Source organism: Lissotriton helveticus, chromosome 3_1 (genome assembly GCF_964261635.1).
Source record: "Lissotriton helveticus chromosome 3_1, aLisHel1.1, whole genome shotgun sequence".
Lineage (NCBI taxonomy): Eukaryota > Metazoa > Chordata > Amphibia > Caudata > Salamandridae > Lissotriton > Lissotriton helveticus.
Window position 1 is genome coordinate 704,971,249 of NC_136061.1, and position 72,089 is coordinate 705,043,337.

A 72,089-nucleotide genomic window follows, 5' to 3' on the forward strand; every position below is an offset into this window, starting at 1 on the left:
CTACCCAGACTCAAGTCAGGGCCTTTCTTGGATTGACTGGGTGCTATAGGAGGTTTGTAAAGGATTATGGCACACCTCACAGAACTGACCTCCAAAGAATGTCTAAAAAGGTGAACTGGACAGCGAGCAGTCGAAAGGCTTTTGACACACTGAAAAAAACAACGTGCTCTGCACATGTTCTGAAAGCTACGGAAAATGCCAAGCAATTAATTGTGCAGACTGATGCCTCTGAATATGGGATAGGAGCAGTCCTATCCCAAATAAATGACCAAAGTCAAGACAAGCCAGTGGATTTCATTAGTAGAAGGTTACTCCCCAGGGAACAGCATTGGAGTCCCATTGAGAGGGAAGCCTTTGCTGTGGTTTGATCCCTGAAGAAGTTCAGGCCATACATATTTGGCTCTCACTTCCTTCAACCCGACCACAGGCCATTCAGATGGCTAATGGAAATAAAAGGTGAAAATCTCAAACCAGTAAGGCGGTCCATATCCCTACAGGAAATGGACTTTGAAGTGGAACACAGACCTGGGACTGCCCATGAAAATGCACCAATATCTCCAGAGAACAGCAGACCTGTTCACAAAGTAACCATCTTCAAAGTAAAGACTCTGAGACCTGAAGAACCGCATAGCTTACCCCCGGTTCAACCTCTGGAACCGATGCCTCCAGCCTGAGCCCAAGTGCCCCACTAGTTCCAGTAAAGTTTCCCAGTGTTCCAGGGCCCAAGTGCACTGTGAGTTGACCTCTCCTAGACTCCTTGATGTCACATGCAGCCTATGTAGAGAGAACCCCAAACGCGACCTGCTCCAGTAAGCCGTTTCTGACACAAAAGGCACCCGTCCCTCCTGGGCCTTGGTGAAAAGGACAAAAGGTGTCCCTATGTCCCCGAGCATCACAACTTACCACTACTGCTATTACAAAAGGAAGGGTTTTTGGAGGTCAGGGAAATTCCTAAACGTTCTGCTAATATACACAAAAGTCTGAAAACAATACCTAGTCTGTATGGTGCATCTAGGAGAGGGGATAAACCTTGCAACCCCCCAATTACGTGTGGGTAAAACCCTCACAGTACAAAGAAACAATGACCTAGGCACACATAAATAGTAAGTGTACATGGTATATATGAAATACACAAGCAATAAAGTATAATGATAGAGAGAGGAAAATATCTTCAGTGGTGTTGCGCAGTCTTTTAATTTCTCTTAATCGTGTTTGTACAGAAGAAAAACCAGCCCACACGTGTTTTGTTGCATTTAGAAAATGTTTCCGCGACTTCATCAGGGCTGGGAAGGGATACAAGGGATAGCGGTGATACATATATCATGACTCTACATTGTAAAAAAATCAGGAATTAAACTGTATGCATAGAAAAGTTGAGTGATGCTCCACAGTAGTGGTGTGGGTTTCCAAGATATATCTTCTACGTTTCATTTATTTTACACATTAATGTTCGGGTAATTTTTGATTCCGGGTCTCTATTGCTCACTTTCAATTTAATTCAGGCCCACAGACTACATCAGTCTTTCTTCCAAGTATAGGTTTCATGAGTGTTATAGTTAGCTGGACATTTCACTCGTACAAAACCATAGAGATTCCTCCATTATAGTTATTTGTGCTAACTATAACTCGCGCGTCCGCAATGCACTGCTGATGATGTCACATATTACATCATTCATGACATGGTCAGTGACATCACTGATGACATCTCAAATGACATCACTGATGACATCACTGATGACATCATCCAGTGAATTTGGTTTTGTTTGAAATTTAAATATCTATTATATATACATACCAATCTGTATTGAAGATTGAGTGGATATATAACTGTCTGGATGGAAGATTTAGTAGCTGTCTGTTTGTTTAAGTGAGTAATTAAATGTTTCTCACTAAATATATGGGTTAATAACCAAACTATGATAATGTGTGTATCACTGTAACTGTTGTATAACCTGTTGCATCAATTGGTCACTAACTACATGAGTGTCTAGAGTGTCTATATTAGTTATTGATTAGTTGGCTGAGTATCTGTAAGGGAGACTGAGTGTATCTGTGGTTGGGTGGGGGAGTTGTAACTCAATGCATAGATGGGTGAGTGGTTGATTGTCTAGGCCTAAGGGTTTAGGAGTGTTTATGGAAACAGTTGTTTGGGTGTATGAGTGTGTTTCTTTGTGTGTTGGTAAGTGAATATATGTGTCAGTAGAACACCTCAAATAAAGTAGAAAAATAAAAGGCATTGTATATGAGAGTTGGTGTATATAAATAAGTATACGTAATAGTCAGTGATTGTGAGAGTAACTGTATGAATGAGTGTATAATTGTAATAGTGATTTTTTTAACATAGTAACTATGATTTACTATGTGTATGTATAAATCAGGTGTTGTGTGTATAACTGTGTAGGTGAGTAAATGTAAGTGTGATTGATTCTTTTCATGAGTGAGTAGCATTACTGCATAACCGACTAGGATGACTGCTGATGTGTCAATGTCTATATAGGTGTAGGAGTACATTTGATAGTGTTACTGTTGATCAGTGACTGCATGTAGAAGTGATTCTGTGGGTGAATGGACAGTTGTGTGTGTAGACTTAGGAATCAGTGAGTGCGCATGAGTGACTGATATGTGTGTCAATGCTTTCAAATATGGTACTCCGTATTTTACAGTGAGTGATCAAAGGTTATACTATTGTGTGATGAGGTGTATCAGATTGTCACGTGGATGATGTCATTAGTGATGTCATCAGTGATGTCATTTGAGATGTCATCAGTGATGTCACTTACCATGTCATGAATGATGTAATATGTGATATCACCAGCATTGCATTTTTACGTTCCAAAATGATATGTATGTTTATTTAATGTACATATTAGGGCAAAAGATTATCTAATGTATTCATAAAAATAATATATTTCTACTTGTAATAAACGTATATTATTTTTTAATATATTTTCGCGAAATCGTGTCGGGTGCACGTTTCATGAGCGCATGGTGCGCAGATCCCATGTGACCTCAAAAAAAAGATTTGATTGGTTCATAACATTTCCCACTGCAACTATTGAAGGACCCCACCCATTTTAATTATTCTGTTTGTAGCAGTTGATGAAAGACATCTCTTCTTCTTCCAGAGCTGGTTTTGGAATTTTTTTGGTGTTTTTAAAAAATTGCATTGGAGAAATGGCATCTGGTTCGCAAGCTCCTCATCATTCTTCAGATGAAATTATCTTGGAGGAAGATCCAACCAAGCATAGGACTGAATCAGTGGAATGGACATTTTTCACCTTTCCTTCCGAAAAAAAAAAGGTAAACTCAAGAAAAGTCACATGCTGGCTGTGTGACAGAGTCCTGTCGTGAGGCAGTGACAAGAAATACTCCTGTGGAACAGCGAGTATGTATAAACATCTGCGGACCATTCACCCGAAGAATCTGGTACGAGAAGAAATGAGGCGTGCAGCAAAAAATCCACCACCAGGCATTGCTAGCACCTCAGGAGCGTCCGCTTCAGCACCACCAGTAGACATTCACCCAGAAATTGCTTTTCTGCAGCAGCACTGCACTAAGTGCAAAACCATCATCTGTTATGGTGAACAGTCAGTGGACACTATTTGTGCAGCTCAACCGAACCAAAAATGCTAATCTTTTTTTGTTTTTTTGTTTTTGGAATGATGTTGAATTCCAAAAGCTAACTGTTTGCTCAGTTCCTTTTTTGTTCAATTTAAAAAAAACACCCAAAAAGTACCAAATTGTTAAAAAACGACGAAAAACATAGAAAACAAAAAACAGAAGGAAAAAAAAAGTTCAGAGCTACCTTATGTGGTTTAAAAAAAAGAACTATAATTTAATGGTAATTTCTGAAAATTTGGTTCAATGTATGTGTAGAGCATGATTGACTGAAAGAATGCATTAGTACTGTATGGTGAATTTATAGGGGCAGATCTATGAGGAAGTGCTGCAGCGTGACACTGCAAGCCTTTCAGCTGCACCGCGCTGCAGCACTTCTGAAGCACAGGGCTGTGACATATTTACATGAATATGTCGCAACTCTGTGCTCCCTCTGCACTAGCACACAAACTGCAGCTATCCAGTGACACAGGCACCCTTGAAACATGGTGCAAGGATATCTGTGTCATGGGGAGATTGTTTTTGTACTTCCTGCACAAAAACAATCACTAAAGGCATTTTCCTCCTTCAATGTGTGCTGTGGAAGGCAGCATGCATTGAAAGAGGAAAAAACGAGGAGAAATGAAAATATTTCTCCTTGTTGTGCCTCGCTGCAACACCTCTAGGGTGGCGCACCATTCACACGTATCTACAGATTTACACTTCTTGTAAGTCTTGAGATGTGTTATTCCATGGGTGTTGTGTGGGAACAGACACAGCAACACCCATGGAACGCCCCTTCAGTGCAAAGTGCTGAGTTTGAATAGGTCGTATTTTCAAGTAGAGGAAAAGCCATGCAGGGTGGCTTTTCCTCTCCTTGTAAATATGGAGGAGTCCCCAGCACCATCACTACGTTATAAAGAGGGACATATTGGTGGCGCAGGGGGCTTGTAAATCTGCATCCTAAGTGCTTAGGTATTGGCAGAGTGATACAATAAGAACATAGTGCTGGATGACTGATTGACTTATTGCATGAGACTGACAGGAGGTGTCCTAGGCTGCATGAGTGCCACTTCAGTATTTAGTGGAGTGTACCGATAGTATGTATCTGCTTAGAGGTTTGTAGGGATTGCGCACAGAATATTGTACGTGTACTTGTGTTGGTGCCTAGGTCATTCTATAAGAACATCCCCAGTAACTAGAATGGTGACAGTGCTGCAAACAGAGTGGTCAGTAATTTATAAGTGCTTAGGTATTGTCTCAATGCCTGAGTCATTCTGCAAGTGCATAGACAGTGACTGGGTTCCTAGAGTGCTAGGAGTTGACAGCAGGATAAGTTTATAAGCACTTCCATTTCAGCAGAGTGATTAGATAATGACATGCTTCTGTCAGGATGATTGTAAGAGTGAACACAGACTCACAGTGTGATTACAGACAAGCATGACTATTAACTGGGCTTTTGCAGGACTAATTCAGTAGTCTGCAAGGGGTTAAGGGACACATATATTGTGCAATTGTAGGGATTGTGCACAGAATATTGTACGTGTACTTGTGTTGGTGCCTAGGTCATTCTATAAGAACATCACTAGTAACTAGAATGGTGACAGTGCTGCAAACAGTGGTCAGTAATTTATAAATACTTAGGTATTGTCTCAATGCCTGAGTCATTCTGCAAGTGCATAGACAGTGACTGGGTTCCTAGAGTGCTAGGAGTTGACAGCAGGATACGTTTATAAGCACTTACGTTTCAGCAGAGTGATTAGATAAGGACATGCTTCTGTCAGGATGATTGTAAGAGTGGACACAGACTCACAGTGTGATTACAGACAAGCATGACTATTACCTGGACTTTTGCAGGACTAATTCAGTAGTCTGCAAGGGGTTAAGGGACCGCATATATTGTGCAAATATGACTGTACCACTGCTTGTCTCAATGCCTGAGACGTTCTACAAGTGCGTAAACAGTGACTGGGTACCTAGAGTGGTAGTAGTTGACAGCAGGATACGTTTATAAGCACTTATGTTTCAGCAGAGAGATTAGATAAGGACATCCTTCTGTCAGGATCATTGTAGGAGTGGACAGAGCTGCTTACTGGGCCATGGAAAAGGTCAGCAGAGCTTCCTTAGAGCCAGAGAACCAGGTCAGCAGAGCTGTTGTAGAGCCAGAGACCCAGGTCAGCAGAGCTGCTGTAGAGCCAGAGAACCAGGTCAGCAGAACTGCTTTAGAGCCATAGAACTAGGTCAGAGGAGCTGCTGTAAAGCCAGAGAAACCAGGTCAGCAGAGCTGCTTTAGAGCCAGAGAACCAGGTCAGCACAGCTGTTGTAGAGCCAGAGAACCAGGTCAGCAGAGCTGCTCTAGAGCCTAAGAAGCAGGTCAGCAGAGCTGCTCTAGAACCAGAGACCCAGGTCAGCAGAGCTGCTCTAGAGACCGAGAACCAGGTCAGCAGAGCTGCTGTAGAGCCAGAGAAACCAGGTCAGCAGAGCTGCTTTAGACGGAGGGAACCAGGTCAAAAGAACTGCTTTAGAACCAGAGAACCAGGCCAGCAGAGCTCTTTAGAGGGAGAGAACCAGGTCAGCAGAGCTGCTTTAGAGCCGGAGAACCAGGTCAGCAGAGCTGCTCTAGAGGCAGAGAACCAGGTCAGCAGAGCTGCTTTAGAGCCAGAGAACCAGGTCAGCAGAGCTGCTCTAGAGCCAGAGAACCAGGTCAGGAGAGCTGCTTTAGGGCCATAGAACCAGGTCAGCAGAGCTGTTTTAGAGCCAGAGAACCAGGTCAGCAGAGCTGCTCTAGAGCTAGAGAACCAGGTCAGCAGAGCTGCTGTAGAGCCAGAGAAACCAGGTCAGTAGAGCTGCTTTAGAGCGAGGGAACCAGGTCAGCAGAGCTGCTTTAGAGTGAGAGAACCAGATCAGCAGTTCTGCTTTAGAGCCAATGGACCAGGTCAGCAGAGCTGCTCTAGAGCCAGAGAACCAGGTCAGCAGAACTGCTTTAGAGCCATAGAACCGGGTCAGCAGAGCTGCCTTAGAGCCAGAGAACCAGGTCAGCAGAGCTGCTGTAGAGCCAGAGAACCAAGTCAGAAGAGCTGCTCTAGAACATAAGAACTAGGTCAGCAGATCTGCTGAAGAGCCAGAGAAACCAGGTCAGCAGAGCTGCTTTAGAGGGAGAGAACCAGGTCAGCAGAACTGCTTTAGAGCCAGAGAACCAGGTCAGAAGAGCTGCTTTAGAGCCAGAGAACCAGGTCAGAAGAGCTGCGTTAGAGTCATAGAACCAGGTCAGCAGAGCTGCTTTAGAGTCAGAGAACCAGGTCAGCAGAGCTGGTATAGAGCCAGAGAAACCAGGTCAGTAGAGCTGCTTTAGGTTTTTTGATACAAAAGGGGATGATGGACGGAGCGTTTGAACAAATCAAACACTCACCCCCAGTCAAATGATCTGGGTTTAATCCATCACCATTCTTTAGTTCACTCAGCCACCCCAGTTCAGACATGGCTATATGCAAATCAGTCTGACCCTGTGCCTCATGGGAACAGTACAGCCCGAACTGCCAAGCCATGACTTTCCTGGACCGGAAACAAGCATCCAGGGACCGGTTTTGGATTCATAATCCTCATCAGCCAGGCTATCTTGAATCCAGTGGCCAAGTGAATAAGGGACTCACGTCTGAGCATACCCTGCCACACTTAGGGCGAACAAAGCGATACAAAAGGGGATGATGGACGGAGCGTTTGAACAAATCAAACACTCACCCCCAGTCAAATGATCTGGGTTTAATCCATCACCATTCTTTAGTTCACTCAGCCACCCCAGTTCAGACATGGCTATATGCAAATCAGTCTGACCCTGTGCCTCATGGGAACAGTACAGCCCGAACTGCCAAGCCATGACTTTCCTGGACCGGAAACAAGCATCCTGGGACCGGTTTCGGATTCATAATCCTCATCAGCCAGGCTATCTTGAATCCAGTGGCCAAGTGAACAAGGGACTCACGTCTGAGCATAAAAAATAGGTTTTTTGATGGCAATCAAGAGCGGGTGTTCCGGAGGCCGCGCCTCCAAAGTCATGTCCTCATAGGTCTTCAAGCATCTAACCACACTCAATTTCGGAGAATCAGGAAAAGCAGGATAAGTTACTGACCTAATACTTGTCTTAGTTCTTCTGGAGATGGTGAAAGTAACCCCTTCCAAGGCCCTTACATCCGACGCCCTCTTACAAGATATAAGGCAGAGTAGCATAGCCAGCTTCGCCGATATCTCCTTCCTGGAAAGGTATTGATTATCTTGCCAGGATGACAACAATCAAAGGACCAGATTGACATCCCAGAGGCCCGCATATCGAGGCTCTGGAGGCTGAGAAAGCCTAATGCCTTTGAGGAGTTTAGTCACCCAGGGATGCTCCCACACCGCAGGCCTATCAAAAGGAATATGGCCAGCTGAGATGGCAGACCGGAAGGAATTAATGGTACAATAGGACAGCTCTTCCTTAAACAGCTCGGCAAGGAAATTCACGACGTCAGTAACGCCGGCGCCCACGGGATCCAGGTGTTTCGCCATACACCAACGTACCCAGCGCCTCCAAGCCGATCTGTATCTCTTGGTGGTCCCAGGGGCCCATGCCTGCTGAATGAGGAATCAAGCCTCCTGCAAAAGAGAGTTGTCCGTCCAACGTCTCCTGAAATCCTACATGCCATGAGATGTAGAAGACCTTAGAGGACTAGAGGATGTGGTAGGCCCAGAGGGTCTGTCAGGATCTTGTCGTAAAGGGACAGGCGAATCGGAGAGTCCCAGGACAATTCTAGGAGCGAAGGGAACCACGCCTGAGATCGACAAATTGGCGTCACCAAGATCAGAGAAGCCCCCTGATGACGGGCCTGCGCCGCCACCCTCTGAATAAACAGGAAGGGAGGAAGAGCATAGGCGCGATGGGTTGACCAGTTCTGAAGGAGTGCTTCACTGCCTCTGCCCCTGGATCCGGCCTCCAGCTGAAGTACCGAGGAACCTGGGCGTTCCATCTGGAGGCGAAAAGATCTACCTGTCATGGACCCCACGAATCCGTCAGAGCCCGGAAGACTGCTGGGTCTAACCTCCCGTCGCTGACATCCCGTAAGTGCCTGGAGCTCCAATCCGCCACCGCATTCTGCATTCCCGGCAGATACTCGCCATGACAGATATCTGGTGTTGGAGGCAGTATTGCCAAAAATCCTTGGCCAGCGCTGCTAGTGCCCAGGAGCGAGTCCCACCCAGGTGATTGATGCATTGCACCACCGTTGTATTGTCCATGCGAAGGACAACACAGCAAGACGCTTTGTCCTTCGTGAAAGACCGAATGGCAAAATAGCCCACCAGGAGTTCCAAGCAATTGATGTGCAGGGACAGCTCCTCTTCCGTCCACCTGCCTCCCATGGAGACCGGCCGGCATCTGGCGCCCCAGCCCAGCTTGCTGACATCTGACTCTATCACCAGATCCAGCTGAGAGACAAAGATCGCCCGACCATTCCACGCCTCAATGTGATCGATCCACCATTGGAGTTGTCCTGGCTTCCTGGGTCAGAGAGACCAACTCGGAATAAGTCAGACCCCTCCTCTGGTGGGACACCTTCAACCTCTGCAGAGCTCTGTAGTGCAATGGACCCGGAAAGATGGCCTGTATTGAAGATGACAACAACCCAACAATCCTGGCCAACTGACGTAAGGATATCCTGTCCCGACGGAGAACCTTCCGCAATTCTTTCTTGATCTTGTAGATCTTCTGCTCCGGGAGGTTCAGAGTTGCAGACCTGAAGTCGATCCGGAAACCCAACAACGTCATGCTCTGCTGTGGTATCAGGTCTGACTTCTGGCTGTTGATGGTAAACCCCAGCCTCTGGAGAAGAGAGATGATGGTCTCTAAATGGGCTACCAATTGCTCCCTGGACTGATCCATCAAAAGAATATCGTCCAGATAAATAATCAACCGGATGCCCAACGTCCGGAGATGTTCCACCACCGGCTTGCGGAGTTTCGTAAAGCACCAAGGTGCTGACGACAGACCGAAGGGCAGGGTCCAGAACTCGAAAACCTGGTCTCTCCACTGGATTTGGAGGAACCTGCGGTGTGGGGGGAAAATGGGGACCAATAGGTAGGCGTCTTTGAGATCTAACCGAGCCAACCAATCGTTCTGAAGAAGGAGGTCCCTGAGTAGATGGATCCCTTCCAACTTGCAGTGGTGGTAAACCAGCCACTCGTTGAAGGCCCTGAGGTTGATGATCGGACGGAAACCTTTCTCCTTCTTTTCCACTAGGAAAATGTTGCTCAGGAATCCCTTGGGGTGGAGATCCGCATGACAAATAGCCCCTTTGGTCAAAAGATCGTGTACCTTCTGATCTATGAGGACCTTGTCTTGAGAGGAGAACACCAGGGGGCGAGGACGGGAGGCTTGTTCTGGCGTCCTGTGAAATTCTATGTGGAACCCCCTTACGGTTTCCAGCACCCACAGATCTGAGGTAAGCCCCGTCCACTTGTGGAAGAACTGAGCAATCCTTCCCCCAATCGGACGGGAGACAACAGAGGAACGCTTACCGTTGTATCCACCGGAGTTGACCTGTGATCCTCCGTGTCCTCAGCTGTTCTTCACTCTGCCTCCACGGGAGGGATAGAAGGTTCCTTGGTGGCCGTTGTGCCACCCGTTGTTCCTCTTGGCTTGCCTGTTAGGGCCTTGGGAGGATTGGCGGCTGGAGGAGCGACCCCTGCCCCGTCTGGCCCCACTGAAAACCTTTCCGGGAAAGATCTTTTTCATGGAAGCTTGCGCCTTTTCCAACCCCGAGAATGTAGAAACAAATTTGCCCAGCTCCTTGACAAAGGGATCACCAAATAAGCTGAGCTATCGGACCTGCCTCATGAAGAAGAAAGCTTCCCGAGCTTGGGATCAATCTTAAGCAGCAGGGACCGACGACGCTCGGCCGAGAGGGCACAGTTAGCATTTCCCAGCAGGCACATAGCCCTCTGTGCCCATCCCGCCACGTTGTCCGTGGGAAGGGGTTGACCCGATTCCTTGGCCCTCTCCGCCAATTCGATGATCTTGGTGAGAGGCCCCACCATGTCCAAGAGCTTGTCTTGGCAGGCTCGCCATGATCTATCTATCCCCTTTTTCGGGTCCTTCATATATTTTGAGAAAAAGGTACATAATTTAGGGTCTATCTCCGGTGTTACCGTGACCCTATTGGGGAGGGAGGGCCTAGGGCACTCAGACTGGAGCTGCAACCTAACCTCCCTATCGAGGGGTGTTCTAATCTTGTTGGCGACATAATCGGCCACCTTCTTAACAGAAAGGAACCGACCAAGTCCATTGGGAACAAATGGAAACAGTGGGGGACAATACAAGGAGCAAGATCGGGGACCAGAGTGCAGGCCCAAGCAACAAATAAGCCTAGTGACAAACTTGTCTTCATACACTTTAAATGCAGCAGTAAAAACGGTCCTTGAAAAATGTTTGGGATTTATACCCACTCCCCGTCTAGACAAATTTAAATTGCAATGTGAGCTCGGCGAGTTTTTTAGAAAACTACGACTGAAGAGTTTCTTTGAAAATAAAGACAATGAACAACCACGCATCACTCAGTGTGATACACAGTTTAAACTCAAATTGAACTTCACACCACCACCACATCTCACACCGCCTGCTATTTTAGCTTTTGAACAGGCTGTACTGCATGAAGTTGAAACCTTAACAGAACCAAACCTTTACAAAAGCTTGAAAGCGACTGAATATCAAGCCATCCAGTCACTGAAACAGAATACGGAAGTCGTGATAAAAAGCGCCGACAAAGGCGGCGGTATAGTTATTCAAGATAAGCGAGACTATGACAACGAATGCCATCGACTATTGAACAACATTCAAAACTATACACCCCTCAGAGAAGATCCCTCAGAAGATCTCCGTAAAGAGATCTGCAAACTGGTGTCCACAGCAGAACAAGATGGACTGATTTCCAAACAAGAATCTGACTTTTTGACGTCCTCAAGTGGTAAAGTACCATATTTCTATACTTTACCCAAAACCCACAAAAACATCTTGCCACCTCCTGGGCGGCCCATGGTTTCCGGCATTGGGTCCCTACTTGCACCTTTATCGCAATATTGCGATTTCTTCCTTAAACCAATAACACAGTCTACACAGACCTATGAAAAGGACACTAAGAGCCTTCTAGCCATGTTAAGGACTATCGAGATACCAGAGGATCCATGCTTTCTGGTTACTCTCGATATCGAAAGCCTTTATACGTGCATTCCACAAGATGAGACCATAAAGGTATTAGCGGAGGCCCTTGATCAGATCACTTGGAACTATACCACCACCCGCGCTTTTGTAGTGGAATGTGCCACGATGGCGCTTAAACAGAACTTTTTCCAATATGAAGATAAACTTTATCTTCAAAGAACAGGTACATCGATGGGCAGCACCTTTGCCCCTTCGGTGGCTGGGTTGTACGTGTATGATTTCGAGAAAAAATTCATCTTGACCCCGAACAATCCTTTTGCATCTAATATCGTTGTTTGGCAAAGATATATAGATGATGTCCTCGTAATATGGAAAGGAGACGAGGACACACTTTTGCCCTTCTTCGATTGGATCAATACCTGCAATCCTCACTTGAAGTTTACCCACGAGTATGCTAAAGAAAGCATCACTTTTCTGGATGTAACAATAACAAAACGAGAAAATCTGCTTCAAACTAAGACTTTTTATAAACCTACTTCTAAGAATAGTTTGTTGCATTTTTCCGGTTTCCACCCGCGTCCGCTGAGGGAGAATCTCCCCTACGGACAATACCTCTACATTAGGAGAAACTGCAGTGAGAAAATGGATTTCAAAATTCAAGCTGATGAATTGACAAATAAATTGGAAGCACGTGGTTACCCAAAGAAGATCTTGTCTAAAAGCAGGAAGAGAGCCATCAACCAGAACAGGGATGCGCTGTTAGACTCCTACCCAAAAGAGACAACAACAGAAATGCCTATGACCTGCATAACCACCTACAATCCGATTTCAAATGCAGTGAGCCGTGTTATTCAAAAGCACTGGAATATCATAACGAGCAACCAACGGGACTGGGCCAAACCCCTTTTCTCGTATAAAAGAGCTACAAGCCTGAAAGATTCATTGGTACATACTCGTCCAGTACAACACCATAATAAACAAGAAACAACTGTACTGAATGCTTGGGGACTCCCACCGGTGACGGGCCACTTCCCGTGTGGGAATTGTAGCATCTGTCATCTGACCTCACATACTAAGTTTCTCAATATCGAACCTGGCAAACAATGGGAGCAACGAAGCCATACTAATTGCAACACTTGCAATGTAGTTTATCTAATAACCTGTCCGTGTTCCCTTCAGTATGTTGGGATGACCACCAGACGGGCTAAACTGAGGATTTGTGAGCATCGGAGTAATATCCAATGCAAGAGAAATACAACCAAACTCACAAATAACTTTATTGAGAGAAATCATACACCAAATGACATGCGGTGGACCATCATCGAACACATCAGTGGTGGCAATGAAAGGAGTCTGTTCGAGAAAGAACAGAGATGGATATACCGTCTGTCAACTCATCGGTCAGGATTGAACGATGAAATTCCCTGGGGTTCAGTTTTACGACGCTAGATCATAGTACCCATAGATATATACACTGTTTCCACTGTTCCCTGACTGTACAGCTGACTGAATACTGCTGTACCCCAAACTTCGGCTGGGGCTGTGAGCAACTGTATGCAAATTGTATAAAAATTAAAAAACGTAGTGATCCAATATATAAGAAAAACGGAGCGATTTATAAACACCCTTAGCGCCCTATATATAAAAAAACCCGTATTGTTCCTGAATTTTAAGCTATACAGGTCCATAAGTAAGGGTTTCTTTTATATACACATATAAACTAAGAGCGTTTGAGAAGCCAAAGGTTTCATGAACAATAAAGTCTTTTTTTCAGACTATCCTTGACTAACAGAATTCAATTCCTGCCCCTTTAAGACATTTGGGGATCTCCTTGACGCCCTAGCCACGTGACCGGGCCGGTTACGTTAGCTTACACTGTAGCGCCACTGACACGTACGTATTCGGGCAACGGAAGTGAATCCAGTTAGGTTTTCCACGGGGAGCCTCCGGCTTGAAAGTAAGTCCAAGAATGTAGCGGTGTTCCTCGCACTCAACGGGGATTGTTTTAGTTTACCCTGATGGGTTCTATTTTACTTATAGGTAGCATGGCGTGAAGCACACCCCTGCCGTGTTTGCCCATGAAATACTGAAACAATACCTTTAATGTGAGTTTTTAAGAGTTCTTCCATGCTTTGACTAAACCATTATCCACGAGTCACGATCTTAATGAAATAGCATGCACAGCTTAAGTAAAGCGTTTTCGCTTATTTTCACCTAGCATTTTTTCTGATTAATCACGACAATAATAGTCATTTATGTGACACTCTCCATTTGAGTCAGTCGCAATAAAATTAAATAATCCTCGGAGACAAGATGCTGAACTTCGATCACGACATTGATAGTCGTCCAGATTTCACTCTTCATTAACAGTTGGGTCTTTCTACAAATCTGGTGTGATAAAATGCTTAACTCTCTGCGCACTCACGCATAGAAGCATGACTAGAAAACAATACAGCACTAAACCCATAGATTATGGTGAAGGGTTTGAATTGTACATTTTGATAACATATGGCTCTTTTTGAATGTATAATATGCTAATATGTACTTTTCCCTTCACAGTGAATGGCCCCCAGTAAATACTGAGAGTGCCCCCATGGGTAAAACCGTGTGTAACTAAAAAGTCTGTTTTTAAACTTTTTTCACACTTATATCTTCACGGTCGGGTGCGCCTTAGTGTGTGCATACCGCCGGAAGATTTATTACAAGGTCCTGACGAATGCAGAGCGATTTTTGGGCTCCCAAGCAGAAACATGTTGACGGATTTCATAAGGAGTAGAGGTTTTCAATAAAAAAACCTTGGTGCAAGTCCTGTTTTCACCCCTTTAATCAATGCGAGTTGGACTCTTAATAAAGTAGTTGATAGTCACAACTTGGCATTTTTTAATTTTCGCACATAATTAACACTTTTTGGTTTCCACTATTCAAACACACAAAAAACCAGCTCCGCTGTAAACAGGCGTAGTAGCACACTGGGAGGACATTCGGTCCTTCCAGTGAGAACCCCATGATGAAGCATGTCACCACTAGTTGGTGAGTGAGGGTTCTTTTACTACTATTTTGTGTGTTTGTTTATTAACTGGGTCTAAAGGCTTATCGTCCTTTTTAAACATTATATGGTTGAGTTCCCATGGTACTCTACCACATCGCTCTTTTGTTGTTATTTGAATATTGATTTTTTGGGGTAGAAGAGTGTTTGTAACATACCCTGACTCTCTTATTGTGACTAAGTAGTAATTTTACTTCACCTTCCTGTGTTATAGAGTTCATTGCATCTCAGGAACAGCCCATTTTCAAGGCTTCCATGATCCATAGCAAAGTTTTTCTTTGGCGGTGCCTGTTTACCCTTGTCACTTTCACGTTCACTAAAGACGGTTCTCTTTCGGGCTAATTGTGGTGCTCTAGCTGGTGGTGCGTTCCTCCGGCAGAACCAAGCCGTAACATATTAACAACCCTCCTTTTACAGAGAACCAGCCGCACTCCACAATGAAGATTGTATCCATTTTATTTCAAATGCAGTCGGCATTCCTGACATGTTTCGTTCGCCTTGAACTTTCTCAAAGGTGCGCCGCTGACATCGTTTTGAGGACAGTGAAACCAACAAGTTGATCCACTCATTTATAGAGTCTTCACCCCCTAGTGGACGCCCACCGTGAGTATAGTGCATTGTGGTCCTTGCAGTTCAATGTTCCCATCATTTGTACGCTCCAGTGGGTGATGTCAGTAATTTTACTTCATTTTCCTACATTTTAGAGTTCATTACATCACAGGAACAGTCCATTTTCAAGGCTTCCGTGATCCATACCAAAGTTTTTCTTTGGCGGAGCTTGTTTACCCTTGTTGATTTTACATTCACCAAAGACGGTTCTCTTTCGGGCAAACTGTGGCGCTCTTGCTGGAGGTGCGTCGCTGCGGCAGAACCATGCCATAACATATTAACAACCCTCCCTTTACAGAGAACCAGCCGCACTCCACAATGGATATTGTATGCATTTTATTTCAAATGCAGTCGGCATTCCTGACATGTTTAGTTCGCCTTGAACTTTCTCAGAGGCGCGCCGCTGACTTTGTTTTGAGGACAGTAAAACCAACAAGTTTATCCACTCATATAGAAATTAGCAGAATAAAGGTCATCAATGAGCAGAAAGAGGCAGAATAAAGGTAAAAACGACCAGCAAGAGACATGGTAAAGGTGATAAACAAGCATGAAGAGGCAAAATAGAAATGAGAAACAAGCATGAAGAGGCAAAATAGAAATCAGGAACCAGCAGCAAGAGGCAGTATAAAGGCATGAGCTGAGCAGAAAGAGGCACAATAAAGGTGAGACACGAGCTGAAAGAGTCAGAATAAAGAAATGAGCAGCAATAAGCAAAATAAAGGTAAGAAACCATCATCAAGTGGCAAAATAAAGGTCAGCAACAAACAGAAAGAGGCAGAGTAAAGGTCAGCAAAGAGCAGAAAATAGGCAGACTAAAGGTCAGAAATAAGCATAAAGAGACAGAATAGAGGTCAGAAACTAGCAGCAAGAGGCAAAACAAAGGTGAGAAACGAGCAGAAAGAGGGAAATAAAGGTCAGCAACAAGCAGAAAGAGGCAAAAAAGAGCTGAAAAATGAGCAGGTAAGGCAAAATAGAGGCAGAAAAACAAGCAGAAAATGCAGAGCATAAGAGGGCAAAACAGAGAGCACTCAGACAGTCACACCGGCTTACAGACCCACTCAGAGACTCACACACCCAGTAACAGACTTACTGAGACACTAATGCACTCACACACTCACTGTCAAAGGTTAGTGGTTGCATTTAGGAAATAAAACACACAGAAATGTGAAACTCACTGAAAAAACAAAAGTCACAAGGACATTACAGTTAGAAAATAGAATTTTTTTAAAAATTAGAAATTCACTGAAATAATAAATCTTATAGGGACGTAATAGTTATGCTCAGATTTCACTCATAAAAAAACAGTCAAATTCAGCAGCTATAGCTAGTCGAGCTACTTATAACTTACACCCATGCAATGTACTGCTTATGACTTCACGTATTACATCACTCATGACATGGTCAGCGACATCGTTGATGACATCTCTGATGACGTCTTAAATTATATCACTGATAACATCAGGATTGACATCATTCACAGAAGCACTCACATACACAATCAAACCCCTATGCAACCTCTCATACACCCACTCAGATGCACACACATTCTCTTACATACCCATTCACAGCCCATACAAATACTCACACAACCACTAACTTATCTATAGAGCTACTCATCCATCGAGTCACCTACCCATACAGCGACTCACTCACTCATACAGCTACTCACACACCCACTTATTCACCTATAAAGCCACCAACACACCCACTCACTCACCCATACAGCCTCTTAACACAGGCACTCTCTCCCCTATACAAGCACTCACACACTCACTCACATACCCAAGCAACCACTTACTTACCCATTCACAAATCCCTACAAGCACTCACACATCTGCTCACTCACCCATACATCCATTCACACAGACAGTTATGCTACAGTACGACCATTCACGCACCAACTCACTTAACCAAACAGCCAGTCAAACAGACACTCACTCACCCATAACACTACTTACACAGCCAGTCACTCACTCATACAGACACCCACTCACTCACCCATACAGTTACTTACACCAACACCCACAAAGCCACTCACACAGCAACACACTCACCCGTATAGCTACTGAAACACCCACTCACTTACTAATGCATTCACTCATACAGTATCCTGCTTTACACTCCCAAATAAAAGAAATTCAGCACTCCCAAGATGAGACAGTCGGTAAAGCGGGAAGAAACACTTGGAAAGGAGACTGAGCACTCCTTACATGAGGGAAATTAGCCTTCAAAAGGGAATTTCAAAATTAAGCATGGGATTTTATTAATACAACAATCTCTAACAGAAAGACTTTCCCAGATGTCAAATGAAACAGGTAAAACACCATGCAAATATATGTGTGCACAAGCAAGTAATAAGAAAACAATCGCAAGTAATCCAACTATCAAATGCATGAGATAAAACACTAGCACACAATATTAATAAAGCACACACAAATAATAATAATGGAACACTCACAAGTCAAATGCAAGGAAGTAAAACACAAGCAAATAATAATGGAACATTCATAAGTCAAATGCGAGGAAGTAAAACACAAGCAAATTATAATGGATGTCCAAGGCAAGAAGCAAGCACTGTCAAATGCAAGAACCAAATATAAGGAGCATTTATACACAACATGGAAACATCATAGAGCAATGAAACTTATATTTTATATATCACCTATTGAGAAGAACACATCATTCTGGTAAGCTTGACTGGGAAGACCTTTTCTGTCATCCAGATGTCTCAATGGGAAACACCCAAAACGTCTCTGTGATGGAGTGGAGGTCACCGTCCAGGCCTAGCGTCCAACCACGACTGAGCTTCTGTCTGCTTGCCAAAACTTCCTGTCTTTAATACGTTTTACAAACATGGAGAGAGACTTCTAGAAATTCCCCCTCCTTTCATCTGTTGCAAAACCAAGCTGACCATATCGGTCTGTGTCAAGGTCAAGACGGAAGCTGGCCAACCCTCCATGTTTTGACTCCTAGACAAAGAAGTACATTCTTCTCTCACGCTTTCAAATGCACACCCCACACATTCTGTTCCAGCAAGTCTGTTTTGCTCTGTGCTGTGGAAAAGAAAAACATCCCTCTCTGAACCTGCTAGAAGGCACACAATGATAGCATGCAAGAGCACAAACATTATGTTGGACATTCAAAATGGAGTCCATTAAAACACATGGAGTCAATGTTCACCACAATCCTACAATGCTGTTTGCATGAAGCACTACGTACAGCTTCTTACTCACCCACACAGCTACTCATATACCTAACTATACACCCATACAGCCAAAACACACCCACTCACACACCCATATAGCCAAAACACACCCACTCACACACCCATACCGACACAGATACACACAATCACACAGCCACTCACATACTATATGTTAGAAATAGTATCATTCATTAGTGGTACATTAAGTAGACTATCGTAACTTTTGTTGTACTGTGGTATATATGTTTAACACTCATAACCTTTAAGAAAACACTACTACTCACTGGATTATGTCCTCAGTGATGTCATTTGAGATGTCATCAGTGGTGTCACTTACCATGTCATGAGTGATGTAATATGTCTGGTCATATAATCTACAGAAAGAGGCCCCCTGCTAATAGGGTAGACGCTCCTTAAGGCAGGGATCAATAAATCAATGTTAAGACTTAAGGCAACAAGAATATTATAATCAATCGACAATGACACTTAAACAAAGATGAAAGAATCAAAACCAGTACTGTTTTTATCAAAAAGTACAAAACATGTTTTTATTAATAATATAGAATATAATAACATAGTTCATTCATACAATCTCAATCATATCCACATCCATACCTCACCAAAAATAATGACTCAATTAAAAACATTGTCACAGTAGTGATAACAACAATAATTTGATATCAAGTTTTACATTTATAATAGGGCGAAACAATGTGGCACAAATTTAATTGACAGTTGTTATATTCTACACGTGTTTCGGCACTGGAATGTGCCTTCATCAGGAAAAGGACACAGCTAAACCAACGATGGTATCTGTAAATGAAAAATCCTTATGAAAGTGGTTAAGTATCAGAGACATGATATGGTCAAATGATAACGAAGGTGAAAAGGAAATTTACATTTGTTTGCATTGACAAGAACAGAAGAGCACAGGGCATGCAGATGTTAGACTGTAAATAATCAATTTAAAATAGAAAAGTATATAAATGTGACATATATACAGTGTGTGAAGAACATGCTACATATGTCAGGTCATAAGCTGTGCATTGCGGGGCGTAAGTTATGGTTAGCTCAGCTTACTATATTCCTGATTTTTACTGGTTTTGTACAAGTGAACTGAGCCTAAATAAAACATCCCTGTAATATTTGTTTTTTCAGTGAATATATATATGTATGTGTATATAAAAAGCTGGATTGATAGATATGTTTATTTCACTCTGGTGGTGATAGCATCAGTGTTTGGTGCACATTCGTAAGTGGTGGTCCAAAACATATTGGGAGTTCCAATTGTGCCATTTCTCAATTAAATTCTTTGCTCTTAGATGAAGAGAAATGGCTGACTTGAATTGCTTTGTTGGTTTGGTGTAAGTCTGTTCAGTAATATTTGAGATATTTGAGAAATTAGCTTTGAAATGATGCTTAGGTTGGCCAAGTATAGGCTCAATATCAGTGATATTGAAGCTTTCTTTCACAGATCCTCCATGGATTTGCAAATCCACAGAGGATTAGTGTTTCTATTAAAGAATGAAGATATCCCATGGGACTAGAGAACCTTTTCACCCTTTGTACATTGTGGATTTGTGAATCCAGCTCCAAATTTGCTAATCCACTGTGCTCTGATTGGCTGCCCATCACAGAAACATTTTTATTGTGACTGCCAGTACCCAACATGGTGCACTGAGCAACATGTTGCGAAAAGTAAAAACAAAAGGAACATAAGGGAGCGGGCTGAACCTACACTGCCCATGATGGAGGGACCCATGTTGGGGGGTGGGGGATACCCAAAGGACTCCCCTGGTATTAAAATTAAAATAATTATTTTTAGCTTCTCCGGGTCTACAGACCATCCTGGGCCTTTGTGTTCTCGATCCACCATAGCAAATCCTACAAATAATTTAACAAAGACAAACTACTTAGAGTACTATTTCTGTGCTTGGCAAAAGGCTACACAAGGGTCCAGCAGCTTGTGGCATGGGAGCATGAACTGGTTGCAGTCCAGGCTCTGTTTCTATTCCCCACCAGCTCAGGGCCAAAGATTGTATACAGTGATAATTGACCACATTATTGTTATTATTATTATTATTGAATTCTTATATTGTGCATAGCTACCTGTAATGTTTCCCAGCACTTCAGGACAGGTATTAGCAGCCTAAGAGTGTGACCTAAAACAATTACGTTTTCAATTTCTTTCGCAGAGAGATTAGAAAAGTGTGGATTCTAAAAGACTCAGGAAAAATGTTTCACATTTTGGGGGTCATAAAAGAAAAGGAGCATCCGCGCATCCAAGAGTGTTTGACTATCGGCTCTTATTACTGGAGCTCAATGTATGGAAAGGGAGATAGGGTACAACCAGATTTTGTGGGATTTGCAGTCCTGAGTGACGCTTGATTTTGTACATAAAGCACAGAGCCTTGAAGTTGACACGCTTATCTATATGGAGCCAGTGGAGATCGTAGACACAGAAGAGCATTTGGGGAGCTGAAATAAAAGCCTAGTTGCAGCATTTTGAACCACCTGAAGATATCTAATCATGGTCTTATTAGCACCCAGATGTAGGATGTTGTCATAATCGAGCCTGAATAGTATCATGGCCTGAATATGGGTTCTCTGAGCGGAAAAGGGAAGTATCCATAGGATCTTTTTAAGCCATTTCATTATGGCGAAGTAGGAAGATGTAACCTTGGCTACTTGTGGCTTCATAGATAAGGTAGAGATTTTTTAATATGTTGGCAGGTTTGAGGAGGGTATCCATAGCAGCCAATGTTGTGGGCCCCAGAGTTGGGATTGTTACCCAAAATCAAAGCCTCCATCTTATCTCCATTCAATTTTAAGGAGTTTGCATTCAACCAAATGGCAACACAGTTGAGGCAGGAGTTAAGTTCTACAGGGCTCGCTTCCTGTTCCAACGACAGGGAGAAAATAATCTAGGTGACGTCAGCATATGAGAATAGAGTTAGGCCACAGCTTTCTACTAGATCCAACAAAGGGCAAGCATACATATGAAAGATCAAAGGGCTAAACCGAGGTCCTCATCCTCAGACCCTGCACCTCCACCTGGGACAACACCTGGTGGTCCTCCGCCCCAGGAATTCTCCCACCCCTACAGATTACCCACGAAACCCCAGCATCATCCTCGACTCCTCGCTCTCCATGAACCGCCAGATCAATGACGTCGCCTCCACCAGTTTCATCTGCCTGCACATCCTCCGCAAGACCTTCAAATGGATCCCCCCGAACTGCAGAAGCACCGTCAACAATGCGCTAATAACCAGCAGACTGGACTACGGCAATGCACTATATGCCGGAATCAACAGAACTCTTCTACACAAACTCCAAACCATCCAAAATGCCGCAGCTAGACTCGTCCTCGGGACACCTCGTCACGAACACATGACCCAACACCTATGAGACCTCCACTGGCTCCCCATCGAGAAGAGGGTCATCTTCAAACTCATCACCCATGCCTACAAATCCCTCAACAACATCGGACCCAAATACCTCAACAAGAGAATCTCCTTCCACACACTCAAGAGGAACCTCCGTTCCACCGACCTCGCCTGGCATAGGTCTCCTGCATCCGCAAAAACAGAACTGGAGGGAGAGTCTTCTCCTACATCGCAGCCAAGACCTCGAACGAGCTCTCTGTGAACATCAGACACTCTCCGACCCTGCACACGTTCAGGAAGGACCTCAAGACTTGGCTCATCAACTGATCCGGAGCTGCCCCCTTCCCAGCGACTTGAAGCTCTCACGGGTGAGTAGTGTGCTTTATAAACCCCATGACTGATTGGGGGCAGATCCATGTGGGACTCCCATGGTAAGTGAGTGAGAACTGGACACTGTATTGGTTGAAGATACTTGAAAATTATGAACCGTCACGAAGGATTTTAACCAGGCAAGCGCTGTGTTTTGAAGGCCTAATTGAGCCAGTCTTTCAATAAGAGTGTTGTGACACACAGTGTCACAGACCGCGCTGATATCTAATAGGATCAGCGTAACCATGCTAGCCCTATCTAGGAGTCAACATAGATGTTCTGTGACTCCTAGAAGGGTGGCTTCTTTGCTATGCCCAGGTTTCAATCCTACCTGGAAAGGATGAAGGGTGTTCTGGGCTTCAGCAAAGGCAGTTAGTTGAGTGTTAATATGCTTTTCTAAAATCTTAGGAAGAATAGGCAGTAAGGAGATGGTGCTGTCGTTAGCCCAAATAGGAGGGTCCAGATGAGGTTTTTTTAGCAAATGAAGCACCTTAGCGTGTTTCCACGATTTAGTTAGGTGACCTTCACTTAGTGGGGAATTCAAGACAGCAATTAATAAGGATAGCAGATGCCGGCTTAGAATACTGAGCTTGGATGGGGGAGAGGATCAAGTGGGGAACCAGATTTGATGGACAGCAGGAAACAGGTAAAATCAAAAAGAAGGAAGGAAGTTGGACCTATGAAAAAGTTGTAACCAGGGGAGTTACTTCCTTAAGCAGAAGAAGAGTGGGGGTAAGATGTGAGCAGGTGTTTCAAGCTAGAGTGGAGTCCATTGCTTCTGAGGCCAGGGTAAGACAAATGTTTGTTACTTTATCCACAAAGAAATCTGCCAGCTCTATACATTGAGCATATGAGAGCGAAGGAGGAGGACCAAATGAGGAGGATAGGGCATGGGGCCTTGCCACAGGTCAGACCGTTGGACCAAAAAAAACTGTTCATTGCCTAATGTCATGTGCAAGAGGGTTCTGGCTCCCTGTGGAAAGTTTGACACAAGTGCTGGGCAGAGGCAGACATCCCCTACTGCCAACTGGCAAAGGCTGTACACAGAGGAACTTGGCTGCTCTCAGACAGTTGGGTGCTTGAGCAGGAAGAAGGCAAGACCCTATGTTCAATCATGCTGTAGATGACGAAAGGCTGTGTACCGTAGGGGTTGGTCACCTGCAAAGGGTTTGGTGCAAGGAGTGGTTGGAGACCAGGTCGTTTATTCTCTTCTATGCATTGGGCTTGCAGGACTGACACTAGCTGTTGGGTAGCCTCCCTGGACACAGAAAATGCTTTTAATACCCTGGCTGGTAATACCTGCAGATGGTCTTATCCAAATTTGGGATGGGATCTGAGTTTCAAAGGTGGATTGCCCTTCTGTATTAGAGTGTATTGGCCAGGGTTCGCATGGGCGAGGTCGGTGCGCAGTCTAAATATCGAGTTTTTTATTTCGACTGGACATAATATCGACTCCAGAATATCGAGTTGGCATTAATATCGAGGTAAGTAATATCGATGTATTTTTTATCGATTGTTATGTTTTAAAAAAAATATCGATTGATAAAATATCGAGTAAGTAATATCGTTAGTAAAAAATATCGATTTTTCTAGTAGTTTAAAAATATCGAAAGTTGTGTTATCGACAGTCATGATATCGACTGTCATGATATCGACTATTAATATGGATATAAATAATATCTAATAGTTAAAAGGACATTGTTTTAATGTTTTATTACTACATTTATTGTTAAAATAAATGTAATTTTTTATTTGTTTATATAGAAAAAATTAAAAAATAATTAATAATTTAAAAAAATATTTAAAATACTATAATAATTTCTAGGAGCGGGTAGTGGGTTTTTAGGGGAATAGGGTGGGAAGTATTTTAAATATAATTAATTAAATATGTAAATGTATTAATTGGTATTAATATTTAATTAATTGTTAATTAATTATTTTTATATATAATATTTAATTGGTAATTAATTTAATTTAATACATTAATTGCTAATTATGTTTATTTAAATAATTTATGTCATGTAGCGGGTTGTGAGTTTATAGGGGAATAGGGTGGGAAGTAATTTAATTTAAAATAAATATGTTAATTAATTAATTAGTATTAATATTTAATTAATTGTTAATTAAATAATATATCATAATTATATATAATTTAATTGTTAATTAATTTAATTTAATTGAATAATTGCTAATAATGTAAATTTATATATTTTATGTTATGTAGCGGGCTGTGGGTTTATAGGGGAATAGGGTGGGAAGTAATTTAAATTTAAATAATTAAATATGTATTTTTATTAATTGGTAGTAATATTTAATTAATTGATAATTTAATCATATATTTTATGTAAAGAAAATTTAATTGGCAATTAATTTAATTTTATTGAATAATAGGTAATTATGTAAATTTATAAAATTTATGTAATGTAGCGGGTTGTGGGTTTATAGGGGAATAGGGTGGGAAGTAATGTTAAAAGAAATAATTAATTCATTATTTTTATTAATTGGTAGTAATATTTAAATAATTGATAATTAAATCATATATTTTAATTAAATAACATTTAATGGGTAATTATTTTAATTTAATTGAATAATAGGTAATTATGTAAATGTATTAAATTTATGTCATGTAGCGGGTTGTGGGTTTATAGGGGAATAGGGTGGGAAGTAATTTTATTATAATTATTTAAAAAGGTAAATGTATTCATTGGTACTAATCTTTTAATATTTGTAAATTAAATTATTTATATAAATTAAATTAAAAATAATTGGTAAATAATTTATTTTAATTGATTAATTGCTAATTATGTTATGTAAAATAATTTATGTCATGTAGGGGGTTGTGAGTTTATAGGGGAATAGGGTGGGAAGTAATTTAATTTTAATGTATTAAATATGTCAATTTATGAATTGGTAGTAATATTTAAATAATTATTAATTTAAACATTAATGTTCATAATTTAAAATATAATTTCTAAATAAGTTAATCTAATTGATTAATTGCGAATTATGTTAGATTAAATTTATACTTTTCTGTAGTGGGTTGTCTGTTTATAGGGGAATAGACTTGGAAGTAATATAATAATAAATAAGGAAATAATAATAGTTACTTAAGGTATATAACGTTTTGCACACAGCGTTTAAAAAGCACTACCTTTACAATGAAAAATTTTACAAGTAAAAAACCATAGCAACGAATGTATGTAGATAAAAAGTTTATACTATGCTGGTATTTTTACAACGCATACCATTACAACGTAAGTGTTGGTAAGTATATAATTATTTTTAAAATGTTATAGGTTTTTATTGTTGGGTAAAGGGGTATTTGTAGGGTTCAGGGTCAGTTTTTAGTATTTGGATAATGGAGCATTTTTAGGGTTCAGGGTCAGTTTTACGTTTTTGGGTAAAGGGGTATTTTTAGGGTTCAGGGTCAGTTTTCAGTTTTTGGGTAAAGGGGTATTTTTTGGGTTCAGGGTCAGTTTTCAGTTTTTGGGTAAAGGGGTATTTTTAGTGTTCTAGGTCAGTTTTCAGTATTTGGGTAAAGGGGTAGTTTTAGGGTTCAGGGTCAGTTTTCTGTTTGTGGATTAAGGGGTATATTTAGTGTGCAGGGTCAGTTTTCAGTTTTTGGGTAAAGGGGTATTATTAGGGTTCTGGGTCAGTTTTCAGTTTTTGGGTAAAGGGGTATTTTTAGGGTTCTGGGTCATTTTTCAGTTTGTGGGTAAAGGGGTATTTTTTGGGTTCAGGGTCAGTTTTCAGTTTGTGGGTAAAGGGGTATTTTTTGGGTTCAGGGTAAGTTTTAAGTTTTTGGGTAAAGGGGTATTTTTAGGGTTCAGGGTCAGTTTTCTGTTTGTGGGCTAAGGGGTATTTTTAGGGGTCTGGGTCAGTTTTCAGTTTGTCGGTAAAGGGGTATTTTTAGGGTTCTGGGTCAGTTTTCAGTTTGTGGGTAAAGGTGTATTTTTAGGGTTCAGGGTCAGTTTTCAGTTTTTGGGTAAAGGTTTTTTTTGGGGGGTCAGAGTCAGTTTTCAGTTTGTGGGCTAAGGGGTATTTTTAGGGGTCTGGGTCAGTTTTCAGTTTGTCAGTAAAGGGGTATTTTTAGGGTTCTGGGTCAGTTTTCAGTTTGTGGGTAAAGGGGTATTTTTAGGGTTCAGGGTCAGTTTTCAGTTTTTGGGTAAAGGGTTTTTTTAAGGGTTCAGGGTCAGTTTTCAGTTTTTGGGTAAAGGGGTATTTTTAGGGTTCAGGGTCAGTTTTTAGTTTGTGGGTAAGGGTTCAGGGTCAGTTTTCAGTTTGTGGGTAAAGGGGTGTTTTTAGGGTTCAGGGTCAGTTTGGGGTTTTAGGGTAGAGGGGTACAGGGTACAAATAAGGTAAATTTAAATTTTCATTAAATTAATTAAATTTAAATACATTTAATTAAATTATTTTCTATTAATTTTCATTAAATACAATATTATATAATTATAAATACTTATGTTGTAATGCTATGCGTTGTAAAGGTCTTTGCTTTATAAAAACATTCGTTGTAAATAAATGTGGTGTAATGGTATTTGCGTTGTTAAAGTTTTGTTGTAAAGGTATGTGTTGTAAAAGTATGTGTTCAAATGTCATACATATTTTATTTATTTGTATTTAATAGAAAATAATTGTAAATTAATTTATAATTAACAAAAAATTGGTAATTAGTTGTAATTTAGTATTAATAGGTAAGTTATAGAAATAATGATAGTTAATTAGTTATTTTAATATATTATTTATTATGTTAAATTTAATAGTTAATCATTTGTTAAAAGAATTACATTTATATTATTTATTTATTTATTTAATAATATATGAAGTATTTACTTTCCCTACTGTTGCACCCACTGGAGTGGGAATAGTAATTAGTATGGGTTCAGTGTCCAGCACCTTCCATGAGTTTACAATTGGTGAAATGGGAATTGTAATTTGTATCGTTTTAATGTGTAGTATGGTTTTGTGAGTTTATAATTTGTGCTGTGGAAATAAGAAGACATTTTTTATATAAATAATTATTATTGGTAGGATACTATAATAAAGTTTTAACATTACATAGAATTTTTTTTTTATATTTATAATTATTGTTATTGTAGTACTTAAAAGATTAATACATTTTTTAAATTATACAAATTTTAAATGCATTTTTATATAGAATATTTTATATGTAATTAATATTTATATACCATAATAAAGAAGGAAACATACACAGGGTTTAATGTAATAAATGAAAAACAGTTTATTAACATATAAAAAATAAATTGTAAGTAGAGATTTATTTTTAATTTCAATTGAAAGTTTTTATTAAACAGTTTTTATTATCCAAAACAATATATGAAGTGCATATATATGTTTTTAACACATAAATGATATTAACATAATTTTATGTTTATTAACATATATTGTAATTTTAATAGTTAAAGAAAAAAAATGGTAATATGTACTTTTCATTTAATAACAATTATTTTATTCACATAGACATTGAATATATTGTCATAGATAAATATGTACATTTCTTTTGTAACAGTAACATTTTTGTTTCTTACAAAGTATTGATATTTTTTTTTAAATTAATATTATGAATATTGAACATATTTATCATATTAATTTTTACATAGATACACACAAAAATACATTTTTATATACATACATAATGTTTAAACTAATATTTGCTATTTTTATAAACACATTATTTGTAACAAAGTTATAGATGTAAATTTGTTTAACATATACATTATTTTTAACATGTATATTTAAATCATCAAATATTATTTAAAGTATCACATAACAGTTGAATAATTATTTGAAAGTAATGAATATTTAGGAAATAATTTTCTACAATTTAAATAATTATTTACACTTAATATAATACTCAGTGTATTTTTTTAAGTGTTGGAATATAGAAATTAAAGAGGATTTTGCTGTATACAGGGACTACTTTTTAACCGCGTAATGTTACTTAGGCGTATTTGGTGCTTCAACAGATCGCGGTTGGATGCTGCTTCGCGTTAGAGAGGGTAAGTTTGTTTTAATTGTATTTTACAAGTTAATGAAGTTATTGTTAGTGTATGTGTGGTGTGTTTAGGTTTATGTAGATAGGGTTATTAAGAGAAGATTGTGTGTTAGGTGTTAGGTAGAGTGTACGATATTAGATTTTTACCGCGTTTTAGTTGTGGGTGTGTGAGGTGAGGTAATATGTTGAAATGTTACAAAGATAATATGTTTGGTGTATAAATATGTGTTTTTATATATGTATGGGTGTTTTTGTGTGGGTGGGTATGTATTTTATTTTTTGCAGGTTATCGTCGCGTTTTACTGTTTTTGAGGAGTTTCTTCTTTTTCGATCAGAGTTGTGTGACGAGTATTATATACTCTTATTTTTGCACACAATTAGTTTGGATTTCAAGTTTTCCAGGAGCGTTTTTTTTTCAACATTACTATTTTCGGGTTTTCTATCGTATATCGTGTCTATTACATTGGAAAGGAGTCGCTATGGATTTGCTTGTATTTTTCATTTTTTTTTTGGACTTCTATGGATTGTATGGGTTTTTGCAATGGTGTCGTATGGATTGCTTGGAATTGGATTACGTTTGAAGCTGCAACAGAACTGTAAGTATTTACCAAAATTTCTGTGGGTGGGGAAACTGTTTTAATTTTTGCTTTACTTACGTTGTATGTAACATTTTGTAAATACATTATCTAAATACATTTTATATATGTTAATATTATGTATTTGATAATTTAATTGCAAATTGTTACATGTTAAAATCAAGGAATTTAGGAAAGAAAATGCTTAATTTAACGTGTATAGTTATGTAATGTTTTAAAGAATAGTTTTTGCAATCATTGATAGATATTCTAGTCCTTTGCTAGTTGGATAGAGGGTAACTTGACTTTGGAGTGTGTTATACATTTTTTTAGTTTCTTTGGTGAGTTTAGGTCCGATCAAAGTTACTGATTGCTCCATTCGGAGTTCCTGGTAACTCTGTTCTTTTTGTAAGGATTGCATTAATTTGTGAAGGGTTGGCGTTCCTCGGCCTGTAGTTGCTTGGAAGGCATTGTGCCATCCTTCAACTGCATTGTTTGTTTTTGCTTCCTTATTTAGTGTGCTAAGGTAGACATTCCACCAAGCTATTTGGTATTTGGGTTGTCTTCTATGGCCTGATCTGTGTAGCCTTCCTACCCATGTGTCTTCGAAGTAGTCAAGCATAGGGCTTAGTTTTTCTTCGTTTCTTTTATAGTAGGGGCTGTCTAATAATAAGTTATAGTGCTCAGTTACATCTGTTAGTGGAACATAGGCTAGGGCGATGAGTTTTTTTATTTGATAAGCAAATGTGCTATCAGTGGCGTATTGGATACTCAAGGTAGATTTTTGTAGATGTCGCCAGATACATTGATTAAAATGGTAATAGCAACCTTGTATTGCTGTGTGAGGGTATGTTTTAAGGATGCTGTTTATCATTGCTTTTTCAAAGTCAATGATAATTTTTTGTGGAAAATAGTTGTTAGCATGTTGAATGACTTCAGTTAGTATTTCTTGATATGTAGCTTGCTGTTTGTTTGGTAGAAGGGCATAAAGGAATGGAATATTTGCATTTTGGAAATGACCATGGATGGTGTATAATTGATAAAAAGGTTTGGGGCATACAGAAAAAGTACCGTCCATCATCCAAGTTTGGCATTGGGTAAGTTTAGTCATGTTGTTTGCTGTGGCAAACAGTATAATTCTTTTATCTTTAGATTTGTTGTCATAGAGTATAACATTTTCTTTATTGTGAGTTACAGAGAGTTCAGGGGGAATTAGCACTTCTTCAAAAGTTTTTGGTGTGGGAGGAGTAGTGCATGTTGCTCTTTTTTGTCTAGCTACAGTTCTTTTAAGGGATTCGATAGATGGTAATTGGCTAGAAGCATGTTGGGGAAGTACACTTAAATGGTGTTTCAGAATTGCAGTTGTTGGTTGATCAGTTCTAGTACTAGCTTCATTAAGGGAATCTAGCATTTGTCTAATCTCTATTTCTGTTACATTGGGTGGGTGATTATGTTCCTTAGTATAAGTAACAGTAGTTTCCTGAGTTATAGCTCTACCATAACATTTGTTGGCATAATATTTCGTACACTTCCAAAACACTTTCAAATCTTTTTGTTTCTCTTGAGTGTAGACATATCCCATGTAACAAAGAAGCATTTTCCCTTTTTGTGAATAAATGAATTTAGCTCCTTCAGTCATAATTGTATTGTAGTGCTAGGAGGTAATTAAAAGAGAATGTCATTACATTTTTTGTAAAAATAATGTTGTATTCTAATAATACAGTTTAATACATTTTTTATGTACCTGTAATTCTTGTGATGATTTCAAGTAGATCTTTTCAGGTGTTGATGTTCTTCAAACTGTTATTTTCTGTGTATATCTTTTTGTACCTGTGGAAGTTGAGAAAATGTGTACAAAAATTGTATTACTATTTATGATATTTTGATAGAGGTTTTTAGCTAGTTTCTATTTAGTTACCTATCTATTAAATGTCGAATTTACATTTCAATTATATACTTACTTATTTATATTTAACTTTTGATGTCCAGGTGTTGTGTAGGTCTTCTGTATTTTCTTTTTGTCTGTAGGATAAGTAGTAAAAAAAAAATATATATATTTTAAGTATTTGGCTTTTAAATATAGGTGTGAGGTTTGAGAGTTACATTTTCGATGGCTAATAATATAGTAGTACTTACTTTAGATAGGTGTAGCTGTCTTTATGTTGAAGTCAATCAGTTTTCTTTCAGAAATCCTGCAGAGTTTCGTCTTCCTTTAGTTAGGAGATGTAGGCTGCATTTTTTGTTTGCTGTAATCTTGTTTATATAGTATTAGTCTAATTGTTTCAGAAATAGGATTGGTTGTTTAAATTGATAGTCTGTTTTTATTTGTGGATTTGAATTTTTTTACCTGTTATACTAATTGCTTTCCTTATATGGGTGACGCCAATTAACGTTTTTTTAAAGTGTAAGGCCTTATTTAGTATAGGTAATGTTATCGTTATATTTGTAAAGTGGAGGAATATATATAATTTGCAGTAAGAAATGTTTAGTTGTTCGAAATATTGTTTATGTATTATAAAATGTATGTTTGTTTTTAATTTGTGTTATAAATGTTAGGAAATTATATATTATATTTTATCCATTTATATAAACAATATATGAATAATTATGATTAGTATAACTAAATTTTAACATAATAAAGTGATGTATTCAAGGATGTAGTAATGTCGATATTTTTAAAAAACGATAAATTTGCTATCTATATTTTTGTATTCGATATTTTGACTGTTTTTTATTTAAATATGTGATAATCGATGTTTTTGAAATCGATAATGTTGTTAGTCGATATTGTTGTAGTCGTTGTTTTTTGTAGTCGATATTGTGGTTTCGATATTTTTGTGGTTTGTTGTTTAAGTATAGGTAATCGATATTTTTGTAGTCGATAATTTGTCATCGATATTTTGTCCAGTCGATATTCGGTCTGTCGAGGTTATGTCAGTGATCCGGCGAGGTCATATGGGACAGGTTCAACATAGAGCGAGGTGCCAGACACGGATGTCCCATCGCCATGGAGCCATTGGTGTGTTTACTATGCACACGGGGATGTCTTTGGGAAGTCTGTATATCAGAACGCCCTGAGGTCATATCGATGTATGCCGATAATACGTTGATCTATTTGAGGCCAGACTGACAGGAATTACTGGAGATCATGACTGCCCTTGATGACTTCAGACGGATGTCTGGGCTGCATATTAATCAGAGGAAGACATATTTGTTACCCTTGTAACGAACTTCAGAAACCCAGCTGCACACAGGTGGGGAGGGATCCCCTGCAGTGGTGGTACAACTGCATTAAATACCTAGGGGTGCAAACATACCATAATGAACAAGTCTTGGTGGATGGTAGCCTAGGGAAAGTGTTAGCATTGATTCAGCAGTCCCTTCCCTTCTAGACATAGCTTCCTCTATCGCCTATGGGTAGAGTTTTGATAGCGAAGGTGGGTGCAAATATACCATATGGAACAAGACTTGGTTGATGGTAACCTAGGGAAAGTGTTAGTATCGATTCAGCGGTCCCTTCTGGGCACAGCTTACCCTATTGTCTATGAGTAGGGTTTTGTTAGCAAAGATGCTAGTACTTTCTAGGCTTCAATACTTTTTTGCAGCCTTGCCAATTATACTGAAGAATTCTTTCTTTATGGACTTGCAACATATGCTCGCCTCCCTAATATGGGGATCTGGTAGGCATAGGGTGACCATAACACCTTTATATGCCACCATGGAGGCGGGGAGGTTGGGGGCCCCCAATTATGAGCTTTATTATGCGGTGGTACAACTTCAATGACCAATGCACTGGCTTGGGTACGCACTGAGTTCTGAATGCAAGATGACAAGCCAGGAGGTTAGTGGCTAGCCCTTGTTGGAGTAAATCCAAGAGTCCTCATCCTATTGTGGTGTCTGTAATCCGCTACAGCGGGTGGCTGCCTGGTGCTGGAAGAAGTATATTCCTAGTGGCAAGAGTATGGTGCTGTATGCCCCAGAGCTTCCATTGTGGGTTTCCTCTCTAAGTAGATGCTTGGCAGAGACACACCAGGCCAGGGTGGACTGCAGTGAGACTTTAGAAATGAGGTGACGTGGTTACTGAAGGGAGACTGCACCAGTTTGAGGATCTGGTTGTTAGGTACAGTTTGGATCCTGGGCAATTTCTTCTGTTTGCATGGGGTGGTGGGTGAGATGTGGGGATCGGAATTCGACTTGCCACCAGTTTTTGGCCAGCAGGACATGGTGCTGGACAAAGTCAGACGAGGTCGGCGGTTTCAGGGTTGTATGGGTGCATTGCTACATGTGACTGTTACCTCTGGCATTCAGGCTCTGGGGGGGGTGGTGGGAAGATTGGCTACCAACAGATATTCCAGAGGCTGCATGGGTGAAAAGTCTAGGATCTATGAAGACGATCTCCAGAAATGCTTGTTTACGCGTTGCACAATTTAATTATGTACAGCAAACATATCTCTCAGCAGATCAAATTGCAAGAATATATGAAGGAGCCAGACTTGTTTGCCCCAATGGCAGTTAGAACCAGCTGATTTTATTCTCATGGTATGGACTTGCCCGGTAATTACTGGATGTCGGTTTTACAATGTATATCAGAAGTCACTACCTTCATCCTACCACTGGACCCATTGCACTGCTTACTCAACAAGAGGGCAGTAACCAAGTGGAGGAGGCAAAAGTCTGGATTTCAGAACTAGGCACTAGTACTGGCTAAATGCCATATAGCCATGTCATGGAAGGTGGCTGCGGCTCTACCCATTCCCAGAAAAATGGGGTTGGATGGGTGTCGGCTGAGTTGGAGATGTGAGCAGACACCAGGGCAGGGAATAGGAGGTGTCACCCATTGGAGCAGGTGGAGGTTTACCTAGAGATGCTGAACAGAGTGCCTGACACTTAGTCGATGTGGGCTGTGACCACATGGCAAACATGTGTTTATAGCCTAAGGGTCCACTTACCTTGGATTAGACTAGTGGGGTAGATATATGGAGGAGTAACTATAGGTGGGTATAGTGGTTTGGGGGGGCCTTACCAGGAGAGTTATGAGACATCTCAGATTGTTTTGGGTTGTTTCGGGGGACAATTTGTAACTTGTTTCTAATGTAGGAAATGCAGGAGTGTGAGGGGCGGACAGCGGGTATTGTTAGTTTCCTTATACAGGTTTTGTTTGCGTGTTTTATTGAGACCGTCAGATGTCTAATACTTCAGGTGGGAATGTGCTCATGGGAATTGCAGTGAGCCTGATGTTTTCCTTTCATTGTCATTTCTATTTCTATTTTAATCATTTATAGAGCACGACAGCTGCCCCAGCCAAGGGGCGTCCCGGCGCTAGCAACAAAACAGCAGCAATAATACAGACAACTGTCTACACACTGGGAAAAATAAAAGTTTTAATAGCTTTCCAAAAAATCAGTAAGGTTGTTAAAGCCACGAATATGGGGGGGCAGAGAATTCCAAAGAATTGCAGCCCTATAACGGAAAGAATGACCTCCAGCTCGAGTTTTCCTAACTCGAGGAACCCGCAGCAGATGTTGACCCATGGAGCAAAGCTGGCGGGGAGGAACATAGAAAGAAAGCAGATCTGTCAGTACACTAGGGGATCCGAGCCTCAGATTTTAAAAGCTATACAGAGGGCTTTAAGCTCGATCCTTTGAGCCACGGGCAGCCAGTGGAGGCGGCGAATACAGCCAGACACTGAGCAGACTCTATGCAAGCCCAAAAGAGTGCTCACTGCGGCATTCTGAACCCTCTGTAACCTTAGTACTTCTGCCTTGTTTATCCCTAAGTACAGTGAGTTCACATAGTCAAGCCTAGAAATAATTAGTGCTTGAATAATGAGCTGTCTGGTCGGTGCATCTAAGAAGTCCAGAATGGGTCTCAGCCCACAAAGAAGACCGAAACAGGTACCTGCTACCTTCTATGTTTGTGTCTGGAAACTAAGAGAAGAGTCCATCCAAACCCCCAAGTTCTTTACCACCTGTTTAGGAGGGGGAGGGGTGCCTAGATTCCTGGGCCACCATTGCTCATTCCATAACCCATGATCCCTTCCGACCAGCAACACCTCCGACTCACTAGCGTTCAGCTGGAGGCAATTGGCTGTCATCCAGCCAGCAACTGCCGCCAGATCGCCTTGGAACTTAGTGGCGTTGTCCCTGGAATTACTGGAAAGTGCCACCACCAGCTGCATGTCGTCGGTGTAGGAAACCACCGTCAGACCTCTGCTCTTGATGTATGGTGTAGATTTAATGCCGTATGCATGTCCCTAATGCTTCTATCACTATATTTGCATCAACATTACTGTAATAACATAATCAAAATATGTATGTATGTATATATATAATTTCTGAAGGGACATGTATATGTTGATAGTGGTACTGCGGCCTTGCAAGTCAATTTTATGTGTTCAAAGAAATCAATAGATTCTTACCATTACTGGCACTGCCTTTTAAATATCAGTGCATTTTTAATACAGGAACATCTAACTCTACAAATATGTGCTGCAATTATACAGCTTCATTTCATGTCTTTTAGTATATCTATAGATTGTGAGTGGGGCTGTAGCTGTCTTTCCCCTCTTTATATTTGGGTAAAGATGCAGGGTATGACCATCAGTTAATGGCTCAGAATGTGGTCTTCAATCATGTCCTATCACCCTGCCCTCAGTTTCCCACTGGACACAGAATTAAGTTACAGTCCCTGCTCTGTGTGTTGCCTTCTGGAGGTGCTGGCTACATTGTGTGTCCACTGAGCATGCCTTGTGAAGAGTATGTCTGCCCTCACTGACTTGACAAATATATACTTTCTGATTGGCTGTTGTTAAAGTTGTGAATTGTGGAGCTAACTCATGATTTCATAAATTTCATGATTCTTAGGTTTTGTTTTGTAGCCATAACTTCACTTAAATCTCTTTATTAGCATTTCAAATGTAACAAGGGGAACAGGACCTCCTGCTCCTTCAAGACAGTGTGATACAGACTCTCGAGTCAGTGAATATAATCTTAGTAAGTAATTGCTAGGAGCTGGTCAACAATATAGTTCATATATAACACAGAAGGGTGAACAACCAAACCCCCCCTCCCCTGTCCACAAATCATAAGAAGAACGGAAAGAAAAGGGATAAAAATGTACCGTGGTTTAGGCTTCTGCGAGCATGTAGAGCCGCACTGCTTAGGGATTGGTGTATCTGCCAAGCGAAGCAGTCGCAGATAGCGGGGACAGCTCAGCTCCCGAAATTCCACAGTAAGCAAAGTCAAGAAGGGGCGCCACAGCTCGGAAAATTCCTCTCCTCTGCCCGCAAAGGTGAGAGATAACTTCTCCATGCCGAGAACCATCCACAATCTGTGTAACCAACCCGAGTGAGGGGGGCCTGAGGGGATCTCCAATGTGCTAATATGTTTTGTGTGGCTACCCCTAGGGCGATGGCAATGAGGCGGCCCGCCGCAATTTCAGGGGGTACATCAGGGAGTTGGGCATACCTAGGAGCATATATATAACAGTGAGCCAGAGGTGCCACTCCCTCAAGTGCCCTCTGGGTTCTCGCCTGCGAGGGCCACAATAGCAGTCGTCAGGGCATCTTGTTGACTCTGTGCTATTTTGGAAGCGGGTGGCTTCCGGTGACGCCGTCCCCTGGGTTGTCGCTGCCATCCCGAAGCGGAGGTCGTGGGTTTCATGCTCGTGTCTTCAGCAGCCTCCCCGACCTCCGGGGTTGTCAAGCCCAATAGGCGACAGATGTCTTCCAGTGAGCGAAGCTGATGGATCTTATTATTAAGCCGGAAGATAAAGTGAAAGGGGTGCCCCCAGGAATACGAAATCCCTTGCTGTCTCAAGTGGTCAGTCACCGGCCGAAACTGCTTGACCCTCTGTAGCGTGATTAATGCTAAATCCTGGTATAATACCGGTGAGTGTCCCTGGAAGGAGATCAGGTGCAAGGCTCTTGCTTTTGAGAGAATTAGTTCCTTCGTCTTGAAGTCCTGCACGCAGACCAAGATATCAGCAGGTGGAGCCTGGGAGCCCCGGGGTGGTCCCACCCTGTGCGCCCTGTCTAAGACGACTTCCGATGTGTGGGAGTCACCCAGGATGTGCTGGAAGAGGCCAGTGGTAAAGGTGAATAGGTCCCTGGTGTCATCGGTTGGTTCCACTCCTCGAATGCGGATGTTATGCCGTCAGGACCGATTTTTAATGTCCTCCAAATGAAGCTGCATGTCCATGTTCTGATCTTGAAGCCGGATGACCTCCTGCTGAAGGGTTGACAGGTCTGCCACTGTGGTGTCAATGTTCTCCTCGAGCGTGGCTACCCGTTCTCCAATGGAGTCCACGTCACGGCGCACTTCCTTAAGCTCGGAGGCAAATTCGGTTTTCACCGACTGAATATCTTCATGCAAGGTGAGGAAAAGTGACTTCAAAAAGGCCTTCGTTATAGGCTCGTCCCCAGCACCTGCAGGAGGCTTGGGCGTCGCTGTTTCAGAGCCTGTCGTAGCCATGACTGGGTTGGACTGAGCGCGACCAAAGATGTCCTTCAAGGGCTTCACTTTCACACTCCGGGCCTCGGACATACTCCTGTATGGCTAACAATGCCTGGGCAGGCGAACCGAAACTCCAGCTGGGCCCAGGGGCACCCGCGGGGCACCCACCGGTTGAAGCGCTCCCACGACGATGGTGGCGCGGAGAGAAGTGATGGTGTGCGGGAAGGAGTGCCAGACGCTAGGCTCAAGGCTATCCCCCCAAGGCTGGGCGTTGGAGCGCCGGAACCTGCAACGCAAATCCAATAAGAACACCATGTCAGGGCACCACTCCCGGGTAGCGCGAGGCCTCAATAATCCGGGCCCAGTACTGCGAAGTATGGTGCTGGGGCTCAGGTCCAAGAGGAACCGATCCCCACTAGACCGATACCCGCCAGGTCCCAGCGTGCGAAGTGCCCCGGGGCCAAGGATCTCAGCACCGCGCCACGTCTGCAGACTATGCGCGTCATAAGGCGTCTCACCCGAACCCAGGGATCTGCGCGACACGGCCCGCTATCGCCAAAGGCCAGCCGCCTGCAGCTCTCAACCCACGCTTGGGGGACCTCCGGCAGGCCCTTCCTTAGGCTGTACATGACACCAGGGGGATCCGGGCTGGAACCACTCACCCCTGTCGCTGAGTATGGCAAACCACTCAGAAGCTGCCCCCTATTAGCTGGTCGCCCCTATGGCTTCGCAGGCCGAGAGGCAATGGCATGGAACTCCCCTACCGCTCCCACCCGGCCGGAGATCTGCGCGCCTCATGGTGCCTGTCCTTCGCGCAGCACTCAACCCAGACCCGCCGGGGGCAGTCCACAAAGTAGGCCGCCAGAACCTCCGGTGGGCCCCCTCCGCATGAGAGGGCCTGCACAGTGAGGTTGCCCACAGGGGCAGTCCTCCAGGCCTGAAGCCCCACACTGGGCAACCAACACCCCCAACACATGTCCGGGAAAAAGTCCCAGTAGAGAAAGAAATGGCCCAAATGGGAGTCATTTCAATTTTGTATGGTTGTTCAGACAAAGAACATTTCAAAATAACATAGTGTTGACATCTCAACTCAACAATTAAACACCCTATACAGAAACCATCTAGGCCACAAATGGACACGCCTGTATCTAAAAATATGTCTGCATCTAAAAATGCGCCTGTGCATACTAAGTCTACTAATTCAGTGGCCATGCAAGATAGACACAAAGAGAAGGTTAAAGCAGGTCCCCTGAAAGTAACTCCTACTAGAAATGACCCTCTAACGAAGGCAACTACAATGAATAGAGTAAAATCTAACTTCAGAAACATCGTAGACTTACCCCCAGAATCATCCAATTACGTTATTATCTTAACCGGAGTCCCGGTCGTGCCAGTAGGAAACATAGAATCTAATATAAGTCTTAAAAACAAAGTTATCTACTGGCTGCGTAACAACAGACCTCTCCCACCACATCTAAATGGAGATATAGTTTCTGTAAGACGGTGCAATTGGGTGGACCCCCGCCCCAAAGATATTGAGGGCGACGTGGTGATAGTAAATTTTAGGGATCAGAGGGTGGTCACGTACATCAGCGATTGGTTTCCTGGGAAAAGTGAGGGTGGCGTATCATCACGTAATTTGAGCTATTTTTACCCTGAAGCTCTGATGATGCCCCCTAATCACCCTCCAATCCTGCGCAGCTTTGATTCTCCACACATTCCCTATTGTATCCCAAACTCTATCGCCCCCAGACAGTATATCAACAATCTTCCTCCTTTTTTTCCACCTCAACGCCCAAATAGGTACTTTCTTCCTTTTGGTAATAATCACCATCCCATAAATCCAAATGAGTACTGGAACATCCCACTACACAACTTATATGAACCCCTCTGTGGCTTAGACGTAAATGAATGACTCATTCCATCTACTTTTTATGTGGGAATCACCTGAGAGTGCATGATTAATTATAATATACCAAATGAATTTTCTATTGTTACTCCTACTTCTATGAGTAGATCGCCTGAGCCACTACAAGATATGAGGGGGAAGCTCTGTGTAGCAAAATTAGATCTGAATGTGAGCTTAGGAACTGGCAAGAAAACTGCAGGACATGGTGATTTGTTTACCTCATCAAGAAGAGAATAACAACTGTATTGTGGGGGGCAATCTGTCATATAATAGTTTGGCTATGTTGTCTCCCTCTGCTAATTTCAACTTTGATAATTCTCAAAGTCCGCCTGAAAAACATCCGGAAGTTAACTTGGGGGGAAATGTTGGGACCCATGACACCCATGATATGGCACCATCTCTTGAAACATGTGTTTCCAAAGATTGGGGGAAAAAAGGGGTTGTGTTAAATGATCCTACACTTACACCTGTTTATTCCCCAAATTTGGTACTTAACTGGAATGTGGCCGGTCTTGTAACAAAAATTGGCTCTCAATCATGGCTGGATCTGGTGAACAATTATTCCATTTTATGTTTCCAGGAAACTTGGGCATTGAGCCCAGTGCACCTCTTAGGGTATCAGACCTTTCATGCACCAGCCTTGGCGAGCAACCAGGGAAGAAACAGGGTTGGTTTATGTACCTATATTAACATTGCGAGTGGATTAACCGTGTTGAAACACATTCCTACTCAATCCTATCAGATTGTTGTGATTGGGTGGGTTAGTTCTCTTAACCTTATCTTGGTAAACTTCTACAATAGTAAAATAGAAAACAAGAACTACCCTGCCAGGGTTTAATTAAGTGGTCCCATCAAGGAGATCCAAGGGATAAAAGGGGGGGGGGTGACACAGGTCAACGTTTCAGAGCCAACGAAACATCATAAAAATTCAGAGCATTTTGTTGAAAAAATAGAAAAGTTTTTTTATTGATTAAATAACAATTCATAAATGGAATCCATAGAGAAATTTTGAAGCATATATACAAACACAGAAGAATTTTTTTTTCCCATATAGGGCCTAATAAGAGTCATAATTAAAAATTCATACAGAAAAAAGTGTTTATTCGCGTCCCACACACTCCCACAGTCATTCACTAAACATACATACACATCTCAGTCTCACTCACTATAGAAATGATGCAGTCATACAAATACAATCATAGGGGAACCTAAGGGTCTGCAACACCACATTCGAAAATTGCTAGAGCTAGAAAATCTACATGGAGGCAGTCAATGATGGGGTGCAGCAAATTGTTACACTCTACACTAGAGGCCATCCATGTGGGTCACACCAACGCGCGTTTCAATGCAGAGCCAGTTTGGGCTGCATCTTCATCAGGGCATGGAGGACCAGGGAAAGGGACATACACACTGTGGATAAAAAAGAAGTCTGTTATGTGCGAATCACATAGTTGAATACATTTTTCATACATACAATAAAAATAGATTAAGATACATTTTAGCAGGCCGAATATGATTTCATAATACATATATATTATTACAAAGGAGTTGATATGATAAACTCATTTAAAGTGTGTATCAAGGCTCCAAAAGCGTTGTCACTCATGGCGTAAGAATTCTTACTGTCTCTCCTCAATGGGAGAAACCCTCAAGGCAACTGAGGATAAGCCCAGGACCAACAGAGACAAACCAGACAGGCATTCAGTGAGATACCAGAGCATACAATTACTGGGGCATCTGGGTATGTACAATTAGAAGGTAGGGACAATTTTAGCAAGGGGCTTCACAGATATTGCTAGAGATCTGTGAACGGGGTATTGATATCAAAGGGGGGACCTCATAGTACCCATAGTGAGGAGTAGTGCCCATGGTGACCTATCGATATAGGAAAACAGAGAAAAGATAATCTTACCACTTTACTCACTGAGAAACCTTGGTATCATATATACTTCATTTAGGTCAGGCAGGGTTCCTGCAGGTAGATAGTATTCACAGGTCTATATAGTTATGAGCCGACGTAGCTTCCGTTTTTGAGAAGGTCCTAAGGGTGACAATAAAGTTTTTTTTTTTTTTAAGACATCCTCAAGGAAAGTTTGAGGGGGGCTGACTATAGGTTAGGTCCAAGCTATTCAGTTCTAGGCATTTTCTGGGTGACGGGCCTCAGTTCCAAGAGGGCTCGGGTAAATCTCTACATCTAACGAGACGAGCGGCCAAACCTAATCACCTAAAATGCAGATAGGAAAATGTACGTTATGTAGCGATGGACAGTGAGCACATCTCTTTCTTATTTCCTTTGGATATGGCACATCCAAATGGGGGAAAATCTGCAGAAGGAATTATACGAATTTACATTTAACCAAAGGATGAGGGAAAAGCAGGTGTCCAGTTCCAGTTGAGAGCTATGTGCTAACGGATCAGTGCAGGGCTTAGGGCGGAGCAAATTACCGATGAGAGGAGAAACATAGGCTAGTTTCAAAACGGTCGAAGGTTCATTTCCTTCAAGGCAGAGGACCGCATTTGAAGGGTGATTTTAGACGATCTGAAATTATTCCCCGTCCAAGGTATTAGGCAGTCAGAAGACCCCTGCCGGGATAGATAATATATATCAGGTTATGGCGACATCATACTCCCGGGACACAAGCTATAGAGGGGGGTGTTTACCAATTAGGAGCGACCTTACCCTGCTGCGGCCAGGGTCGGCACACCAAACCGCAACCGGGCTAAGTAACGAGGCCCTTCAGTATCCGCATGGGAATCTCGGATGGCAGGACATGGGGATTTGATAACAAAGAGAGGGGGAGTTAAAACGTAAGCTCCAAGAATTATGGCGGTCTAGGGCGCTACTAAGGTGGGCGCGACGAGATCCTTACCTGAATGGAGAAAAGTAAAGCGGACCGCAGAATCGGCGTCCTCTCTCTCCGGAGGCGGGGGACGGAGGCAAATCCTAATGGGGGGCCCCATCTTTTTAAATCTGTTGGCAGATTGGAAACAGCTGTGATGGGCGGCGTCAATGTCCATTCCCACAGGAGGTGATTGACGATAGTGAAAACGGGCCCAGGGGGGAACAGTGTCTAAGCGGCGGCCATCTTGGAGAGGATACAAGATCGAATAAAAATATGGGAGGGGGATCCTTACGAGGGCATTGGCGCCATAATGAAGGGATCCCTCATTTAGGTCAGAAACTATACAAGGATGGGGTTGAAAGCACCGCGGTAGATGGAAATGGAAGCTCCTACAGAATAGCTCAGAGCACAACCGGGGGGAAAAATGTAGAGGCGGTGACCATCTTGGAAAGGGGGCCTCATATATGTATAAGTTCACCAAGTGCAGATAACGGGGGGGGCAAAGATAACTAGGTAAGGAAAGCTGACAAAAAAGGGGGTTCAAGTTTTCATCATAATTATTTTCACAAGGACATGAATCAAGAAAAAATCGAGTTCACAGCAGGGCATTGGACCAAGGGCATTCTTCATTGTGTCCTTTGCTGACAGAATTGAACATGAAGATCCAGAAAACCTCTCTTTTCTTGCGGAGGTTGGTAGAGTCAATTCCAGGCTGGGCCGTTATTTTTTCCAAGATGAACCAGCGAAGGTCCTTTTCATTGTGGCCTTTGTCCAGCCAATGAGAGACTAGTGGGGCAGAGATTTTGCTGTTTTGAATGTTGGATTTATGTTCCCCAATCCTCAGGCAGCATTCACATCCAGTTTCACCAACATAAGGGAAATTGCACGGGCAGAGGATGATATAAAAGATGTTGGCAGTTCGACAGTTGGTCATTCTTTTATTTCGGGCCACCGATAAAGTGTGCTCAGTGGTGCTCACAGAGTCGCCTATGATGGCATGGGGGCAAGCATGGCATGTGCCACATCGGTGGTTGCCAAAAACCGGTTCAGTGTTGGTAATGGCCTTCTGGATGCTGGTGGAAGCCTCCAGAATTTTTCCCCTAACAAGATGATTTTTTAGGTTTCTGTTTCTTCTGAATGCGACTATGGGTCGGCCAAGAGGGGTTTGTTCCTTCTCCAAGTTGAGAAGGTGCCAACTGGAGTTTATGACCTGCCGGATTTTGTGGTTCATGTTGGAGTGACGTGTGATATACACTAATCTTTCCTGGGGTTCTGACATGGGGGATTCAAACATCAACTCCCGATTCGCATATCTGGCTCTTTTAAAGGAGTCCTTAATGAGCTTTCTGGGATAGCCTCGATGGAATGATTTCTCTTTCAGGATATCAGATTGTTGTAGGTAGTCATTGATATCAGTACGATTCCGCCTAATATGCAGGAACTGACTGTAGGGGATGCTATCTTTTTGGTTCCTCGGGTGAAAACTGGAGTATTGTAACAGTGTATTCCTGGCGGTGGGCTTGGTGTATAGGGACACTTTTAAAGAGTTATCAAGGTGTTCGACCCAAATGTCCAGGAATTCATTCCTTTGATGGCTATGGTGGCTGGTAAAGCGCAGATTGGGATCAGCCGCGTTCAGCCATGATATATATTCCTCCAGGGTCGTATGGTCCCCCTTCCAGATTAAAAAGACATCGTCGATGAATCAACGCCATCCTCTGACGTTTTCATGGAAGGGGGCCATTTCATTGAAGATGTTAATACGCTCGAATTCTCCCATGTATAGACAGGCTATGCTGGGGGCACAACTGGCCCCCATGCTGACACCACTAGTTTGTTTAAACATGGTGTTATTGAATTCAAAGTAGTTCTCATGGAGGACCAGCTCGAGACATTGTAATATGAATTCCGAGTTAGTAATATCATGTCTGTTCGAGAGGATGTTTTCTATGGTGTCATAGGCTCCTCTCTGAGGGATGTTAGAGTATAAGGATTCAACATCCAGGGTAACAAGTGACTCTCAATTTTCAAAGAATGGGGTGCCTTCCACTAAGCTGATAAAGTGTCCTGTGTCTTTGACATAGGATTCTAGTTCAAAGACTAGAGGTTGGAGAGATTTGTCTATGTATTTAGACAGGGCTCAGTGGCCGAACCAATGGTGGACACTATAGGGCGTAGCGGAGGGTCAGTGCAGTTCTTATGAGTTTTGGGAACCCCATAGATGATGGGGATTCTAGTATTGGTAGGGGTCAGGTATTCAGCCTCTGACTCACAGATCAAGTCCTGGTTCACAGCCTCTTGGACTATTTTGAGTGGATGTATGACATTACAACGCAGGCTATTACAACGCCTGCCTTTACAACGTGGTTTTTACATTGCAAACCTTTACAACGCATAGCGCTTAAAGGTGCTGGATAGTGAAAAGTTTAATTTTCTATTCCAACTCCAGTCCCCGTGGATACTAGGGAAGGTTTTGGATAGAAAATTAAACTTATTCCCTATCCTAGAGCGCCCCCCAGCGCAATGCGTTGTAATGGTTTGCGTTGTAATGACAGCGTTGTAATGGTAGTGCGTTGTAAAAGTTTCGTTGTAAAGGTTGTTCACCATTTTGAGTATTTCTTGTTTGAGAACAGGTTCAGGGTTAGATGTAATTCTCTGGTAATGACCAGTGGCAGACAATAGATGATTCATTTTGTCAGTATACTTAGGGGTGTCAAAAATGACAATACCCCCACCCTTATCACAGGGTTTGATGGTGATATTTTTGTCCTCTCTCAGGGTTTTGAGGACGACTTCCTCGTCCCTGTGAAGGTTGGAGTCAGGGGTAGGGACATACTTGATCATTTTCTCCACCTAAGCGGTGACCGCCTTCTCAAAGATATTAACCTCAGGTCCCAACATATCAAGGGATGGGGTAAAGGAGGAGGGAAGTTTTAGCCCGGATCTGTTTTCCTGATCAATGGTGGTGGGTTTTTCCAAGAAGAATTTTTTCAGACGGATCTTTCTGAAAAATAGATGTAAATCTTTAGTGAATTCGAACTTGTCAAAGTTCGCGGCGGGGACAAATGATAAACCTTGAGTTAATAAATGAATAGCCATGGAATCAATCTCTTTCTTCGAGAGATTAAAAACCGGAATGGGGGGGCGTGGCTACGAGCGCGGCAATGGCGGTCGCAGCTTCCTAGAGCTCCCGCTTGCCCGAGCCTTATCCATCCATTTATCCTGTCCCCGAGCCTCTGCCACACTCCCTGAGCGAGGCGATTGCTGCGGAGAGCTCTGGTCATCCTCCGGTGCGGTCATTGGAGACGTCGGCGCCTTGACTGCTGCGGGGCGCTTGGCGACGGAGAGCGGCCTGGTGCGGCGCTGAAGCCGGGACCTCAATTTTGGCGCCCCCCGCTCGGGAGACACCTGAGTGGCGCGGCTGCCTTGCCGCATTCCCTGGGCTGCTAACGACCCAGCAAGACGAGCGGGGGCGGGATCGGTCCCCCCCCGTGACCCGACTGCAGTGCCATTGCCTTGAAGAGGCGAGGGTCGCCCACAGCCTACGAGGGGCCTAGCGGACCCGGCGGAGCCGGGGCCTCAATTTTCGCGACTCCCGCCCGAGGATAGCTGGGTGCAGCTCCTGACCGTGGAGGACGCCTGGCTGCTGCCTCTCTGCATTGGAGGCCCACTTCACGGCGGGGTGTCGGTCGGCGGACCCTGTGGCGGGCGGCGAGTTGTGGACGCCCCCTCCTGGACCCTCAGACACCGCTGGCGGAGACGACAGGCCCACGGGTGGGCAGCAAGTGGACGGGCCCCATCGATCGCCCTGGGGTCACGAGTGGTGAGGGGGTGTTTCCCGGTGCCTGCTAAACCTTGCCTGGACTGTGACGTGAAGGGGGACGCCGACTGCCCGCTTCTGGTGGAGGGTCGTGCCTGGCGGACGGAGTCCCCGCTGGAGTGGATGAAGGGCGTGGGGATCCCCATTGCCACGGCTGTGTAGATTGTTGGAGGCCCGTGGACAGGCGGCGATCATGACCCGAGGTGGGGGAGGCAGCCAATCTAAGCAACCGACCATCGACAAATACACGGGGCCAACTGGGGGACCGGGCCCGTCGGGTGGGGGTCAGCATCCACCGCCCCCCCCCGGATAATACCGCGCTCATGGCCGCCATCACCCAATCCCGGGACATGCTGGACGCTAAAATTGGCGCGGTGGGCGCAGATGTTACCCTGATCCGCCAGGACCTGCGGAATGCGGTGGCGCAGATTACTGAGGCGGAGGCCAGAATATCTGTCGTGGAGGACGATGTTGGGTCCTTGAAGAAACGGCTGGCGGTGGTGGAATCGGTGCAGAAGAATCTGGCGCTGCGGGCTGAGGATGCTGAAGGTCGCGCCCGCCGCAACAACCTCCGATTTGTTGGTTTTCCGGAACGGTGCGAGAAGGGGGACATGGCGCAATTCCTTACCCAGTGGCTGCTGAGCTGGATGCCTCCGGAGGGCCTGTCCTCGTGCTTCATCATTGAGCGCGCCCATCGCGCCTTGACCCAACGGCCGCCGGAGGGTGAGCGGCCCAGGGCGGTGATCGCTCGGATACTGAACTACCACGATCGCGACGCTATCCTGAGGGAGGCGAGGTCCAAAGATGCCATCCTCTATGAAAATCACAAGATCATGGTGTTCCCCGACTATACCAGAATCGTGCAGCAGAAACGACAATCCTTCATGAATGCCAAGGCGAAGCTCCGCGGTCTGGGTCTCCAATACTCCCTGCTGTACCCGGCTCGTCTGAGAGTGATTTTCCAGTCCAAGACATTGTTTTTTGATACTCCGGAGGAGTTGTTTCGTTGGACGGATGAAACTGTGGCGCTGCGGCCGCATGACCAGCCGGGATTGAATCCTGGGTCCTCGAGGGGTTCCTCACCGGAACGCAGAGATCACCCATCCAAGGGTAAGAGAAACCGGAGATCTAGATCGCGGAAGCGTTCGGCCTCTGCCGCTGGTGCGCCGGGAGGCCACGGACCCGAGGACTCTGACATGTCCGGGAAGTGACACTGCTGCCTTCAGGTACTCTGTGCTCCTGGCTGGGTAGCGAGGCTACTGAGACTGAGTGGAATGGGGGCAGTGGCCCGGCGCCTTGGACGCTTTCCTGATGCCTCGATGTCTTCTTGTTACTATGTTCGTGGAAGTTGAGTGGGGTGGTGGGTACTGGCTCGGGTACAGCCGATTGGGGGCTGTCCCACTCCTACCTTGTAGGAGTTTGTTTTTGGGGGGGGGTAGTGAGGATGGGCCTAAGGGAGTTGGGATCCATTGGCATGGTAGGTCCTGTGCCCTCTGTTTTGGGCTCGGGATCGCCCATGCCGCGACAGATGCTTCATGGTTCTATGAGGTGTAGGGGAGGGGGGTTGGGGGTGTGGGGAGTTGGAATGGGACTGGCTTTAGCAGCCCCTACAGTTTTTGGGTGTTTGGGTGGCAAGGGGGGGATGCACATGCTTTTTATGAATATGCGGCTGTTGTTGAGTGGTGGGTGGTGTGGACACGAGGGGCCTTCCTGGCGGACTCCATCTGACTATGGTTGATACTACGCACAGACTCCCAGTGGAGTCCCTAAGAGTAGTCACGTGGAATGTCAGGGGGTTGTTAGACAAGTTGAAACGTGGGGCGGTCTTGCGCTGGGGGAAGAGGGCCTCTGCCGATGTGCTTCTGCTTCAGGAGACTCATATGATGGGGTCGAAAGCACTCAGTTTGCAGCGATTGGGCTATCACCAGGTGTACCATGCCGGCTTTACCAGGGGGTCCAGAGGTGTGGCTGTGCTGATCCACCGCAGGGTGCACTTCGTACATGTGAAGACGTGGGCGGACCCGCAGGGTCGCTATTTGTTTGTCAGGGGCACAGTGGGTACAGAGCCCGTAGTTCTTGGGAGTGTATATGCCCCCCCCCCCTGCAATGGGCCCTGGCTGAGAGGATTTTCCAAGTATGGGGGGATGTCCAAGAGTCCCTGGCGGTGGTTGGGGGTGACTGGAACGAGGTGATGGATGCTTGCATGGACCGCAGGGGGCGCCGAGGACCGGGAGGGCTAGACCCCCCTCTTCCCATCTCCCCTCCCTCTACGAAGCTGCGAGCGATGTGTGATGCCCTGGGCTGGATGGATGCTTGGCGACATATGCACCCTACTGCACGTGAATATACGTTTGTGTCTGCGGTACATGGTTCCTTTTCTCGCCTAGATTACTTGTTTGTTCCCCGAGTGTGCATGAGCAGAGTGCGTGCGGTGGAGATTTTGCCTAGGGGGCTGTCTGATCATTCCCCGGTTTCGCTCGACGTAGAACTTTTCAGGACACGACAGCCCTTTCGATGGAGGATGTCCTCATGGCATCTCCAGCAGCCTGGCTATGTTAAGCACCTCCGGGAAGCTCTTGATCACTACTGGCGGGAGAACCTTGTTGATGATATCGACGCGGTCGTGGTGTGGGAGGCTTTGAAGCCCACGATGAGAGGGGTGGATATCGCTTGGGCCTCGGCGGCTCGTCGGGATCGTCAAGAGGCGATCGTGGCAGCTGCGGCACAAGTGGAGTCTTTGGAGCGGCGGAGTCGTGGGGGGGGTGACGATATCGGGGTGCGACTGCTACTCCAAGCGCAGCAGTCCTACGCGTCAGTCCTGCTGGACGAGGCCAGGCAGGCGTGGCTGGCCACACGGAGCAGGATTTGCCAGTGGGGTGACAAGTCGAGTTCTATGCTTTATAGACTCTGCCAATATAGCATCAACCCTGTCACCCTGCCCGGTCTTCTGGCGGAAGATGGCACAGCCATTACTGACCCTGTCCGCCTAGCGGCGAGCTTTGCCGCCTACTTCGGAGCGCAATATGCCCCATGTGATAATCTGACGGGTGAGGATGTTGCCAAGTTCATCGATGACCTACCCCCTAAAATGGTGTCTGATGATGTCAGGGAATCTCTGGATGCTCCTCTCACGGCGGAGGAACTTGGGGAGGCCCTGGGACAGCTCAATGCGGGTAAAGCCCCCGGGCCGAGCGGTTATCCCTGTGAATTTTATAAGAAATTCTACACGCAATTGGGACCCCATTTTCGGTGTGCTCTGGAAGCGGCGCGTACTCGGGGCAGGCTGCCGCCTGATTGGCGCCATGCTGAAATCTTGGTTTTTCCGAAGCCGGGTAAGCCCCCTGATAGTCACGACTCGTATCGCCCCATCTCGCTGCTCAATATAGAAGCCAAGATACTGGCTAAGGCCTTGGCAAATCGGTTGCTTCCTTACATAGTGGACCTGGTACACCCCGACCAATCTGGCTTCATGCCCGGCAGGGCTACACGCCATAATATTCGGCGAGCGTGGGCTGCGATCGGGGCCATGGGAGCCATGGGTGAGCAGGCTGCTCTGTTGCTTGCAGACATTAATAAGGCATTCGACTCGGTGAGCTGGACTTACCTGTTTGCGCTCCTACCCCGTCTCAACCTCGGCCCTGTTTTTATATCCTATATTAAACTACTGTACACAGACATCACGGCCGCTGTGTGTGTTGCCGGGGCTGTGTCGGAGACATTCCGTATTGGCCGGGGTACCCGACAAGGATGCCCTCTCTCCCCTTATCTTTTCGCCCTGGCTATGGAGCCGTTGGCTGCCTGGGTGCGTATAGATGCGCAACTCCGAGGATTTGTGTGGCCCCAGGGCCTCTCCGATAGGATCGCGTTGTACGCGGATGACGTCCTTTTCTTCCTGACCGACCTGCGTCGCTCTGGGCCGCGGGTATTGGAAATAATGCGGGTCTTTGGTGACGTATCCGGCTTATACCTCAACCTCAGCAAATCCACCTTGTGGGTCCTGGGTGGCGGTGCAGTGTCGGACCCCTGGACGCTGGACCTGCGAGTGGCGACTGGAGGCCTGCAGTACCTAGGGGTGTTCCTGTCTGAGTCCGCGACCCTCGCGTGGGAACGCTCGGTGCTGCCGGTATGGGAACGGGTGCAGACCGACGTTAAAACATGGTCCCGGATGCCTCTTAACATCTTTGGCCGGTCCGCCATCTTTAAGATGGTGGCGCTTCCACGCCTTCTATACCAATTGCAAAATTATCCCCACTCGGTTCCGGCTTCCTGGTTTCGGCGAGTGAACTCCGTCCTGGGGCAATTCCTGTGGGCCGGGGGTTCGGCCAGGGTGGCGTTACGCACGTGCTTCCTCTCTACATACTGTGGGGGACTCGCCACCTCGGACCTTCTGTCCTACTACCAAGCAGCTCATCTACTCGTCCTTAATGACTGGTGGTATGGTGATAGAGGCGACCCGGCATATGCATTGGAGCGCGCACTTATGGGCGATAATACCCTCCATATGCTTCTCTACTCCGCCCGGCTGCGTTGGGGCTTGCCTAGTGTTACGAAGACAGTCTTCCTTGTTTGGCGTCAGGCATTGCGACGCATGGGCTGGTGGGGTAGGCTGACGGCGGAAACGCCGCTGTGGCGTAATGGCAGTTTGCCTGCCCTGGCCTCCTTGCCGGGTTTTGGTGGCTGGGATGCAATCGGGATATCGTCGCTGGGTGATGTGCTGTCTGGTGCTGCTCTTAAGTCGTTCCAGGTCCTAAGTGAGGAGTTCCACTTGCCGCGGACTCAGTTCTTCCGTTACCTACAGCTGCGGCATGCACTCACACCGTACATTGCCGACCTGGAGTCGCTCCCCGACTTTAGCCCTATTGAGGCGAAGCTGTTCATGGGGGAGCTTGGGGACAAAAAGGTGTCCCGCATTTACCAGACGATGGTCACCCACTGCGCCTCCGACCTTCTTCCCCTGCGGACGGCATGGGAAGCTGATGTCGGGTCTCTAGACGAGGATGACTGGCGAGAGGCCCTGGAATCCCCGCGTGGGACGGCAATCGCGATGAGGCTCAGGTTCATCCAATTTAAGGTCCTCCACAGGGCCTATTTTACGCGTGAACGCCTCTGGAAAGCTGGACTGATTGCATCGCCGGAATGCTTGCGTTGTGGTGCAGAGGTTGGCTCGCTGCTCCATACCCTGTGGTTGTGTCCTAGGCTTGCTGGCTTTTGGAGGGGTGTGTGGAGCTGTTTGTCTGAAGTGTTAGGATAGGACTTGCCCCGGACACATCGCTTAGGTTTGCTACATATTCTCGAGGGGGTGGGAGGGAATCGCTATAAGCGCCACCTACTGCTGTTGGGGTTGGTACTGGCCAAGAGAGACCTGGCGCGGGCGTGGAAGGATGAACGGGCTCCCCCCCTGTGTGTTTGGAGGGCGGGTCTGGACTTTTGCATGGGCCTGGAGCGCCCTATCTTTGAAGCACGTGGGTGCCCCCGCAAACACTTTCGGATATGGAAAAGGTGGGCTGAGTATAGAGACTTGCCGCTTGACCCCCCCGTTGACCCCGAGGAAGAACTCTGAGCTTCCCCCTTGGTGTAGGCCTGTGTCTGGTGCCAGACCGACCACTCCGTACGTATTTACAGCTGTTTCTTCTTCGCATGTGCATGGGGTTAGGGAGGGATTGCGGGGTGGGATTGGTTGAGGGCGGTTGGGTGTTGGGGATGGGAATGGGTGGGGGTAGGTTGCTTAAAAGCGATTGCAATATGTTTGACTCAGATTCCAATCCTGTTTTATGTGATGTCTTCATCTGCGTGGTGGTTTCTCCTGACTGTGGAGTACCACACTCATTGTCTTGCTTGATTATTCAATAAAATCTGTTGTGAAAAAAAAACAAAAAAACCGGAATGCCTTTTATGTTTTCCAGTATTGATGGCTGTGAGTTTGTACATACATTAGAGGTTGTCCCCGACCCTGATGGAAGTTCCTCGTCTGTGGGGTTCTCGAGGGCGGGCGCTAGTTGCCCCGGCGGTTCCCTAAAAAACGATTTTGGGGATTACTACGTTCGTGTCCTCCCATTCTGATGGGTCTGTTGGTATTAAATCCCTGCTCATAATTGGAGTCATACTATTCCTGGTTTTCTCCCTCTGAGTCAGTTGTGTCTGAAAAGGTGGTAGCTCTTCTGTTGCCCCACCGGGCAGCCGGGGCTGGTGGGATGCCCTCCTCCTGGTTGGTGTAATATCCAGTGGATAAATAAGGATAAGCTGGTTTCTGTGTGTACATACGGATGTCCTTGTGGAGCTTGTCGGTCTTTCTTTTTAACAGGTATTCCATAAAGGAATCCAATTCCAGGTGTATTTCTTCTAGTTTACTTTTACCTAGATCGACCGCATTGGAATCTCTAAGTTTGTCTTTTAATTCCTGTATTTCTTTGTTTAGGGCTGCGAGTACTTCCCTGGCGGTCTTCACAATGAGCATCATGTAGTCCCTGGAGCAACGGTTGGAGATGAGGGCCCATCGCTCCAGGAACTGCCTGATCTCCACAAAGAGGCCCGGTATGTTGCGGACTCTCAGGCCTATCGGGATGGTGCCAGCTCTGAGATAGTCCAACATGAACTGGGCATGTAATTCAGTTCTTTTACCTTTTTTCTTTAGGTTCAATAGTGTATTCCAATCCCCATCTAGGCCCTTGGGGATAGGGAACTGGGGATTACTGTTTGGGGCAGTGCCCATCATTTTGGCAAAGTCATCGTCAGTGAATCCGAAAGTCTTGATACTGTCCATCTTGTATAAGGGAGAAAAAGGGATCTCATATTAGGACAATGAATCAATCTGGTACATACATTCACACTTTCAAGCCTGCTGGTTATCTGCTGGGGAGGAAGGACCCAACACAAAACCCCCACAACTCAGGGCTGTAAAGAAGCAACAAAATAGAAGGGGGTTCAACGAGGGGTTCTTTTATAGGATACTGGCAGGAAAAAGAGGGGAAGAACAGTAAAATAGAAAACAAGAACTACCCTGCCAGGGTTTAATTAAGTGGTCCCATCAAGGAGATCCAAGGGATAAAAGGGGGGGGGGTGACACAGGTCAATGTTTCAGAGCCAATGAAACATCATACAAGTTCAGTGCATTTTGTTGAAAAAATAGAAAAGTTTTTTTATTGATTAAATAACAATTCATAAATGGAATCCATAGAGAAATTTTGAAGCATATATACAAACACAGAAGAATTTTTTTTCCCCATATAGGGCTTAATAAGAGTCATAATTTAAAATTCATACAGAAAAAAGTGTTTATTCGCGTCCCACAAACTCCCACAGTCATTCGCTAAACATACATACACATCTCAGTCTCACTCACTGTAGAAATGATGCAGTCATACACATACAATCATAGGGGAACCTAAGGGCCTGCAACACCACATTCGAAAATTGCTAGAGCTAGAAAAACAACATGGAGGCAGTCAATGATGGGGTGCAGCAAATTGTTACACTATACACTTGAGGCCATCCATGTGGGTCACGCCAACACGCGTTTCAATGCAGAGCCAGTTTGGGCTGCATCTTCATCAGGGCATGGAGGACCAGGGAAGGGGACATACACACTGTGGATAAAAAAGAAGTCTGTTATGTGCGAATCACATAGTTGTATACATATTTCATACATACAATAAAAATAGATTTAGATACATTTTAGCAGGCCGAATATGATTTCATAATACATATATATTATTACAAAGGAGTTGATATGATAAACTCATTTAAAGTGTGTATCAAGGCTCCGAAAGCGTTGTCACTCATGGCGTAAGAATTCTTACTGTCTCTCCTCAATGGGAGAAACCCTCAAGGCAACTGAGGATCAGCCCAGGACCAACAGAGACAAACCAGACAGGCATTCAGTGAGATACCAGAGCATACAATTACTGGGGCATCTGGGTATGTACAATTAGAAGGTAGGGACAATTTTAGCAAGGGGTTTCACAGATATTGCTAGAGATCTGTGAACGGGGTCTTGATATCAAAGGGGGGACCTCATAGTACCCATAGTGAGGAATAGTGCCCATGGTGACCTATCGATATAGGAAAACAGAGAAAAGATAATCTTACAACTTTTCTCACTGAGAAACCTTGGTATCATATATACTTCATTTAGGTCAGGCATGGTTCCTGCAGGTAGATAGTATTCACAGGTCTATATAGTTATGAGCCGACGTAGCTTCGGTTTTGAGAAGGTCCTAAGGGTGACAAAAAGTTTTTTTTTTTTTAAAAACATCATCAAGGAAGGTTAGAGGGGGGCTGACTATAGGTTAGGTCCAAGCTTTTCAGATCTAGGCATTTTCTGGGTGACGGGCCTCAGTTCCAAGAGGGCTCGGGTAAATCTCTACATCTAACGAGACGAGCGGCCAAACCTAATCGCCTAGAATGCAGATAGGAAAATGTACCTTATGTAGCGATGGACAGTGAGCACATCTCTTTCTTATTTCCTTTGGATATGGCACATCCAAATGGGGGAAAATCTGCAGAAGGAATGATACGAATTTACATTTAACCAAAGGATGAGGGAAAAGCAGGTGTCCAGTTCCAGTTGAGAGCTATGTGCTAACGGATCAGTGCAGGGCTTAGGGCGGAGCAAATTACCTGATGAGAGGAGAAACATAGGCTAGTTTCAAAACGGTCGAAGGTTCATTTCCTTCAAGGCAGAGGACCGCATTTGAAGGGCGATTTTAGACGATCTGAAATTATTCCCCGTCCAAGGTATTAGGCAGTCAGATTGGAAACAGCTGTGATGGGCGGCGTCAATGTCCATTCCCGCAGGAGGTGATGGACGATAGTGAAAACGGGCCCAGGAGGGAACAGTGTCTAAGCGGCGGCCATCTTGGAGAGGATACAAGATCGAGTAAAAATATGGGAGGGGGTTCCTTACGAGGGCCTTGGCGCCATAATGAAGGGATCCCTCATTTAGGTCAATAACTATACAAGGATGGGGTTGAAAGCACCGCGGTAGATGGAAATGGAAGCTCCTACAGAATAGCTCAGAGCACAACCGGGGGGAAAAATGTAGAGGCGGTGGCCATCTTGGAAAGGGGGCCTCATATACGTATAAGTTCACCAAGTGCAGATAAAGGGGGGGCAAAGATAACTAGGTAAGGAAAGGTGACAAAAAAGGGGGTTCAAGTTTTCATCATAATTATTTTCACAAGGACATGAATCAAGAAAAAATCGAGTTCACAGCAGGGCATTGGACCAAGGGCATTCTTCATTGTGTCCTTTGCTGACAGAATTGAACATGAAGATCCAGAAAACCTCTCTTTTCTTGCGGAGGTTGGTAGAGTCAATTCCAGGCTGGGCCGTTATTTTTTCCAAGATGAACCAGCGAAGGTCCTTTTCTACAATAACCTGGCGCCAGAAGTTCTGAAATAAATTTTAAATGAATTAACTCATACAATTGTCACATTAAAGAATCTATAGGCAGGGAGTGCATGCTCGCCTGGCTGGTTGACTTCAATTGTAATATTTGTCAGTATAGCCCAAAGGGAATTTGAGGTTTTGATTTTTCTATGGATGATACCTTGAACCACTTCATTCATTCTAAAACAGGGGATATTTTAAACAATTTTCTTTTTTATTTTAACTTGGACTATGTAAACGACTTATGCTCACCGGCCGTGTCCTTTCGTCCAACTTTCCATGGAAGAGGTTCAAACACCGTAATTGAATTTACCTTGTTTTCTAAATTACATGCTTATTTACTCTCATCACGGAAAATGCTGGATGATATCTATGGCGATCATTATCCAATAGTATTCAATATAAATAAGCATATAGTGAAGCAGGCAATTAGGGAAAAAAGTCCTATCTATCAACAACCTATCTCCGTTGGATGCATCAACGGCTACACTCTTAAATGGGATAAGGTGGTTCCTGAGGTTTTACTTGACACGTTATTTTCTAAAAGAAAGCTAGAGATTACCACCTGCCTATCTCCTTTAGAAGATCCTTTAAAAATATTGGACTCTTTTTCTAAGATACAAGAGTCACTTAAACTTTTATTAACCCGTCAGTTTAAACCAGGTCCTAATAAACCCAAAGGTTGGTTTGATAAGAATTGTACTTCTGCATTAAAATCCCTAAAAAAGGCCCTACATGCCAATCCTAGATCCTTAAAGGATATTAGACAGGCTAGACACCAATATCGCGCTGCGATTAAGAGTAGGGAAAAAACTTTGAAACAAGAGGCTTGGAAAGCCTTAATTTTTTCGTCAAAAAATAAAGATCCAGCTGCCTTCTGTAAGGCTGTTAACGCACCTTTTCTACGACGAAATCAACTGGAGATGCTGGATTCAGCAATAAATGGGGATACTTGGGTTGCCCATTTTCAAAATCTGTATGGTAACCCTGACCCCCCCTTTTCAGCTACCACGGGCAATATTACATCTCCCTATAAAAGTGGATCCTCCGTGAGTAACCTCCCGTTGGACATTGTTTTTACCTGCGAGGAGATGATTCTGGCCATAAGAGAAAGCCCATCTGGTAAGGCACCGGGCCCGTACGCAATACCAATTGATGTATTTAAAGCTGAAATTGATCTCTGGGCCCTTTATTAACTATAGTAATGAATTGTGCTAATACCCATGGATTAATATCAACGTGGTCAGAAGCGATAGTAGTCCCAATATTTAACAAGCATTTACAATGCAATGGTCTCGGCATCATTAAAGGTAGAGCTATTGGCATTGCTCATGACATTTCTTTTTTTTCTTTAAATCATAAATAAATGGCATTGTCATTTACATTGCCAATACACAGCACTCTGCACTCAACAGCACACAGCACTCTGCACTCAACAGCACACAGCACTCTGTACTCAACAGCACACACCACTCTGCACTCAACAGCACACACCACTCTGCACACACTACTCTGCACTCACTACTCTGCACTCACTACTCTGCACTCACTACTCTGCACTCACTACTCTGCACTCACTACTCTGCACTCACCACTCTGCACTCACCACTCTGCACTCACCACTCTGCACTCCCTACTCTGCACTCCCTACTCTGCACTCCCTACTCTGCACTCACTACTCTGCACTCACTACTCTGCACTCACTACTCTGCACTCACTACTCACTACTCTGCACTCACTACTCACTACTCTGCACTCCCTACTCTGCACTCCCTACTCTGCACTCCCTACTCTGCACTCACTACTCTGCACTCACTACTCTGCACTCACTACTCACTACTCTGCACTCACTACTCACTACTCTGCACTCACTACTCACTACTCTGCACTCACTACTCACAACTCTGCACTCACTACTCTGCACTCACTACTCACTACTCTGCACTCACTACTCACTACTCTGCACTCACTACTCTGCACTCACTACTCTGCACTCACTACTCTGCACTCACTACTCACTACTCTGCACTCACTACTCTGCACTCACTACTTTGCACTCACTACTCTGCACTCACAACTCACTACTCTGCACTCACTACTCTGCACTCACTACTCGGCACTCCCTACTCTGCACTCACTACTCTGCACTCACTACTCTGCACTCACTACTCACTACTCTGCACTCACTACTCACTACTCTGCACTCACTACTCACTACTCTGCACTCACTACTCACGACTCTGCACTTACTACTCTGCACTCACTACTCACTACTCTGCACTCACTACTCTGCACTCACTACTCTGCACTCACTACTCACTACTCTGCACTCACTACTCTGCACTCACTACTTTGCACTCACTACTCTGCACTCACTACTCTGCACTCACTACTCTGCACTCACTACTCTGCACTCACTACTCACTACTCACTACTCTGCACTCACTACTCACTACTCTGCACTCACTACTCTGCACTCACTACTCTGCACTCACTACTCACTACTCTGCACTCACTACTCACTACACACTACTCACTACTCAGCACTCACTACTCACTACTCTGCACTCACTACTATGCACTCACTACTCTGCACTCACTACTCACTACTCTACACTCACTACTCACTAATCTGCACTCACTACTCACACCTCTGCACTCACTACTCACGACTCTGCACTCACTACTCACTACTCTGCACTCAGTACTCACTACTCTGCACTCAGTACTCACTACTCTGCACTCACTACTCTGCACTCACTACTCTGCACTCACTACTCTGCACTCACTACTCTGCACTCACTACTCACTACTCTGCACTCACTACTCTGCTCTCACTACTTTGCACTCACTACTCACTACTCTGCACTCACTACTCTGCACTCACTACTCTGCACTCACTATTTTGCACTCACTACTCTGCACTCACTACTCACTACTCTGCACTCACTACTCTGCACTCACTTCTCTGCACTAACTACTCTGCACTCACTACTCTGCACTCACTACTCTGCACTCACTACTCTGCACTCACTACTCTGCACTCACTATTCACTACTCTTCACTCACTATTCTGCACTCACTACTCTGCACTCACTACTCACTACTCACTACTCTGCACTTACTACTCACTACTCTGCACTCACTACTCACTACTCTGCACTCACTACTCTGCACTCACTACTCTGCACTCACTACTCACTACTCACTACTCTGCACTCACTACTCTGCACTCACTACTCACTACTCTGCACTCACTACTCACTACTCTGCACTCACTACTCTGCACTCACTACTCACTTCTCTGCACTCACTACTCACTACTCACTACTCTGCACTCACTACTCACTACTCTGCACTCACTACTCACTACTCTGCACTCACTACTCACTACTCTGCATTCACTACTCACTACTCTGCACTCACTACTCAATACTCTGCACTCACTACTCACTACTCTGCACTCACTACTCACTACTCTGCACTCACTACTCACTACTCTGCACTCACTACTCACTACTCTGCATTCACTACTCACTACTCTGCCCTCACTACTCACTACTCTGCACTCACTTCTCACTACTCTGCACTCACTACTCTGCACTCACTACTCACTACTCTGCACTCACTACTCTGCATTCACTACTCACTACTCTGCACTCACTACTCTGCACTCACTACTCACTACTCTGCACTCACTACTCTGCACTCACTACTCACTACTCTGCACTCACTACTCACTACTCTGCACTCACTACTCAGCACTCACTACTCACTACTCTGCACTCACTACTCACTACTCTGCACTCACTACACACTACTCAGTACTCAGCACTCACTACTCTGCACTCACTACTATGCACTCACTACTCTGCACTCACTACTCACTACTCTGCACTCACTACTCACTAATATGCACTCACTACTCACGACTCTGCACTCACTACTCACGACTCTGCACTCACTACTCACTACTCTGCACTCACTACTCACTACTCTGCACTCACTACTCTGCACTCACTACTCTGCACTCACTACTCACTACTCTGCACTCACTACTCTGCACTGACTACTTTGCACTCACTACTCTGCACTCACTACTCACTACTCTGCACTCACTACTCTGCACTCACTACTCTGCACTCACTACTCTGCACTCACTACTCACTACTCTGCACTCACTACTCTGCACTCACTACTCACTACTCTGCACTCACTATTCTGCACTCACTACTCTGCACTCACTACTCACTACTCACTACTCTGCATTTACTACTCACTACTCTGCACTCACTACTCACTACTCTGCACTCACTACTCTGCACTCACTACTCACTACTCTGCACTCACTACTCACTACTCTGCACTCACTACTCTGCACTCACTACTCACTACTCTGCACTCACTACTCTGCACTCACTACTCACTACTCTGCACTCACTACTCACTACTCACTACTCTGCACTCACTACTCACTACTCTGCACTCACTACTCTGCATTCACTACTCACTACTCACTACTCTGCACTTACTACTCACTACTCTGCACTTACTACTCACTACTCTGCACTCACTACTCACTACTCACTACTCTGCACTCACTACTCACTACTCTGCACTCACTACTCACTACTCACTACTCTGCACTCACTACTCACTACTCTGCACTCACTACTCACTACTCTGCACTCACTACTCTGCACTCACTACTCTGCACTCACTACTCTGCACTCACTACTCACTACTCACTACTCTGCACTCACTACTCTGCACTCACTACTCACTACTCACTACTCTGCACTCACTCCTCACTACTCTGCACTCACTACTCACTACTCTCCACTCACTACTCACTACTCACTACTCTGCACTCACTACTCACTACTCTGCACTCACTACTCTGCACTCACTACTCTGCACTCACTACTCACTACTCTGTACTCACTACTCTGCACTCACTACTCTGCACTCACTACTCTGCACTCACTACTCACTACTCACTACTCTGCACTCACTACTCTGCACTCACTACTCTGCACTTACTACTCTGCACTCACTACTCACTACTCACTACTCTGCACTCACTACTCACTACTCACTACTCTGCGCTCACTACTCTGCACTCACTCACTACTCTGCACTCACTCACTACTCTGCACTCACTCACTACTCCGCACTCACTACTCTGCACTCACTACTCTGCACTCACTACTCACTACTCTGCACTCACTACTCACTACTCTGCACTCACTACTCACTACTCTGCACTCACTACTCTGCACTCACTACTCTGCACTCACTACTCTGCACACTCACTCTGCACTCTGGACTCACACTCTGCACTCACTACTCTGCACACTCACTACTCTGCACTCACTACTCTGCACACTCTCTCTGCACACTCTCTCTGCACACTCTCTCTGCACACTCACTACTCTGCACACTCACTACTCTGCACACTCACTCTGCACTCTGCAAACTCACTCTGCACTCACACTCTGCACTCACACTCTGCACTCACACTCTGCACTCACTACTCTGCACTCATGGAATCTTCCACCACACTTTCTAAAACTCTATAGTCCGAAGCATAATAGGCACAGGACCAAAAGAAGGGTAGACATTTGCTTAAATTAATCTTATTGTATTTATGAGAAGCAAAAGCGAGACTGTGAAATGTGCTGAATATCAATTTGTTACGAATCAACAGAGTGGAGTTAGAGAACCAAGAAATAGTAATTTAGAATCCGGGTTAGAAGGAGTAGTAATCACAAGCTGAGGATCAACGGGCGCGAAACAACGTGGTGGGCGCGCACGAGACGCAGCGTGGGCGTGCACATCAGCTGAAGATCGCCGGAGAAGACACCGAGTCTGCCTGCTGCCATGACTGACCCGCTGCGGAGGGAAAGAGCCCGGTGAGTGGGGGTAGAGGGGGGCGGCAGAGAGGGAGTGGGCAGAGAGGGAGGGTGTGTGTGTGTGTGTGTGTGTGTGCGTGCGTGTGTGTGTGTGCGTGCGTGCGTGTTCGTGCGTGTGTCTGTCTGTCTGTCTATGTGTGTCTTTCGTGTGCCTGCCTGCCTGCCAGCGTGTGTGCGCGTCCACAGACCCTGGTCGGCTCGTGCACCCCTATGTATTCCCTTGCGAGTGAACACGGCGACAATAGATCTCGTTGCCGAGACCTAAAAAGGGGGACAGGCATGATCCATCTTGCTATCGCCCAATTTCTCTTATTGATGCCTTAATGAAGGTTGCAGGAAGCATTATTTTAAAGAATGTCCAAAAATGGATCGAGGAGGCCAACATCCTCTCGATCTTTCAATATGGATTTAGACAAGGCATGGGGACGGTGGAGCAGAGTCTTAATTTATATTTTTTAATTTCCAAATACATCGAAGCCAAAAAGGGGAACCTTTTTATAACTTTTATCGACTTGAGTTCAGCCTTCGATTGTGTTGATCACAATCAGTTATGGGCCACGTTAAAGGATCTTGGTCTGGACCCTTCAATCCTTAATTTCATCAAGGAAATATATAGGGATGCAGGAGCAAGGGTGCTTTTGGTCAACGAGGGGAGTGCTCGCCAAGATTCTCTATTAGAAGGGGGGTGAGACAGGGTTGCATTTTAGGGCCCCTACTCTTCTCTCTCTATATAAATGTGATTGCCGACCATCTTAAGAGCTTTCAATATGATTACCCCTTAGTCCAGGGCCGCCCTGTTCCCATCCTTTTATACGCGGACGATGCCGCGATTATGTCCCAGACCAGCTTGGGCCTACAAAGGGCCGTCTCAAAGTTCACACTTTTTATGAGGGATAAGGGACTTAAGGTTAATATTTCAAAATCCTTTTCCATGTCTTGCAGACAAGGAACAAAAAAAATACCCCGTCCCATTTCTATAGAAGGCAGAAAGATTGAGACAATAGATCATTTTCCCTATCTTGGGATCTCTTTCCACAGGAAATGCTCCTGGCAAACTGCAATTAAAGCCAGAAGATTAGCATTTTCGAAAGCAATTGGAGCGCTGCAAAATTTTGCTATTAAAATTGGGGGTAGACTCATTAAGGAGCTGATTGTTATTTATAAGGCAAAATGTGTTGCCACGGCCACCTATGGTTCTGGTATCTGGGGGATTGAGTCTTCAGTTCTCATTCAACAGGCTGAGAATCGCTTCCTCAGATACCTCCTGGGGGTCCCTAAATCAACACCTAATTATTTTATACATATAGAATTGGGCCTCCCCTACATCTCCGACATCATATTGATTGAGACCATTCTGCTATGGCATAAGATATGGATACCTCCAGAGACAGTCTTTAATCGTAACACCATATCTGACTGTTTATATCTTGATCGTGTAAAACGTATTAAATGGCTGTCTGCGGTGGAAAAAATGTTGAATGATATTGGCTACCCTGAGTTTTTTAAAAATCCACCTAGTATGGAATAAATATCAAGGAAAGTGTTACGCAAAATGGCTATGGAACATCTAGCAAACAAAAGATGGACCTCTGAAAAACTGAACAAATCAGTCCTAGCCTATCAACAAATTACAACGAAATAGGGTTTGCAATTGTACCTTGTTAGTGACACTAATTCCTATGCCAGAATGCTCCTTTCAAGGCTTAGATTGGGTTCTTTCTTCCGTTTAATTACATTTCCAAATTGTAATGATTGGTCGAGAGAATTGTCGTCTTGTCCTTGTGACGATCTTGCCCCTCAATCAATCTGCACTGCACTTTATTTTGTAAATGTTATCAGGTTCCTAGAAGGATCCTTCTTAAACCTATTCTTAGGGAGTGGGGTCTCTGATCATGTAGAGACGCGTTTTTAAGACTACAAAGGATGGAAAACTTGGAAGTGATCTACATTTTAGCTAAATTTCTGAAACTTTTGGTAAAATTTAGGAATTCGATGTAATATATAAACTGTTTATATGAATTATAGAAACTTTTAAATATACTAGATTTTAAAGGTAAAAAAGTTTTTAACTCTGATTGTATATACATGTAAAAATGATTTTCCTATACCTCCCCTGTATTTTTTAAATGGACAATTTACGGGCTTTTTCTGACTTATATTTGTTTTGTGTTATGTATCTTTTTCTTTCTCAACAAATGTATGCTTTTATGATATCACAGATTATATCAAAATAAAGCTTTTTTGAAATTTGAAATTTCAAATTTGACATGTCAACTTAATGACTAAAGGCATCCTGAACGTCTGAATCTTGATATCGAAAAGTGCCCACCATGAAGATGGTGATATCCCTGAACACTCTAATTTTTTCCTTATTGTGAATTATTTTTATCTTACCGGAGAAATTATTTCTTTTCCTTCCATTACTGCATCTCATTCTTTAAGAGGGTCTGATTCATTCAAAGGATTGGGAAGAAGAAAAAATTGGGGAGGGAGAGGTCTTTTACTTTTTGTTTGAGATTGTATGAGGGACTATGCCTTCTGAGGCAGATTTCGCCCGGCCCTTACGAGACACTGGAAAGAATGGCTTGCCATGGATAGGCTAAAGAGCAGGCTGCCAAAGACAGATTATCTTCAAGTGTTCTAAAGAATTCAAAAGGACCACTGTATCAATCTACTTAGGGCTTGTGGTGAATATTATGGGAATTTTACCCCACTTTCGTGTTCTGTTGCACTTTGACTCACAGAAATAACGAGTTAATGCAACTTATTCAAGTTGACGTAGCCTGATGTGAACCTCGCAATTTGGACTTGCAGTTCTGCAAATGTTATAGCTCATTATACTGAGGAGGACTCACTGTTTAGGAATTTTTAGTTAATGTGTAAATTTGTTAAGCAGCACTAAGTATAGCACAATTTGATTATCTTATAACTGAATAGGTGATACAAATATTTCTCTTTTAACAAACGCCTCCTTGGAATGCAAAGCTGTACCAAATGTTTCTTAGGGACTCTATGTGATAGTAATAGGCCAGTATTAACAACTTATCACATTAAATTGTCCATATCGCAGACCACAAAAAAATCTGGGATTGTCCAGAAACCTATGTTCTGAAATGTTCATCAGCCTTACATGACATTAACCACAACTACCAATAGTGTCATCTACGACCTCGCAAGAGAGTTTCTGTAACCCACAACTGTTTTTGAGTAGTGAGTGACCCACAAGAATATTACAGACTTGCTCAGTAGCTGGGTTGTATGAAATCCGAAGTGCATGTTGTAGTCACATTTGTGATAATTACAGTAAGAACCCATATATGAGTGGCACAGTACTGGTGTGGTGGTAATTATACACCGGGAATTGCTATTTGTATGCAATATCACCTCACCACTGTCTTGCAATTCGATGCTAATAGCTTATAATGGGGAATAACTTTCTGCATGCATTCACCCATTAACTGGCCATTTACTGGGTACATATTTCCCCTGCGTTTGGCACGCTGAAACGTTTCCCGGTTTTACCTCAAATGATCATTCGGGGTGCTGTAAAACCAGTCAAATTGGTTGCATCGCCAGAACGGGAGTGGAGTTAGACATGTTTCATCTCAGCTCTGGATCCCCGTGGGCCCTTCATGCTGCACAAATTCATCGGACCTGCTTATCCTGGGCGAGGGGGCTGCGATCGTGAGAGGTGGTGTCCTTAGGGGATCGCAGGTTCTGAAGCCTGGCTGGCAGAGCTCCACTGAGCTGCCATTTTCAGAGTGCAGCCCTGTCGTGGGGTCCGTCATGGGCCCTAAAGATGCACTGTATACCGGAAATCAGGATCCATCCTGAGCCGCAGCTGTGTGTGGGGGCCGGGGGACCTATACCTGTTTTAATTTAAGGATCACCAGCTCCATCAGGCCCTGGAGACCTGCCAGCGTGTGAACTGGGCCTGAGGCGGGCCCCCTCAACAGTAGAGGTGTGCACAACATGGCCACTGATAGCGGACCCTTCCTCCTCATGTAAGCGGCTGTGCCAGTATAGGGGGTAGTGAACAGCTGGAGGCCCGTGAGGGAGAGATGCTCCTGTGGGGCCTGCAGGGTGTACCACAGCAGCTGCAAAAATGCGGGCCCAGGCAGCAGCACTAACTAAGCCAGTGAGCCTGTACTGGCCTGCAAGTGGCCCTGTGACTGCAGCCCGTGGACTCTCTGGGCCCTCCCCTCTGGCTGACCTGGTTCTGGGGTAGGCCGGAAGGCACAAATTCAGCTTGCGACCACATCGTCCTCTCGTATTAGCAAAAGGCCACCCCACTCAGCGACATGAACCATCATCACCCACCCGGACTGTGTAGAGCCTTCCTGTGGAGTACTCGGAATTTACCTTCTACGCCTGGTGCTGGCTCTCAGAAATCTCTCGATGAGGAGAGGACTATCAGGCCCCCCTGCAGTGCGCAGTGAGTCGGGGGACCCGGAGAGGGGGTGACCTGGTGCCCCCGGAGAGGTGACCTAGTGCCAGAGATGCAATAGGCCTCCTTTGAACTACTGAACCAGTAACTGGCAATGAAACAGAGAGGCTCAGAAGGGCACCCTGAGGACCATCTGGCAGTGAGCGTGCATCGCGAACTACTTATGTCTGTGTGCCCCATGCCTCCTTACAATCTCTGGGTCCACCTTTGTGGCACTCTCCTCTCACAGACCTATATATCCGCACCTGCCTGGCTTGCCTGGGCCGTGGTGACCCTTCGCACCTTCACCTGTGACTATTGAGCAACAGCGCATGGAAGAATCACCTCAACCTCCCCCTATGACCGGACGCCCTCATGCCAGCAACTCCCTATTATGTCGCGTCTTAAGCCCACCAAAGAGAACATTGTGACTTTGCTGTGGAACAAGGATTCAACAACAGATATGAATGCAAAGGAATGCTCCCGACCTGCAATGGACAGAGGCTCAGGTGCCCATCTCTCACGACTACATGGACCGATTCCTCCAAGACATTCTCTCCGAAATAGAATCCCTCAAAATAGATTTTAAAACTTGCCTCCAGGGCCTGTGCCATGATATCTCATAAGTACATAAGTACAGGGGTGAGTAGAAAATCTGGAATGATTGGTGGACTCCCAAGTGAAGGCCCAGGAGATGCTGTGGTGCACAGTGGCAACGCTCGAGGAGCAACAAGTGGAGTTAAAAGCCAAGCAAGAAGACCTAGAAAATAGAAATCGCTGTAACAACATCTGTATCCGGAGGGTTGCCAGGGGTGCAGAGGGCAACAACATCATGGCCTTCACTGCTGAGCTCTTACAGACTATCTGAGTTGACATAGAAGCATTCCCACCAACCCTGGATAGGGCCCACTGGGTGTCACCAGTGCCGGGGCCCTCCAACTCAGCTCCAGAAATCCTAACAAAGGTTCACTTCTTCACTGAAAAAAATTCCATCCTGTGAGTCTCCATGGTGAAACAGACCTGATCTTCCATAGACATAAAATCCAACTCTTCCAAGACCTCTCTCTGGTTACAGTGTGCAATCGGCATGATTTCAAGCCTATCACAGATAAGCTGAATTAATTGAACATTCGCTACCAATGGTGTCATCCCTTTACCCTCATGTTTTACTTGAACGGAAAGCTGTGGTCCTTGAACAGGGACACTGATGAGCTGCCACACCTTCATATGAAGAGAACACTCACTGTTACGATTCAGCTCTGGTGCTCTTGGGACCTCCTTTTCCAACTAGGGCAGGCCAAAGGACTCCAGGGCATGACTCTTACCTCTTGACCATGTAGAACCTGCGGCCGCCTCAATTGACTGAGTTTCAGTTATTGAGACAGAAGACATTCCTTTGTCCCTCCCACCTCTCTTCGTACCCCAAGAGGGTGACTCCTCAAACCGGATCTGTGTGCACCCATGTTGATCTCCACGAGATGCAGAAGACATTGTTGGTCCCTGTGGCCCTAAGTTGTTTTTCTTCTTTTTTTGTGTCATTTTTGTTTCTGGTCACATATTCACCGGGGGGCTGTGTTTACCTCTTTAAGGGTCTGAACTCTGCACTATTGCTTTCAGACTCACATTACGCTGGCCCTTCTCCTGCCCTGTCCCCACTGTCAGAACCCTCCCTCAGCCTGCGGCCACCCGGATGCCCCTTGCACGAGAGATGGGACCTCCTTGTTTGGGCCATCCCGACCTACCCCTGCCAGATCCTGCACTGGCTCACCCCCTGCTGTACTAGCTGTGGCACTCCCCCTTCTATAACAAACAAAAGTAGGTTTTGTGATACCTTCTACATCAAGATCCAGATGTCATCTTTCACCAGGAGACTCCCCTGCTGAGGGAGAACAGCCACTGCATGTTCAATCCGAAATCTCCGTATAACTTCTGAGACCATGCTGGCTATCCTGTGCAAGGTGGGATTTTTCACCATGTTTAAAGGCTGTCAAAGGCAAGGTAGGGTGCTTTTTAAAACTGAATATCTGAAGGGGCACACGTCCCCAACCAAGTGCAGGACCCTTACATTAGCGGAATCCTTTCAGACCAACTTGCAGAGGTGACGGGAGAAGTTATAGTGGGAGATGACTTCAATCTGGTATGTGACCCGGAGTGAGATCAAAGCCTTGCATCCTCTCTGACCATGGGTTCAATGTCTGCCCAACTAAGGCGCGACATAGCAAATTTGGGGTTAGTAGATGCTTACCGGTATAGGTACCCTGACATACAAGACTACTCATTCTACTCTCATGTCCACGTCTCCTACTCTTGCATTGACTCTGTCTTTTTCACGCACTACACACCCGCCTCCACGATCTTGATACAGTAACCATCTCTGACATCCCCATTTCGAACCATGCACATTTTGAGCTGGCATGGCCTGGTGGTTCGGGGCCCTGTGGGGATCCTCTGCAATGACGCTTCCCCCACACCTCCTTAGAGACCTAATAAACAGAGCAGAGATCTGAAAGGGGATTGAAGATCATTTTTGATCTCAACACCCTCCCAGACACACCTACCCATATGCTTTGGAATGGATTCAAGGCCACTATCAGGGAGGTGTGTCGACCATTGCCATTGCTAGATCAAGGTAGGCCAGGTGGGTAGAGATTAATCTAGCAGGGTAGATTATGGCACTCGAGAGGCTTGATCAAACGACTACCTCCAGATGCAACAAACGACAGTTCACAATATTGTGAAGACAGATGAGAGCGCACAAGACCAACAAAGCTGAGCGTTCCCTTCTGGCCTTGAAACATAGGTACAATGAGGGAGGGGCCAAAATTTGCTCTTTACTGGCTCATAAAACACTTCACCAGCAGGCTAAGGCTCACATTGCTAAAATCCAGATGAGTGACGTGACTTGGGAAACTGCAGAAAGAGCCAAGCCACAGGCATTCCATGACTACTTTCAAGCCCTGTACACACAAGATGATATCTCTGAGGAGATGGTAGACCCTTATCTGCAAGCCTGTGCCTGGGACCCAATCGATCCTAGCCATGCTGCACTCCTCTCCTGGATGCCCCTATTGCAGCTGTGGAGCTATACCAGGCCTACTGTGAGTTCCAGACCGGGGAAAATCTGGATGAGTTACTGTTAACTTTTACAGGATATTCCTCTGTAGCCTACTGTTGAACTCTTTTACCTAGTACACAGGGCTCACACCCACCATGGCGGCTGCTGAGATTACCTTCATTCCCTAATTGGAGAAAGACCATGTGCTATGCTCCTCCTATCACCCCATAACCCTCCTGAATACTGACACCAAGATCTTTATGGAGAGCTTGCCAACAGACTGGACAAATACCTATTTGGACTCATAGATCCTGACCTGTTTGGTTTTATCCACCACAGGTAGGGAGTAGATAATATAAGCCGGATTGCACATCTGGTTGAGAAATCCAACCAACACAACATCTCAGCTTGCCTTCTCTCGCAGACGCAGAGAAAGGCTGTTAATAGATTGAGCTAGGCCTTCCTCTGGGCGGTCAAGTATAATATAGGTCTAAGCCCGGGCAGATCACCAAGACCATGGTGTCCTATGTAGACCCAACTGCTGCCTTTTGTGTCAATGAACTCAACAAGAGCTCCATTCAACTCTCTCGGGCATCTGTCACGGGTGTCCACTGTCACCCTACTCTTCACTCTGGCAATTGAGTCACTAGCTGTCACTACTTGGTGAACGGCAGATGTGGCGGAAATAACTTTTGGAGGATGAACCCACAAAAAAAGCCTCTTTGAAGTTGACTTCCTCCTCACTCTCACATCACCCACCACTTCCCTACCTGTAGTTGTAAATTTCATTGTTGCCTTTGAAAGCCTGTTGGGCTTCAAGGTTTCTATTTTTGGTAAATTCTGGTGGTTTTTTTTCAGTCTATTCAAGTCATTTTAATACCTTAAAAAACTGTGGGTATCAATGGTTACACATTTTCGCGCCATTAAAAACAACAGAAACAGTGTTTTTCTGGTGTTTTTGGAAAGTGTTGCTTTTATTATTGCTCGCTTTCTGTACTGATTGTGCATGGTATAGAGACAGTGTACGTACAGTGTATATGAAGTCTAAATACATTTTTGCAAATCAAACTTATTGCAGGACACCATATAATACTTCTTCAGTGAGGCTTTGTTCATGCAGGCTCGTTCTGTCCTTGACATGTAAAACTTTTACTGTGAAAAGGCCCTCTCAACATTTGCACTTGAGACAGGCAACACCAAAACAGCCTGTACACAATTTGCTAACTCTGGCCACTGACATAGATTTCCCTGCCAATACTTGTGCACTTGAAGATTGCGATTCTCTGGGCAGGTTCTGCAACATTTGCATTGAACTGGACGCTTATGCCCTCAGAGTTACTGAAGTGGTCGAAAATGAAGCAGCACGTTTGAAACTATGGACAAAATGTGCCTTTGTGGAAGGGATCTAGAACGTGTAAGAGTACCAAAGTGAGGTTTCATTGACTTCAAATGCCATGGTTGGTAAAGGTGTGAAAGAGGAAGTTGGAAGATGGTGAAGGGACATTTATATGCATCATTGCAAGCCATTTCTCATACATTGTAAAATAAAAGTTCCTCAATTACTCTCCAATATAGCTTTGCTTACCAAGTGGCAAGCACTCTAACATGGAACATGTTGCAGTTCCGAAGTCACTTAAGGTGTCGCCTAGCCTACTCTCAAGGAGATGTTTGACACATACACCCATTATGCTGAACACTTAGCAGACCAGGGTGCTTTTTTATTATGTCCACTACAGCAGTTATGTATTCCTGTAAAAATCTAAGAATGTATTACAGTGTACTTTTTTCACGTCACGATTAATATGAGAGCAAAGATCTTCACATTTCTTGCCTTTGGCATCATCACTTAGCAAATGTTCTGTAAACGGTTGCCACATGATAATATAACATTCACAGCTCTTTGGACTGAGAACCATCAGCTAAGTGACACAGTTGGGATGACTCTTTCTTTGATGCCGCACAAAGCACAAAACAGTGCACTAGCCTGGACTAAAAAGTTAATAGAATTCTTCATTAAATCTGAAGATTGTAAAGATGCTTTCAGCATACCGCGTAACAAGTGGCAAGGATCTCTAACCCGGAAGCACTTCAGCTCAGGTATTGATTTTGTCAGGTCATCACACAACTTTTTTATATATGTAGCTGAATCACTGCAAATACAAACAAAATGACTCCAATCTTTGTTGAACTTTGAAAGAACCTTATAGCAGCAGCATTCCAAGTGAAACTGTGTTCCATGTTTTCCAATAGTCTAGTGCCATGTATTCACCACTATCCCATATGCTTGGTGATAGCGCTCTTTTCACATATACTTGTCACTATACCTTGCATTTAATGTTTAAAGCCTGAGGTGTTGGCTATTCACCTACTATCAATACTGACTCACTAGAAACTGGAGGTTGATGTATCAAGGATTTTACCCATATTCTGTGGGTAAATGTGATGGCCCATGTTGGGAAAGATTCTTATGAATCCAGCCATTTTACCTATCAGTGAAAGACACAAAAGCAGCCAAAATATAAAATATGAATTTGATATTTCCTGATTCTCTACAGTTTATAAAACAATTGAACAAGTCCTAAAACATGCTTCTTTAGACCAAAGAACACAGCAATGAAAAAGGAGAAGAAACAATATTTTAGTGACAGCCCTAAACAACAAAACTCAAGCAGAATAATGTTAGTCCAGCCTTTCTTTCTGCTAGCTTGTAAAACAAAGTTGTATTGTGTTGCCCCTTCAGGAATAAATCAAAGACTCTTTCACTCTTCTTTTCCTTTCTTTGAATGGCATTTATTTTGTGGTTTTGAGGTGTTTTTTCAGTGTTTATATGTTTACACTGATGAGGGCTATTTCACTTTCGGTGGGGTTTTATCAGTTATTATAGGTTTAAACCTAAAACCGGACAGCCTACTTATATCTCACCCTACCCCTTTTAAAACATCTCTGCCTTTTAAAGGCTAGCCCCATTTAGCTAGGCCCCCGCACAATTCGATATCTGGGACTTAAATTAACTTCTGTACTGTCCCTCTGGATGCAAGCTAACTGGCCAGAATATCGCCGGTCCATTGTGGAGGACCTCTGGTGCTGAAAAACCACTGATGGCTGGGCACATCAATGTCTTTCCCAGCATACTTTACCTTTTTCAATCCTTACCCACGCCATCTCTCCAAATATATCCTGTGACTACAGAGCAACATTGGCGTATTAAATGACCCAGGCTCTCTAACTCCTTGTTAATACTACACAGAGACAGGAGCTGGTTAGCTTGCCCTAACCTCCTCAAATACTACTGG